This window comes from Aplidium turbinatum, chromosome 1 (genome assembly GCF_918807975.1).
Source record: "Aplidium turbinatum chromosome 1, kaAplTurb1.1, whole genome shotgun sequence".
In the NCBI taxonomy this organism is placed as follows: Eukaryota; Metazoa; Chordata; class Ascidiacea; order Aplousobranchia; family Polyclinidae; genus Aplidium; species Aplidium turbinatum.
In genome coordinates this window covers 13,424,130-13,496,218 of record NC_137472.1, presented here as the reverse complement: position 1 = coordinate 13,496,218, position 72,089 = coordinate 13,424,130, and the positions used below count along the sequence as shown (strand labels likewise).

At 38.4% G+C, this 72,089-nt stretch overlaps 3 protein-coding genes across 4 annotated transcripts in view; 1 reads left to right on the top strand and 2 right to left on the bottom strand.

Annotated features, from left to right (window-relative positions):
* The window catches only part of LOC145770603 (zinc transporter ZIP4-like), a 25,328-nt gene extending 21,631 nt beyond the window's left edge, over nucleotides 1-3,697 (top strand). Inside the window, exon 13 of the mRNA XM_082582295.1 lies at nucleotides 1,125-3,697. Within this exon, the coding sequence (XP_082438421.1) occupies nucleotides 1,125-1,268 (144 nt within the window). The 3' untranslated portion in view covers nucleotides 1,269-3,697. The remainder of the gene's footprint in view (nucleotides 1-1,124) is intronic.
* A 10,975-nt stretch (nucleotides 3,698-14,672) lies between these two features.
* Nucleotides 14,673-46,626, bottom strand: LOC145768939 (serine/threonine-protein kinase tousled-like 2). Its single transcript, XM_082580543.1, has 15 exons — nucleotides 46,490-46,626; nucleotides 46,027-46,183; nucleotides 39,309-39,460; nucleotides 38,785-38,888; nucleotides 38,203-38,305; nucleotides 25,798-26,039; nucleotides 25,149-25,287; nucleotides 22,397-22,575; nucleotides 21,281-21,362; nucleotides 20,410-20,591; nucleotides 19,583-19,752; nucleotides 19,025-19,160; nucleotides 17,972-18,089; nucleotides 17,216-17,323; nucleotides 14,673-16,509 (listed from the first exon to the last, which is right to left on the bottom strand). Exons 1-15 carry the CDS (start codon nucleotides 46,556-46,558, stop codon nucleotides 16,363-16,365), a joined length of 2,088 nt encoding a protein of 695 aa, XP_082436669.1. The 5' UTR covers nucleotides 46,559-46,626; the 3' UTR covers nucleotides 14,673-16,362.
* Nucleotides 46,627-55,412: 8,786 nt separating this feature from the next.
* Nucleotides 55,413-66,904, bottom strand: LOC145770480 (UDP-glucose 4-epimerase-like). Of its 2 annotated transcripts, none has more exons than XM_082582153.1 (7): nucleotides 66,855-66,904; nucleotides 63,421-63,619; nucleotides 60,302-60,379; nucleotides 59,076-59,311; nucleotides 58,549-58,701; nucleotides 58,239-58,347; nucleotides 55,413-57,989 (listed from the first exon to the last, which is right to left on the bottom strand). In XM_082582153.1, exons 1-7 carry the CDS (start codon nucleotides 66,861-66,863, stop codon nucleotides 57,835-57,837), a joined length of 939 nt encoding a protein of 312 aa, XP_082438279.1. In that variant the 5' UTR covers nucleotides 66,864-66,904; the 3' UTR covers nucleotides 55,413-57,834. The 2 variants fall into 2 exon arrangements, with proteins under 2 accessions (XP_082438279.1, XP_082438270.1); XM_082582144.1 differs by lacking the exon at nucleotides 66,855-66,904 and adding an exon at nucleotides 64,869-65,001.
* Nucleotides 66,905-72,089: the final 5,185 nt, after the last annotated feature.

The window sequence follows — 72,089 nt, the reverse complement described above, 5'->3', positions numbered from 1 at the left end:
CAAAAGGGTTTAAAATCCAGTCAAAATTCTCATAAGTTAGGTCTCTTTTAAAAAGTACTTCTTGAAGTGTGTAGAAAGCAATTCCAAATGTTGTGAACCGTCAGAGAAAATCAACTCTGCATTAATTAAGGGTTTGTTGGTAATGTAGTTACACAGAACAGGAAACATATCCACAACATTATCATTTATCCTTGTTTTCCATATGTTGAGTTTCTTTATGAATGCTGTTATTTGTTTTGAGGAATACCGAATATGAGAATTTTTTGTAAACAATTTTTTAACTACAACGAAGGTGCAACAAGTAAGATTTACGATACTGGATAGCAAAAGCTTTCGAAATCATTTAAGTTGTAAAGAACTGCGGCAATTATCTCTGACAGGGTACGTACTGTACAACGTATATGTGTGATTTTTTAATTTCTTGTCATATCGCCACGGACCACCAGTGCAGTCGTCGCGGACCACCAGTGGTCTGCGGACCACAGTTTGGGAAACCCTGGATTAATCTAGTAATTTAACAAATAATATTAGTTTCAAATAAATTAATTAAATAAATAATCAACTGATTCAACAAAATATCACAGCAATAACGCCGAACAACACACTCATCAAACAGCCGTTTTCATTCTCTTTGGTTTTACCCGACCTGGAATCGATCTCAGATCTACCAGCACTAAAACCGAAGGTGAAACCACTCGGTCACTGAGCTGGTTAGCGCAAATTGAAGATCCTTTTTTGTAAACCCATCACTTGCCTAAGGAATATTGTATTTTCCCTGTCTTTACCATCGGGGTGCTAATTTAAAGTGCAGTAGTTGAAGGTGTGACTCTTTATCATTATTGAGCTGTAACCTATCTTGCAAAAAGTAAATCAGGATGTGACTTAAGCTTGGTCAAACAACGTATATACAGTATATACGTAGCTTTATTGGCAATTCAAATAAGCTAGTTCCTTATTTATTTATAATTTACTCTCTCAAATGAATTCACCCGAGATCATTTTCAAAAGTATTCCCTGGACCTCCCTGTCAAAGCTACTGGTTGCCAGTAGAAGGATCACTAGGTCAATTGAGCTGCTTGCTGTGTCTCAACAAAAAAAGTTAAACCTTTCATTTACGTTTACAGCTCCATGAAATGATTGAAGAAACGTCCATAGATCATCCTTTTCTTCAGTTTTTCCTGCAGAATCTTGGAATGTGCTTGGGTTGGACCATCATGCTTCTTCTGGCCTTGTACGAAGATCAAATCAGAACCGCTATTAACGCATAAACAATGAAAAGAGTCTGATCAATTCGAAAAACCTGACAAGATGGTTGTTGAGTTTCTCGAATGACTGTTTCAATAATAGATAAATCATGTCTACAACGTAATGAAATGTACGAAAAGTATTTGAGTTTTTCCCTGGAGTTAGTAGTTTGATGAGGTTTATCGCTCGGCAATAGTTCACAGAGAAGGTCTTTGTGAAATCGGATATCTTAGAACAGGCCTTCATATCTATTGAATGTTTTGAATTTTTCTATATCACTCAATTAGTTCAACCAATAAATGGTGGTTGCGAGTTCTGAGGTTTTTGCTTGATCGTGAAGCTGGTGAGTAGCAATCAAATGGTCCACTGGTGTAGCTTATACAATTAAGTGGCCCCCCAGTGTAGATGAACATTTTCTGGAATTTTCGATCCGAGAGGCAAAGTACAGTATCCTACTTGGTAGATTTAAGCAACATTGCGTGAAAGAGATGATATTTGTATATTATGTAATTAACGTAGCATCCAATGAATGAAAAACAAATAATTTTGTAATTGATGTTTTATTTTTGATTATTATCAGTAAAATTAGAAAGTTCTGTCTTACAAAAATAATACTTTAATGGATTTCTGAAGCGATTTAAACTTTGTGAAATGTCAACAAATCACTTTTATTTCAAACCCCAGCCAACAAAAAGTGCTACTTTTACATCATTTGAACGACTGGCAACGTTGAAATAATGTAAAAATGACAACATTTGCTGGCTTTTAAATTTTAGTTAGTTCCTACTGATGCAATGAAATCTTGTTTGTAAACATGCAGTTAATTTTAACTTTTTACCACATCGATTTATTCAATTATCTCAATTTGGCTTTCCAGCCTTTTGTTCATAGGTTGTGTATAGTTGAAATAAAATTGTCAGCCAATCTTGAAATAAAATTTTTCATAAAATGTGCTAGCGTTTTTAGGCTGTTGATTGTTAGAAGTCTTTGTTGCACAAAAGCTGAGCCACATTTTGCTTTCCAAATAATGCTCCATACGAAATTTTGCCGGTAGCCCACTAAGACATAGAGTTTGCCTAATTCAAAATTACTTTGCAAAAACTCGAATTTGGACGCCCTGAATCAGTAAACAACTGTAATCAATAAGCAAAGTAACCTATACAGTCCACTACTATTGTTAAGGTAAGTTTCAAGCATCGGGGATGAGAAGATAAGATTCTCATCATACTAAGCCTTCGGCACTAACAAGAGTAGGTGGCCAGTTCCTTTCTTTTGGCCGCTTTTCCTTAAACAACTGCGCCCACCCAATTTATTATGCTCTGGGTAGAGGTGAACGGTGCTTTTTTAAGAACCATCTGAAGACAGCAATCGAACCAGGATTGGTGTTGTATTACTATAAACTTCTTGATTTTGAAAATTTGTGCATGAACGCTATCACATTTTTTAAGCATCTTGCGTTTAAAGCCGCCGCAGGTCACGTTTTAAACCCAAGCACATTAGCCAAATAGATTGTGTGTTCATCGAGCGTCATTACGTCCACATATCTATCGGTTGGGTATTATTCAAGACCTTGGTAGCTAATGTGTTGCTAAACATAGATAATAATCAACATTAGATAGTTCAGCTCCATTTTCGAGATATCTGAAAATCTCCTACAAACAAAAGTAACCAACCTAGTCTGGCAACATTGTAACGATGCTATAATACAGCATCTTTTTATAGTTGTTTAGTCTCTGAAGTTTCTGCTTCAACATTCCAGCAAATGAGTCATTCGACAAATTTTTAGGTTTATTGCCACATTCCAGCTCGCAAAAATAATCTCTTAAAGTCTGCAGACGTTGAACCAACCTAAGAAAAATATTGCAAACTGGGATGAGATGTGTCATTGACAGCAAGCCATTAAATCAAACAAGTTTATCTCAAAACGGCAGCGCTGCAGGCACTGAGGCAGTTAGAGAACAACCCCTGCTGTTGTTTAGACTTCAATGTGATGTAACCAAAGCCTACGCCCTACGCGCGCATTGCAGATGACGTAGAAGTTGACATTTTGCAAGACAAGAGTAAATCTAAAAATACAAAGCGTGGTTTTTGTTCAACTCGCAGTCACCCTTCGAAAATTTTCAAATGATTTGATTTTAACCAAAAAAATTCTTTTTCATTATTTTGATATTTTTTTCGTAGATGGGCTCTAGCCTATTTGGTTGTTTTTCGTTGCTTTTTTTTATTGGTTAGTAGGGCTATTGCTAAAATACAACTTTTTGTTGTTGTTTTATTTATAATTTCGTTTTACTTGAGAATTGCTACAGCTGGTCTCCATATTTTACTTGTAAATAGAAATCTATTTGAATAAGCTTAATTGAAGATGATCTAGCTGCTAGCTGATCGAAATCGATTTTTAGCTGTTTATGATTGAACTGATTCGTGTGAAAATAAATTCGTTTGTATTACAAGACATCTGAGTCGTTCATAACAAGCATTGTTGTGGGTTTGACACATGTCAGAAGATTTCATTTTCTTGATTTACTAGAAGGAAAGCTCTATCGATCAAATTTGGACAGCATTCAAAAGCCTTTCTTTTTTATAAATCTTTTAACTTTAACATTTCGTACATAAATTTTAACAATCTCAATGACATGATGACATAACCCTGCAGGCTTGACCTGGGCTGCTTTGTAATTAAAGCGATCTTCAAAATGCAATGCTGCCGCTCTTCTCGGTTTATAACATTCAGCTTAATGAACTTCGAAAGTTCATTGCGCTGGAAACCATTCAACCATTGCTTGTTAAACTAGAGTTGTAGTGACAAGGTCAAAAACTGTCAAGTTAATCAGTTGTCATCAAGCTCCGCGTCGGCGACATGGCCGAGTGATGAGAGCCCTGGAACTGCAATCGAAAGGGCGCCATTTCGACACCGCTTAAGAGCATGCGGCTGTGTCTCTTGCAGGACACTTAAAGGCATGCCTGAAGGTGGACACGAAGATTGGCTTCCTTGCCTTCCCGTCCACTTAATCTAAATTTTCAACCACCAGGTGTAGGGCCTACGCCTGGATACGACAAAAAAATCAAACTCCGCTGTCAAGTAAAAAAGTAATAAAGCCAAATCTGACAGGTGAATTTAATTAATTATTTTCAAAATCGAATTTAATTTCACAACAGGTCAAGTTCTTGCATTTTTAGAATCTATTGCTATGTTACCACAATAAGTGCAACAGTGCAAGACAAACAATGGTTTGACGAAGTCAAATTTTCTATTGGAGCTTCGATTAAACAGTCGCCCACTGTAGGCTAGTGCCAAAAAGCCAAATGAAAAATAACTCTGTTATAAACTTAATGGCTTAATGTTATCTTACCATTGACGTACAGTATTAGTCCAACATATCGTAGTTCATTTTTGTGAGGTAGGAAATTATTGCTTGCGTATATGCACTACCCAGTTAGCAGATCAGTTCCTTTGTACATTACCTTAACGAACACAAACAATGAATCAATGTAAAAAAGAGTGATGTTCTGTCTGGATTCATTCTCAATTCAACTCAAAAGTCTCATAGCAATTTCTTTGAATGGAAGCAAAGCAAACATTTTTAACAACAGAAAAAAGGTGGTCAATGAATATATGTTTCATATTGATTTGGCGTCTACAAACACTGAATCAGTGTGAAAAAGGAGGCCTACTGGTTTGCTGACTGAGCGATGCCACTGCCAAAGTTCACCAGATGAAAGACCTGTATAGACTATACTGTAACTGTTGGCTAGGGTGGCGGATTCAGGAGCAAAGAGTGGTCACGTACCTCCCACAAAATGTAAAAAATATGCAATTTTTTATAATTTTTCAAAAATGTTTCGCTTACTTTGCTAGGTGGGTTTAAAGGGTAGTCGTGTATTTACCACTCAAAAACTGAGAAACTAATGCAATGTTCCCAATGAAACGCATTGTGCGCTTATCTAATTAACAGTTAAATTGATTTATTCCACTGCATGAGGTGTCACGAGAGATGTGCCTTCAACACGAAAAGAACGGCGTGGCTAACCGCGGGCGAATTTTCTGAAGATTTACTAAAAGTCTATATAACACATAGGCTACAAAAAAAAACAAATAAATCATTATAGAAATCCCTCTGTGGTCATAAAAACAAATCTTTCAAACCGGAACTTTAATTTTAAACCAAAACTTGTAACTCAAATTTCTACGGCAGATCAGTTTAATCAGTTATATAGGGCAAATCGAAACTGTGCGTCTTCATTCAAAAAGAAACACTATCGGGTCTAACAATGCACAAAAATCCACCAAAACAAAGTTTAAATTTGTCAAAATAACCCCCTTTCCACACTTATTTTTGGAGCGAAAAATTTACAATGTCCATGTTATTTTAGAATTGATACTTCGATGATACTTTGGTGCCCCCATAACCGTAGGAGAATAAAACGTTAGGGAAGTTCGAAAAAAAATTGCCCAAATTTTGTCTTTGCAAATATATTTTTAAAAATGCAACAATTTATATTTTGCCCAAATATTTGGAGTTTTTTGCCAAAATGTATTTGTAGCGGGGAAGCGACAGACTTCTTCCGCCGGCCATGGGTGTCCCCCAAAAATTGTTTTCTATATTCGCTGCTGGTTGGCTTGACCATGAGATTGCTAAATTGATACTTTGCAATGACCCAATGTGGAAACGTTAGATACCGCAACATTTTCAAATTGCAAATATTTTATTTTATATGTTCAAGACTGTGCAGAAACAACAAAAGGACTGCAGCAAGAATCCAAGTCATAAAGCAGTGAGCAACAGAGCAGAAACTCCATTCCGGGTGAATGGAATTGTGTGCAGAGCCGACTTTTATGGCAAAAAACGCAAGCAGCGTTGCCATGACCTTTGCTTCGACTGAAGCTCTGTTAATTCAATTTTGTGAAAATGTTTTCAAGTGGCTAAAAGGAAACGTGGCTTATGGAATGTCATTAAAATGATGGCCAAACTGCGGCTTTTAAAACCTTTGAAAGCTGTTCTAACTTCCGTAAACCATGAAAGCTGGGCATTTTTTTTTTCATTGCAAGCCAATCTTCCAATGCGTGCTCTTCAAACTTACAAAGCACACTTTAAATTGTTTATTTCTTTGTTTGATAATAAATGAAACACAATAATAATTGAAACATAATAATTGAAACACAAAGATAATGATAAAACAAAAATAATAATTGATAATAATTGAAACACAAATAAAAATAATAATTGAAACACAACAGTTTTGTCCTTACGTCATCTATAATGTTTCAAAGAAAAACGCAGCTTGCCATTGCCAGAGTTCGAGTGTACCGCGATTTAACAATTAAAAATATCGTTGTCGAATAAATATTTGTTTTTTGGACAAACAATTCTAAGACTCGTGATGAATGTCGATATTTCAGTTGGGTGGACATTAGATGTGCAGCAGATTTAATCTACCACACTTTCCGTAGTATGTTTTCGCTTCAGGTGTCGAATCAGATTCTCACAACTGGAAGCAAAATTGTACGTTCACTGGGATGCGAGAGACAGTTTTAAAAAAGTATATTAAATTTACGTTATTGTTACTCAGAGGCCATATATGACGAGATCAAAAAGTCAGCAAGACTCCCATTGGCAGACGATAGCCTACCAACTTATTGTAATTTTACTGCAGTTCAGTCATTCAAATATACTGCTTAGCTGTTAGATAATTCAGTTTGGGTCAACACTTAGGCTAAACCTAAGGATTCTGAAAAACAAAGAGATAATGTCGCATCTTGCAGATGTGCAACGGTGGAGGTGGGCAATGAGCATCTGCTACTTTAAAAGTACTTGGGTTGAAGTAGAGCGAGCTACCGCTACTTCTGACTTAACTTCAACTGACACAGAATGCACATTGTGATGTCAAAATGACCTTGAAAACAATTAACAAATGATGTTATTTGTTTACACTGCCATTTCAACGTCGTTATGGAAAACACATTTTAGAATCTAGATGAAATTTATTGTTACACATCTTTCAAAAACATCAGCATTTCAAAATGCAAGTCGCCGAGTGATGCCCGCTTTGGCTTCAACACGTTTACACGTTTTTTTCGAACGGAGAAAAATCTCCCCACAAGCAGCACTGGACATGGGGGATGTTGTGTTTGATAAAGAGGGGTTATAAATCGCCACTAAGAAATTTCAAAGACTTGTTTCTGTCTGAAAAAAAGCCGACACAATTGATTTTTCTTTCTGTACCGACGTTCACCAGAACATCAAAAAATTTATCTTCGGTGTCGTGACTGGTGTTGGTGTCACTCTTGCCGATATCAACGTGGCTTGATGTTCCGGCAGTAATCGAATGATTTCTGTCTTGATTTTTCCACGCATGGTCAGTGGCTCCGAGAGGGGGGGGAAGTCGGGCCAGTTTCCCCCCTAGCAAAACATTGTAAAGGAAAAACGAGTAGCTTTTTGTTTTTTTACTTTTGAGGGGGGCCCATTTTTAGTACTAAAGTAAAGATGTACCAACTAAATAATCAACAAATTCTTAAATGAAGTGCGTAGTTCCAAGTATTTCTCAATCATTGTAAATGTCACTCTCGATGTTTCTCATCAAGAACAAATCATTTTCGTGTTAAGGTAGGCGATGTTGAACTGCTTCAAGACGTAAAATCTGAAGCTGAAATGATTTCTGTATCACTGAACGGTTTCGATTGTATTGATAGTTTCAACTTGAAAACTGGTTCTGTTTTAGCTAAGCGGGAACTATTTTTGCTTGACAACTGAACCTTAACTTCAAAATCTGCGTTGGCCAGGCATAGGAAGTTGTTGTTTGTTTGTTTGTTTGTTCGTTTTGTCATGTTGTATTCAACATAAGTTATCTGGGAAAGTTAAAGGTATCATTCCAAGCACGATTAAAGAAAGCAAATCCTGTATACTTTTTGTTTATGGATCATCATCAGTCATCATCTCCGCCTGCAGCAGATTGTGCATCAACATGAGTTATTTGCTTCCAAGAGTGGCGATTTTGAGCCAGCTCGACCAGTGTCGCCAAGTTGAGTCCGGTCCATGATTGGATGTTGCCTTGCCATCGTTTTAGTTGTCTGCCACGTTTTCTTTTTTCTTCTACTTTTCCTTCTGTGCAAACTTTGCTGATTCCGAATTGTGATCTTTTAGTGTGGCCGAACAGTTTTAAAACTTTTGATTTTATTATTGCTGCAATTGGATGTAATTTTGTCATAGTTAAAAGATCTTCTGTTTTCGTGTGGTCAAGTAGCCTTTTGGTGGTCATGCTTCTCATGATGTGATTTTGGAAGGTAATGAGTTTTTGTTTATGGATTATACTCAATATAGAGGGCACGGTCACCCCCACTAGTGGGGAACAAACCGACGATGGATTATGATGATGATGATGTTGTTGCTTAGGCTAAATCTAGTTGGAATTCATAATGTTGCCTACAGACAGAGTTGTTCAAACGTCTTATCATTTTTGGAGTAATTGATTATTATCTGTAACTTGTAAGCTAGTGGCATCTTTAAAGTTATAGCCCAGTCAGTGGAAAAATTCTGAATAATCTAAAGAAAGCTGTCCTATTATCTTGCAAAGAAAATTGACTTCGAGAGGGTAATCAAGGCGTGGTGCAGTCAAACCCAGTGCTTTACAATAGGCTACCCTTTTGCAATTGAAGCTCTAAAGACGTTTCTTAAATGCATCAAGTTGGAACCAACAAGAGCGTGATCGGAAGCTGAGTCAATGCTAAAGTAGCCTACAACTAGCAGTTTTAAATTTGTGACTGCTTTGCATTATGTGGATTACGGTCCTAAACAAGATTCACTGATGAATTTAATGAAATTAAAGGAAGGTGTAATCTAAGTAGGCCTAAGAGAAAGCTGAGAAGAGTAGGCTAGGCTACTACTCGCAAGCTAAAGTTGCAGTGGCAATTATAAATTTAAAAGAAAATGATTTTCTTTTCCTGAGGACAGAACGCTTTTATCACTCCACTTAACTAGCTGAATCATTCGAAGGAAATGTATTCTACCGTACATTGCAAAGGGGATTCGATAGTTGTTGGAATTGACAAATGTATCAACAAACTCAAACATATCGTCGATGAGTTTGAAGTTCCATGAAAATTTCATCGTATGTCTGTTGTGCAGTTGCGGGCATGTGGGATAAATTTAAACCATTTGTAGGCTACACAACAATGACATTTTTCAAGACATTTTGGATGAGGTGGTACTTTTGACAGAAAGCCACACAGCAAACTTCAGCTGCAAACCAGAACGAACCACCCCATAATCAATACAAGGAATCATTGATTGCACTTTCGAAAGGTTTTCCAAATAGTTTTGTTATGATTTTTTTTGTGTTCCGGTAGCTACCTCCAGCGGTTGCGCTTTGAGAACGTGGTTTTAGCAATTACTGAAATTTGTAAAGAATTGTTTGCGCTATGACTCAAAACCGATTGAAAAGCTTAACTATACATGTTGTGCATCAATTCAGACGTCGCAAAATTTTATCATTTGATGCTGTGATCCGTAACTTTGCATTGCAAAAAATCCAGACAGGGTTGAATCAAATCAGGGATGTCCAAAGTCCGGCCCGCGGGCCAACTCTGGCCCACGAGACGTTTTTGTATGGCCCGCGCCTGTTGTTGTACAATGTGTTATTTTTGGCCTGCAAACACACAAAAATCATATAAATTCAACTTGCAGTTTTCAGAAAAATTATTGTGGCTGTTGGCCCGCGAAACTTATTATCAAATCTGGCTCGCGTGGAAAAAAGTTTGGATACTCCTGAAATAAATGCTTGGTTGAACTATTTTCGTTGCGTTGCTATTGTGTGTTTACAAAGCTTTCTAGACAAAATAGTTTGCTTCAATGGCATTTTTTCTGCAAGTGAAATCCAGTGATTATTGATGATTTTTACATTGAACGAAGTTCTTTTCATGCTGCGGAAAGTAGGCTAATTTTAGCTTAACACGAACATGCAACGCAATATTTGCAAAAAAATATTATGGGGCCCATTTTTCGTATTGTTTCCCGACCAGTGCTGATTTCTCTCGGAGGCCCTGCGCATGGTTTCCATAAAAAATTTCCAAAAACAACTTACTGTATTTTTTTCACTATTGGAGAGTAACCGGTAGCGGGAGTGCGCCTCTCTGCTACCTCTATTCAAACAAAAATGTAGCGGCGCTACGAAAATAGAGTGCTACTGCCCACCTCTGGTAAAAGCTTAGCTATTCCCAGCTTGCAGCAGCTTTTGCATTTCTTTCTGTAGTTGCTGTGGGCCTATTCAACCTGTTCGTGTTGCAAATTGTAATTAGGCCTATCTCTCATTGTCATTAACATATCATTTGTCTACAGTTAACTTTGTTTTTGATAGGCTATATCCCATTATATCCTAATGAGGACATAGAGTTTTTGCTGAAAATCTTTAAGTTGAATAAGTGAGTTGGTTTGTTGTCTGAAATAATGTTAGGCTACTGACTCAATCCTATGATTGTTGTCGATCATTTGACCGTGGTAGAAACGGCTTGCACTTACTTTCTTGGCTTTTCTATGCAACGAAACTATTAGTTTTTATTCAACCTTCACCTCCATGTGATATCGATATTGACAAAACTGCTGTAGGTTTAATAAAAAAATTACGACTGATTTAATGGTCTTCACCAACAATAAAGATTTTTGGTGCAGCTACATATACTGCAATGTGGTACCACTTTTACAACGTTACTGACTATACTTTATCACTACGACTTAACTTTAGTGCTTTTATCAAGATCAAACACAGCTAATTGACACAGATAGCAGCTTTAAAAATGTTGCGAGCTATTCAGATCGAACTGATTCGATGGAAATCAGAAACAAATAGGCTACAATGACCAGTCAGATATTGAACAGGCTTCGCTGCTCTAGTGTTATTTAGGCCTGCAGGGCTGTGGAGACGGGCGAAAAATGTAGGCCTACAACCCCGACTTTTTGGTTTCGGCTGTATTCAATGCTGCCACAACAAATTTGGGAAAAGCACAAGATTTGGATACAAAAGCACAAGATCGCAAAATTGAACCTTTGCGACCCATTTTGTGTCAATTTGAAGAACAACATGACTCTGAAATCAACAGTATGTATAGAGAAGATACGTAGGGGAAGGTCGGGTTAGTTGAGCAACTTTTTGCATTTTTGCAATTTTTTTTTATATGAGTTGGTTTTATTTCTTCATTCACAGTGGTCTACCTTCTGCGTATATTAAACAATATTTGTAGGAAGTACAAGCCTTATCGAACGACGACAACCGGGTCCACAGGTGTTTAAAAACTAGTAGTCAAATGGGTCAACTAACACCACGGCAAGGGTTAGTTGAGCCATCATTTATTATTTTTGAAAACACAAATTTAACCACATTTCTTTTCCAAGCCTTAGTTTATATTTAAAGTAATAATATCAATGTATAAAAACAGGTTAACAATTGTTCCAAGAGTTGCTTGTAACTCAATGTGCAGATAAAATAATGAAGGTATTGCTACGGCATCCAAATAACACCATTTCATTATAGCTTGACCACGTTTACAACCTTTTGTTGAGTTTTATGTAGTTCAAAGAGATTTATTGGACCGTAAACAAACTTATCCAAAGGCTGCAATCTATGTAAGGTGTGCGGAGGTATCGTAAGCATTATAACGCCCTTAATACACTGGCTCAACTAACACCGAAGGCAGTGGCTCAACTAACACCTTAACTATACCGCCATGAAAATGTTAAAACTACAGCAAAACTTCATGGCACACCATGCCGCTTTTTATTCAGAACGTAGCTTGTTTGGTAAGCTACCAAACAAATTAAATGAAACTGTCTCAGTAACCAAGTAAAAAAAATATTATTGGACATACCTCTATTTTCAAAATCTACTTTCGAAGGTCAAAACTCAACTTTTTAACTTCAGCACCACATATAATATCAATCGTCAACTCAAACCAGACGGGAGACCACGCGATGAGAAACTTTAAGATCACGTGATGATAAAATGTGGTTACCTGTCCACATTTAAGAATTGAAAGGGGTGGATCAACTAACCCAGTGGCTCAACTAACCCGAGCTTCCCCTGTGCTTAGTAAATCACTGTCTCAAGATTTCAATTCGTGTTCTTTAATTTAATATCATAAATCTTACAAAAGGCTATATATCAATCAGTTTTGTCTTCTTGTATCGAACTTTTAAAATAGGGATCATTCAACCATTGACGGTTAATAGGCTGTTTATAAATACCACTTTTTTGTTTTGGGACTAATGATCATCATTATTTGATGCTGAATGCTGATGTAGCCTACTCTTTTCGCTGCTTTTGTTATCTAGCAACACAACCTCTGAGTCTGGCGACGAGCACATATCGTACTCTCTTCAGATTAAATTTTTCGCTCATCTTGTCAGGCTTGAATAATTGATTGAATCTTTATCCTTATCTTATGATAACTTAATGTGTAAAATTGGTCAATATGCCTAAGTACGGGACCAGAAACCTAGTTACTGAAACCTTTTAGTGCCAGTCCTTAATTCTCTACCAAACTCAAACCATGGTAACAACGGTTAATTTGACTTTGATTAAAAAACACAAGATTTAGTCAAAAATCGATCGAAAAAGCACAAGAGCACAAGATCAAAAGTAAAAACACAAGATCTTGTGCTAAAACACAAGCCGTGGCACCACTGGCTATATTTGTCCGAATTCGGTTTCAGAGTTGCTAAATTTCGAAGGATTGCCAGATTTTTTTAAATTTTTTGTCCTTTTTTTATGTTTTAGATGTAATTTCACTTAAGTTGTGATCGCAGTAAAAGCGGCGATTTTCATAAAATAAAAATCTGACAATAAAATGATTTTTAAACAGCTTTTGTTGTGACGAACTGGAAAACCTCTGTCGCCAAAACTTCAGAATATATTTAATGTTTGTTTAACTTGGACATTGGTCATAACAAAAAGGTCTTGGTCATAGATATTTCATTGAAGCAATGAACCATCCAACAAATATATTTTTCACATCGATTTAAGGTCTATAAACATTAAATCAATGTGAAAGAAGAGGCCTACTGGTTTGTTGACTGAGCAATGTCACTGCCAAAAGTTCACCAGGTCATGGACCTATCATGGCTACAGCTGTTTTATGGCTTGGGCATGACTTTGCAGTGAGACAATAAGTTTTCTGAAAGATGAAGACTGCAACGTTTTCAAATGTAAGTTTTTTATTTGTTTTTGAAAAATACGTGTTAGGCCGTGCAGAAACAACAAAAGGATTGCAGCGAAGTTTCCAAGTTATAAAGCTGTGAGCAACAGACCAGAAACTCGATACCGCGTGATTGAATTTGCGTGCAAAGCCGGCTTTTCTAACGCAGCGCTGCCATGACCTTTGCTTCGGCTGAAGCTCTGTCAATTCAATTTTGTGAAAATATTTTCAAGTGGCTCAGAAACATGACCAACGGAATGTCATTAAAATGATGGTCTTTGTCAAACTGCGCCTATTTGAACCTTTGAAAGCGACTTTTTAAACTTATAAAAACTGTAATTTTTTTCACTGTAAATAAATAAATGAATCTTCCAATGCACGCTTTACAAACTTTCAAAACAAGTTAAATCGTTTATTTTCTTTGTAGGTAATTTAGAAAATAAATAAGTACGGTACCATAGTAAATGAATAAATAGTAGCCTAGAATTGTCAGAGTGTAGACTGTTACGATTTCGCTAATAAAAATGTCTTATTGAACAAAAAAAAATCGTTTTTGAGCTACCACATGCCTATCGGCAGCCGATTGTAGCCTACAGACTGGTAAAGGCGGCGGTGGATAGTCTGTGGCACGAATTAGCAGTGCGATACTGATGAGCTCAGCTTAATGGGCGAAACCTACAGTAGTTGACTGGAGAGTGTTAATGGCTAGCGTGGATGCTACACCGTTATAGTTAGCGAGTTGCAATTGCTTGCTTTTCTGGTGAATATTCAGCCTTGTGCGGACTGCCAGGAAGCACTTCATACAACCACATTATCTGGCCTAGATTTGTCAGGAACGCGCTTTTCTTCATACTTTCTAAAATTCGTGTCGCTATATATTTTCTTTGGTTTCATTTTAAAACTTATAACTTTTATTTTAAATGGCAAAATCGTGATTTCCGTAGGGTGGCAATTGACTAGACCGTATCGTCGTCTCCCTGTCCATATCGGAACTTGAGTAACTTTTGCATTGTTTATATTACTTGCATATTTCAAACATGTGTTCCTGTAACTGACAATTAAACCATTGATTGATTGGAAATGGTCCTTTTCTGACTCACGATCAACACCTCGCGGAAAATAGACATTCTGTTGCTTTCGTGCAATGCCACTTGCGATTCAACAAACTGCTGCTCTTGTTGAAGGGTAAGCCCACCTGTCTGGTACGTACCATTTTACAAGCTTTCAAACCTACCCCTGGTCACATAAATTCATCGCAAACAAAGAATAATTTTACTTCAAATTTAAACCCATAAACCGAGAGGCAAAACGCGAAGCACTGCAGCTCTGGTCAAGCACGTCAAAACACCACACCACGAATGGTTTGGAATGAGATTAAGAAGTCTCGTGGCTGTGTGGTCTATTTCAAAATTGCTAAGCCTTGGTAACAAGTTGAATACAATTTTTACATACATTGTTTCGATGTTATCAGACGGCAAGATGACACACTACAAGGAACCTCATTTGGATATAACTACTTTACGATGGCGGAAGGTGAAAAGCTGAAAATAGGTTCAAAGTTTAATATTCTTCCACACCAACCAACAGTCGGCCAACAGCCTACCTTTGGAGATTACTATCTGGATAGGAGTTCCGTATGTGGAGAAACAAATTGCATTTTCCGAGCTGACTGTTGCAAGCCAGCGAACGAAAACATCCCAGATGGCCAATTATTAGTCGTTGTAAAAAAAACGACGGAGTTGCTATTTGAGATACGACTATCAAATCAGTTTTTTTTACAGAGATTCAACGTATGCAGCCGTTGAAACAATTCAAAATGGGGGCTGATTTACTGGCTGGGTTGTGACACCGATCAATGATTGTGTATTTTCTTTAAAGAAAATAAATATCATCAAAGCAAAATCCGTCATTTTTATATTGATTCAAAATATGCAGACGTTGAACCAATGTAAAAATAACGGATTTTGCTGCATGGGATATGGGTCCATTGGAGATGCTACGCAGAAAGTTAAACAAAATGACAGGAAAAGCAAAAGCACGTAACGCATTCAAACCAATGATGCTTTGAAAGAGATTCGAACGCAAAACCTCACAAGCAAAGGTTTGAGCTGCGGGTTCGAAAAAATTGTCTAAAACGCAAAATTTATAACAACAAATGATACATGATTTTAACAGCACCAGTAATGGCAGTTTAAAATAAAGTGCTACTCATCAACAATCATGAGTGGTTTAACGCTTTAAAACATAAAAACCACGCTAGCAAGTTTTAGAACGTGGCTCACGGTAGCCTATTATAACAAAAAGTCTAGAGAATTTCTGTATTTCTTGTACAGTTTTATGGTTTTACAAGGTAAAAGAAAGCGACATTTTCGTACAAATGAACACTGTTACTTTCAACACGCGATATATTACGACTCATTTTTTTAAATATCTCCATTTCCTGAAGCCAATTCGCGATTGGAGACTTGGTTCGGTGGACAATTGGACATAGTACAGTTGAAGAAGCAACAAAATATAAGTTAAATAGAGAAAATGATCAAACGAAATGACACAAACAGCACATTTTCATGCTGGGGAACACGATTGAAAAGTCATCGGAGAAAGAGGAGTCAAAGTTCCATATTATTAGAGCAATCAACAGGTTTACATTTGAGAGAAAATTACCTAATAAGGTTACATGAGTAGCAAGTGAGTCGGAGTCTGGCCTGACGTTAAGCAACCTCCCTGACAGCAAATCAATGTAAAAACGATTGATTTGCTGTAATGTGTGCAGTTGTGCACATCTGATTGTGTTATGAATTTTCAGCACGCTCCCTCTTTACCCACGACATAGATTAGGAATTGAAAGAGCAGAGAGTTGAATCCACTTCCATTGTCTTTCTTTAATTTTCTTTGAAACATCGGCTGTGACAGTTTGAGTTAGAGAGAACGTCCAAAGGCTATAAGTTTGGCCCATTTGAACTAAGGGAAGCGTTGGCAGCAGCAGCCCTTTTTCCAACAGGAGCCTTTAGATACGGATGGCCTGCAAGCTTGACCACATCAGCACGTTCATCCTTATGGTACATCAGACACTGGCGAATGAAAGACTGAAAGAAAATAAACAAACAATTAGAGCAGTAATCCTAAAGATGATTCCAATTAATATAAAACAGGTTGCAAAGATTTTCAGGTGAATCGCAAATATATTTGATATAATTTGCTTTGCCGGGCTTTTTTGCTTGGTATTGAGTACTTTTTGTAATAATAATAGTATTTATTGTTTCACTTCGCCTCTTTTGTATATCGTATAGTGATGTTAGTGCGTACAATCCGGCCTGCAGTGATTGAGAAGAGTGTTGACACAGCCACGGCCACTTTATTGAGGTGGTCATGGCACAACGCAGGTGACGTTTTAAGTTGGAGGTTCAAAACTCCGGAAAAGTGTGCTTTCCAAGACAAAAGAAAGGTGCTTCCCGAATGGTTCTTTTTGTATTAATTTAACATTTAAAGACGTTGAATCAATATAAAATGACCAATTTGTTAACTGGATAAGTAATCTGTGCAATAGATAATATATATTTTTTCTTTAACTTGCACCTTATGAGTCGACAGGCTAAGGATCGATACCTTGTCAGATCACATCAATTACATTTAAAAGATGTCGCTCCTACTCAACACACAGCATCGCCAAGGGTACTCGATTGCGCCACCATATGGTTAGACACAGACTGCATGTGCTGAAGCACTGAGCAAGTCATACTCGTGATGGATGCAATGTTGTATGAAAACACACATAGTTAATGTTGCTGTTACCTTCGCTTCAGCACTGATGGTGGGCTTGGATGGAAAGCTTACTTCGGTAGCACGTAGGATGGTGTTCTGTTTGAGGATAGCCTCTTGCGTCAGGTTGTGTCCAAATGGCTGCAAATGTCACACGTTTATTGGACAGTTAAGCTTCGGTAAAGAGTTTGCCTTGTCCTACCACAAACACACAAAGCCGAGTAACGTACCAAGATTTGATAGATTTATTTTCAAACACACACAAAAAACGTCTACTGTAGTTTTTCTGTAAGTGTTTCAACATAAATATGTTAAATCTGGCTATAGTTCTTGGGCATTGGCTGGCAGTTAAGCATTGGCTGACGTCATGGAGACGCATTTGAATGTATCTCAAATGCATTTAGACTTCGTTGACATCTTTAAAAACAGGCAAATTCTAGATCAACGACGACAGCTGACGTAAGCATAGGTAGTTAGGTATCATAATAAAAAGCAGCTGCCAGAATGACTCGGTGTGAAAACAAGGGCGCACCAGCGTAAGAGAATTGAGAGCTCAAAAACACGCAAAACATGGACTCCACTGTATACTATCAATGATAGACAAAACAGCCCTTCAATATTATTTATACATTTCATGTTTACTTTATTACACGTAATTAAGCCTATTTTCTTCATGTTATGAACCCAGTTTTCTAAGTGAAGAAATAATGGAAAAACATTTTTTATCTATTTTTAGTCTTCGTCATCATCACAAAACAAAATTATGAAAAAAATAACATCTTTTCCAACCTTTTGTCCATATAAGCACTGGTAGAAGATCACACCCACGCTCCATACGTCAACTTTGTTATCGATCCTCGGTGGACGTCCATCGGATCCTCGGATGAAGCACTCAGGAGGAAGATACCTGTTATAGGATGAAAGTTGGATGAAAAATAAAAAGACTTTATTCCGAACGGGCTACCATCAGACGCGGGGTAAAGGAAGGAGGTTTTACGTTCGCGTTTTGCCGATTCTACCTTTTTTTAGGCTTCTGTTATACTTGGTATGCCTCATTTTCGTTGTGATGGTCAGAAATTAAAATTGACTGGACTAAACCGTGAAGTTTGATAAGAAAAAATAAAGTTAGATACTGAAACAGTGGGATTGCTTTCAGGGTGAACACTTCATGTGCAGATTGAATCAACAATATATTGAAAAAGATCATTAATTAATAAAAAGTGGATATTGCTACTAGATGGTGATAAGAAGGACAACATGGAATTTGGTCTATTGCGTAGCACAAGCCCACCGGCCTGACGCTACCAAGACAGGCGTGGGTGCGCCTCAACAGTGTCCGTACGGGTGTCAGGCTTTTCCGCTCAACCATGCACCAATGGGAAATGGCCTTTTTCTCCTCTTGTGAGTGTGGTGTTGAGGAGCAGACAGCAGACCACATTATAAACGATTGCAACATCTTCAGCCCGCCTAATGGAGTGGAAGGTTTGCGTGTCTTGGATGAAGAAACCAAAAACTGGCTGCTCTTTAGCAGCCTTCCAGTGTAGTACGGAAACATAGTGAATCTGAGGTGGTAAAAGGATAGACCCTCGGCCAAAGAGACTCATACGACGACGACCAATGCAAGTTGTACCACTTTGTTGAAATTATCACTTGTCAAAAATAATTATTTACAAATGAGAGGAAGCAAACGAAGAATTGTTTTTTTTTCGAGACAATATTGAAAGTTATTCTCTTCTTACTTACAACTGAAAGAAAGTTGTAAATTGCACAAGTTGCTTAATAATATAATCAATAAAGATAATGACAGTAATAATAATATAACGGTCTATGGTCGTGACATACCAATAAGTTCCAGCTCCTTGGGAGGTGAGGTCCATTCCTTCGTGAGAGCTTAGTCCTTCGTCGAATTGTTTTGAAAGTCCGAAGTCCGTTATTTTAATGTCCCCACACACGGTTCCATTATTTAGCAGTATGTTGCCTGCAATAAACCATAGATCTGTGGTGCAAGAAAGCCCTCTTTCAAAGCTTGAGTTGTTTCAACAAACGAGGTGTTTGGTAGTATGGTAGTTGAATGATAAGAAGCTTTTGATCGGCAGGACATTGGTTCAAATCCAGTTCACTTCCAAGAAACTTTAGTGTCATGCACGATTTTCAAGTTAAAAAATTGATTACATTCGAGTTACCCAGTTTTATATGTCGGTGGTACAATAAAGTGAACTCTCTAGCACTACAACTTAAAAAAAAAATCAGCGCAAAAATAAACTAACTTATAAGAATAATGGGATTTTACACAAAGTTAAAGAGTGACTTTACAAGTTATTTTCGTAAACACTATTTTGACAAGCACATGCCACTAACACAAAAAATAACAAATGGAAAAAATAGGCAGCAAGCCCAAACCTGGCTTGAGGTCATAATGTATAACGGGTCGTTCCAGAGAATTAAGATAGACGAGAGCGGATACGATTTGAAGGATGATCGTCCGGGCTTCTTTCTCGCCCATAGAGCGATGCTGTTTGAGGTAGAAATCCAAGTCATTTCCACCACAAAATTCCAATACAGTGCAAAACCTGTGACGTCATGAAAGTCAACAATGGTTAGTGAAATCGCCGTCAAGTCGGAGGAATTTTGGAGTGTCCCTAATCAAAAGTAGTTAAAAAGGCCGACTCCGACTTGATAGAAGTCCAAGTCATTTTCATCACAGAATTCTAATAGTAGTGCAAAACCTGTGAAGTTATGACAGCCAGCAGTGATTATTGGGTACTGCAAGTGTAGAGGCCACGGCTGAGTTAAATTAATTTCAATTGTCATCAATCTAGCGTTTGCAGACAATGAATCAACGTAAAAAAAATACTGATTAACCAATTTAGCTAAGCCATACAACCACTAATCAGTGACTGGTGAAGCAATGAAAATAGAGCTTGCGAAAGAGAGAGAAGCATCCAGCGTTATATTTCAATAGAAAACAAAGAGAATCGAAGAACTACAAGGTAGATATATGACTTGGCAACATGGAATCAACAAGAATTCAAAAAGTGCAAGAGAGTATGGGAGATGGAATAAAACCATTAGGCTAAATCTAAGCCAACTTGCGTACCGTCTTCTTAGTCTTAACATGTTAAATACAAACCAAACTAAAGACACAAATGCTTTACTAGTCGACTGTCCCCAGTCCGAAAGAAGAAAACAACATAAAAACGAAGGACGACACAAGGAATCGAACTCACGTGTTGATATCAACTTCAAATCTATCATAGAGACTGACAATGCGAGGGTGGTCTAGGAGGATGTGGATGTCGGCCTCTCGGTTGGCGTGGCGGGCATAATCAAGCTTCTTCTGCTCATTCCACTCCCTATTCAGATGGTGGATCTTCACTGCCACGTATCTCTGCTCCTCAAGATCGAATCCCTGGAGAAGTAAAGATGAATGGGAGTCGTAAATGTCGTATTTAAGACATAAAGATGCAAAAAGATAAACTTAATTGCAGAAACAAAACAACACATGGGCACGGAGTAGAGTGGCATAATTAAGCCAGTCATTATCGGTTTTGCAATTGATTGAATTTCGCTTTTAGCAGCATGATCGTTGCATTTGCATACTTCACAATGTAGATTTTAACGACCTGTTTTAGCCTGATGCTGTGAGTTCGCTGTGGTAATAGCGAATTGCACGCTATTACCAATTCGCTATTACCACAGCGAACTCGCAGCATCAGGCTAAAGCTTGTAATCAGATAGTTGAAGATTTAGATTAAGTGGACGGAAAGGCAAATAATCCAACCTCTGTGTCCATCTTTAGGCATATCATTAAGTGTCATGCCAAAGAGACAGTCACATGGTTAGGAGCGGTGTCGAACCGGCGGCCTTTCGAACGTCGCATCATGACTCTCATCACGTGGCTATACAAAACCCAACCTTTTTCATAAACATTTCTACATTTTCAAATTTTTATACTAAAATGTGACTTCACCTGTTTTCATTATTTCAGTCTTCACCTTTGTAGTTTTTAAGAACTAGATCGATAACAAAAACACAAACTGTGCACAGACAATAGATTAATTCAAAATCAAATCTCTAATATAGGATTCACAACCTTACCTTGTAGACTTCACTAAACCCTCCTTTTCCGAGCAGAGATAATAAGAGATACCGTTTGTTCAATATGGGATGGTTGTTGAATCTGAAGTCACAACGAATATGAAATACACAATTGTCTGATAAAAAAGGGCGGGCCACAGTAGGAACTGTTTATTCAGCTTGGAGTTTGATATCAAAGTCCACGATAATTAACTTCCGCCTTTATGGTTGATTCATTCCAAGGTTAGTACTACTCGCGGAAAATGTTGATTTCAACTAAGCCGAGAAACGCTAATTGTAAAACTAACAGTGTCCACAGACGTTACATTGAATCAAAGGTTTCATTATGACAAAGTCTGTCGTAGAAGTACGAAATGGCTAAACTTCAATCAACGGTTGTTTAAAGCGATAAGCGAAGAGTGGCACAACCCATAAGCTGCTTTGCGTTTAATTGATAAAACAAGTGACGTTTCATGCCAACAACTTCACCACATTAGCAATGAACTTCGAGTGACTCTCAGTGGCAAAAATCATCCATCAGGCGACAGTCTTTGTGATATCTTTTCGAAACATTTAACATCACACAAGCTCCATCTCTCCTACATTATGCTAAACTAGAACATAAAATGAAAATGGGAAAAGCCTATCGTATTCGTTTGGACCAAACTAAGCAATTTCTTCGTCTGAAAAAACGTTTTCGGAACTGTAATTAACAATTAACATGTCGGAGCATTTAGCGAGATGGTGTGAAAGTTAATTAACTCGCCCTCTAGGCAGGCGACTCGTTCGGTTCCCGTGTCGATCAGACGCCATTTTTTGGGCTAACAATGATGACACAAAGGTGACGGGGAACGGAACTTTCTAAATACGTTTTGTCGCATCTAAGCTTATGGCAGTTGGTTGAGAGTTTAAATTAAATGGACGAGAAGGCAAGGAAGCCAATCTTAGTACCTTCCTTGGCTTATCAAAGACACAGCCGCAAGGTTTTGAGCGGCAAAGGGCGTATTATATTGGCTTTCACCACAAGGCTATGTATTCGACAGTCAACTTTATCCGTTTCCTTACAAAAATCAAAATCGAAAGTACAGATTTTTTATATAGGAACGTGCAATACCGACGTTAAGGAACCTCTCTAACCTGGAATTATCCTCGTTTGTGATGCGTTTGAGTTCTCGTATGTGGAGGCTTCGCTCACGCTCCAGCTTTTCCAATTCAAACTGGAGTTCGTTTTCGTCACGCTTCACCGCCGACATTCTCTGACGTAGCACCTCATCTCTTTCATGAAACTCTTGTGCCGACAACATGTCTTTCGGTTCCTGATGAAAATGCAGCTACATTACTGCTAATGACAAGAAATGTGACCAAATCTACACGCCTGAAGATGTTAATTCAGCAAAAAAACAACTGAATTTTTCAAAATTTATCGTTTTAATTTAATAGTTTCTTGTTAGAACATCAACTGTCAGAACGAACAGCCAGTTTTCCAGTTGCCAAAGAAAGAAAGCATGGGAAGACACCGTGAAGGATCACCTGAAAAAAAAAGAACTTAACAACTGGAGATCTCCAACAATAGAAAGAATAGAAGAGTCGCTGCAGGCAAGTGACCAACCCTGGTGATTCGGCATGAAGACCAGGCTTCTTTGAGATAAAAAGGAGAAAGAGAGAAAATAGCAAGTTAAATAGGTTGCTGTTTTGTGGTTACGATGATTTATAAGAACTCCTTTTTGCTGTTCTTGTTATAATAATATTTACAACACTTAAACTCACGACTGTTGTTGTGAGAAAAAAACTCCAAGGTATGTCTAATCTCATTGGAAACTAGACAGAATTATCACGTCAAATTACTCAAAATTCTAGAAAATTCAGTGACAACAATTTCTTAGTTGACGTGGCGATATAAGGAATATCATATATGTTATTGCTGGTCACGTCATATCGAATGCAATATTACATCATACGATTATGCAAAAGAAATCTGTATTATAATATTTATTTAAAAGTTGCGTATATTTTTGCTTTTGTGCGTAAAAATTTGGTTCACAGACGAATCAGAGTGCCAACTTGATACGAACTTCCAGAAAATTACTAATAATTAGGTGGTTTTGGACTAGATTTTAAGTCAAGGTCTGGAACTAGATCATTATATAGAGATGTACCGATATATAGGTATCGGCATCGGTATCGGTGACATCGGCCATTTTTTAAGTATCGGTATCGGCATCGGTATTGGCAAAATTTGGCCGATACTAAACATGTAAAAAAAGGCGTTTGCTGCAAATTTTGTGCAAAAGTAAAGATATAGATTTTTTAAAGTAGTAACTAACGTCACATTGATGTAGAAAAATAACAACCTGTTCAAATTTTTGATACCTCACACTCCCATGACTTCATGCGCGCAACTTTTGGCATTGTTTGCTTAGAGTGATTCTTTCACTCAAACAAAACGTTTTGTTTCAGCAGTTTTGCGTTGTTCGATTCTTAAGTTGTGAAGGAGACTCAATTTCTCCAATATTTATTATTTGTGTTTCTTTTTTACTCTCAGCAGAGGATAAAACCATGCCAAGACTACCCAGGTGGCGGGAATGTGTAGTTTTGCATCGTTTTTGCGTTGTTGGACGTTTGAGGGACCCGTGTGGCTTGGTTGTTTTTTGTGGGCTGGTTCTGTCAGTTTGTGATTTGATTTCCGCCTTTCGATGTGGTGGACTCACCAGGCTTGAACAATGATGTGGCGGAGTGGGTGGGCTTGGGGTGGTGGGACTGCGAATCCTCACTGAACTAATCAATAAGTGGTCTTGTTGCGCCTGGGATGGCGGCCTCATTGTGGGGGGTGTCCTTCCCTGCTGTTGGCATGGGGCTGGGCGCTCACTGATGCGGCGGGCTGTTGCGATTCGCTGGCCATAACGGTGTAGCTTCCACGCTAGCCATTTAGACCACCCAATCAACTATATGTTTCTCGGCAGCCGTTTTGTAGCAAGAATTGACATCGACAAGAATTGAAATGGCTAGTGTGGAAGCTGCACCGTTGTGGTTGGCGGGTCGCGGCAGGTCGCTGTGCTGGTGAGTGCTCAGCCTTGTGCTGGTGGCCGGGGGGACGCTCCTTTTTTTGCAATAAGGTTGTCATCTTGGGCGCAACGGGACCATTTTGATTGGTTTAGTGAGGATTCGTGGTCCCATTGCTTTCTTTTTGGGCCTACTTATTCTGCCGTGACATTGTTTGGGCTTGGTGAGTTTGTTGCGGCTAAGAATGGAAGTTGAATCGCCGACTGGTGGAGCCGGCTTGCTGGGGGCAGCCGAGTTGCACAGGTTTTTTGAGCGTTTAGCGGGTGGGAGCGATGCAGAATTGTGCATTTTTGCTACCTGGGTAGTCTTGGCCTGGCAAAAGCTTTTCAACCAAACGACAAGCGCCCTTAGGTTGCACATTACTTGTCGAATAGTTTTTGTACGACTACACAAATTACTTGGTTTACATTTTACAACTTATTATCAATTATGATAGCCTATTTGGAGAGTTTGCGCAAACACTTTATTAATTTTTCAGAAACCCCAATTGTGATGTAATGTTTCTTCCCTTATACCCCAATCCTCAATTATGGTGGCCTTTCATTACCAAACCTACTATTATGACACAACAATGCGGTTGAGATTGGATTCTTGAATCTTTAACAAATTATGCCAATTGAAAGCTTTTTTTAATAGTTTTATGCAAATAAGGTAAAACTTAGCATTTGATATAATTCCTTGCAAATACCAAAATTACTTCTTTTTGTAACACCAAAGTATCGGCTAAAATATCGGTATCAGTATCGGTATCGTCCTAAAAAAGTGATATCGGTATCGGGATCGGCCAAAATATTGGTATCGGTACATCTCTATCATTTTATATACATACTTTTGGTTTCGCAAATCCTCCTTCACCATCTACATGGTTGGCTTTGTTCCGGGACATTGAAGAGGACGGCTTCCGTTTGTTCAAGATCTTCTTTGCTTTCTCTATGTCCTCTTTCTCTTTGTTTATCCTTTCTTTTTTCCTAAAAATACAACCGTGCGTAGCAAGAATACTAAACGCCAGCAGAGCATTGAAATCACCTCAAACGGAAGATAATTGTGTTAGGGATTGTACATCGTGGAGATACGAAACTACATCCGCTTTTGGTTTATCTGCAGCACTAAAAGATAAAGGTTTATGTATTTTCTGAGTTTAAGGATGGGCGTTTTGGAATAGTTGAGGATTCGAATCTATTCTAGATTAATTAGACCGAATCCAGAACATCGAATCCGATTGGATATATTTTGGCCAAAAAAATTAAGTAAACGTCAAATAAAGTCACCAAAAACAAGTTACCAAAAACTTGAAGGTTTTTAAAGATTAGTAACTAACTAACTATACAGTATTTGCAATATTTTAAACATAAAAGCAGCCCAATTTATTAAGGACTGTTTTATAAATAAAGCTCTGGCGAGCGTGAGACGCTTTTCAGACACAAGGGTGTAAAATTGCAAAAAAAAAAACGATTTTTATGTGTATGAAATAGGTCTACCTCCCCAATTCCACAAAGGCCCAACCATTCGTCCATGTTTCCTGATAACCAGTTCCATGCCTGGAAAACTGGCCGAGTCTCAAACGGCCTTCCATTGCTTTCCTACGTGCCTCGGTCTTTTCGCTTTGTGTCTTTTCTACCAGAAGGTCCTGGCACACTTTCAGGCACGCCGTTAATTGAGAATTTCGTTTCTGTACAAACTCATGATTCTCTTTCAGCCGATATTCCAAGTCTGAATTGATCTAAATAGTTAGACATGATTTGGTCAGAAGTAGTTTTTTAAATTTAAAAATTCTCACGAAAAATTCATATTAGTCAAATTGGGTTGCTGAAAATATATCCCCCAAGTAAAAGAAGCTTTGGATGCACAAAATGTGTGACTAGAAGTCAGGGAGCAAGTCTTTTAGGCACTGACAGTTAGGCGCTGGTCTAATAGGCGTGCACACTGTGGCGTTTGGATATTTAGGTGCGGAGCACTGTGGCGCCCGGTCATTTAGGTGCTATTCCTAGTAAAGTCTGTAGATTGTATCAGCTTGCCAGAAAATTATATCCTGACTTCCGTGAGTGAAGCTGCTTAAACCGGCAATGCTTTTCACACAAAATGTTATATTGAACAGAAAAATATATTGTTGTTTTATTGATTTATTACTGTTTTATTTGTTGTTAGTCCAGGTTTGCGTTGGTGAAAGCTTTATCAATAAATCATTCAAGCTTCCGAACATTATTGAGTTCATTTTTAGTTAACTCTTTCGCGACCACGGACGTATACACACGTCTTGGGATTTTTGCCATGATGACCAAGGAAGTATCCCCAAGTATCCCTACACGTGTCCAAGGTTGAAAGGTAGCCTATTTCAAGTAAAAAAATGTAAATGATGGCAGATAAAATTTTTATCATGTGCAGAATTGTTTTGGCATTCGATTAAACTACATATATTCTCATATTATTGTATCATGCTTGGGTAGTAAGGATTATAATGAATTAGGCTACACTTTTCTGCCAATTTTTAATTTTTTTAAAAATTAGAAAAAATACCGTGTGGAAAGTTGCTAGTTGTACATTGAATGTTTTAAATTTTATTGCAAAGCTTTGCATCTTCGGATAGCTGAAGATGTATGCTTTCATTTGATGTCAAGATTGTGCGTCTATGTCGATCACATGAGATGTTTTTACGGCGTAAATACAACAGATTTGTGTGAAAAATGTCTGGTAATATTTAGATTAAACGTCTTGACCTCGGTGGTTGCGAAAGAGTCAAATAATAACTACACTAAACATCAGTAAAAAAAAATATCATACCGTGGCCTATATTGAAGCGGGTGGTTAAAATTTTATTACATGTAATTGTAAACTAAAACATTACATGTAAACTAATAGGAAAATCTATCTAATAGTTTTTAATGTAGGCTACAGTTTTTCAGGCTATAGCTTAACCGCTTTGGGCATCTCAAGTTTGTACACACTATAGCATTAATTAATCAAAGTTGTGCGCTTTTAAACATTTTGAAAGTCATTTAACAAACAAGCACTGGTTTACTATTGACCTAGTCAAAAAAAGCATTTATGTTGAAAAATAGGCTACCTGAATACACAATTACTCAGCGCTGCCACTCAGCATTACTCAGCAACTTCACTCACTGAAGCCATGACCAACAACGCACACGCATTAACAAAACAAATTTTTTTCTTGTTCAATATAATATTTTGTGTGAAAAGCATTGCCCTACGCCCCTACCTGCCAAGCTGATACAATCTACAGACTTTACTAGGAATAGCACCTAAATGACCGGGCGCCACAGTGCTCCGCACCTGAATATCCAGACGCCACAGTGTGCGCGCCTATTAGACCAGCGCCTAACTGTCAGCGCCTAAAAGACGTGGACCCAGAAGTCACTACCTGGGAAGCTCATGCTGCTTGCGCGAAGAAATCATAAAGTTAGTATAGCTACTATCATGCATTAAAAAGATATATGGCAAAGAAACACAACAAAAGAGATTGTTTTAAAACTCCTAGAATACGCGAAGAAGCTACCTTTACAATAGAAAAATAAAAGTTGCTTATCTCTCAAGCGTCTTCTCTAAAGTCTCTTTTCTCGTAATATTAAAGTTAATATAATAAACCACATACATACTGAACATAGCAGTGAACTGACTATAAGAAGTCCTAAAGAATTAAACATTATTCAATTCAGGCTTTTGTCAACTTAGAATTGACACATCTATAACATAGTTCTGACAAATAGAGAGACGTAATTTACGAAACTAAATAACTTGACACTAAACAAAACTAATCTGAGAGCCACTTAATTTGGCTGACCGCAGGAGTTTACTAGCAGCTAACAACCAACGCAGAAGTTTACTAGCAGCTAACAACTAACGCAGGAGTTTACTAGCAGCTAACAACTAACGCAGGAGTTTATTAGCAGCTAACAACTAACGCAGGAGTTTAATAGCAGCTAACAACTAACGCAGGAGTTTATTAGCAGCTAACAACTAACGCAGGAGTTTACTAGCAGCTAACAACTAATGCAGGAGTTTATTAGCAGCTAACAACTAACGCAGGAGTTTACTAGCAGCTAACAACTAACGCAGGAGTTTATTAGCAGCTAACAACTAACGCAGGAGTTTATTAGCAGCTAACAACTAACGCAGGAGTTTATTAGCTGCTAACAACTAACGCAGGAGTTTATTAGCAGCTAACAACTAACGCAGGAGTTTACTAGCAGCTAACAACTAACGCAGGAGTTTATTAGCTGCTAACAACTAACGCAGGAGTTTATTAGCAGCTAACAACTAACGCAGGAGTTTACTAGCAGCTAACAACTAACGCAGGAGTTTATTAGCAGCTAACAACTAACGCAGGAGTTTATTAGCAGCTAACAACTAACGCAGGAGTTTACTAGCAGCTAACAACTAACGCAGGAGTTTATTAGCAGCTAACAACTAACGCAGGAGTTTACTAGCAGCTAACAACTAACGCAGGAGTTTATTAGCAGCTAACAACTAACGCAGGAGTTTACTAGCAGCTAACAACTAACGCAGGAGTTTATTAGCAGCTAACAACTAACGCAGGAGTTTATTAGCAGCTAACAACTAACGCAGGAGTTTACTAGCAGCTAACAACCAACGCAGGAGTTTATTAGCAGCTAACAACTAACGCAGGAGTTTACTAGCAGCTAACAACGCAGGAGTTTATTAGCAGCTAACAACTAACGCAGGAGTTTACTAGCAGCTAACCACTAACGCAGGAGTTTATTAGCAGCTAACCACTAACGCAGGAGTTTATTAGCAGCTAACAACGCAGGAGTTTATTAGCAGCTAACAACTAACGCAGGAGTTTACTAGCAGCTAACAACTAACGCAGGAGTTTATTAGCAGCTAACAACTAACGCAGGAGTTTATTAGCAGCTAACAACTAACGCAGGAGTTTACTAGCAGCTAACAACTAACGCAGGAGTTTACTAGCAGCTAACAACTAACTAACAACTAACAGCTAACAACTAACAGCTTCACTGGACCCTTCCAAAGCGGTTTCAAACGTGGCAGAAGCTGTGCTGACATTGTCTGGGCACAACGTATGCTCGTTTCAGTGGTAATGGCTAGAAAATGGGACTTCCACAAAATGGGAATAGATATGTCCAAAGCCTTTGACACCATGAAACGCAAAAAAATCCTTCAAATTTTAGACCAAGCTGGCTGTGATGAAGATGAACTGCGACTAACCCGCACCCTGCTAGCTGGCACGAAACTGTATGTGCGCATTAACAACGAAATGTCCGCAAACTTTGAGACTACCATCGGTTCCCCTCAAGGAGACAGCCTCTCCCCAATACTCTTCACCTGCTACCTATCTGCAGCATTGAGCTCAGTGCGAGAGCAGTCCTCCAGACCAAACCCCCCTATATCTGACACATGCATGCCTTTGGAAATGGAGTATGCAGACGATGTTGAGTTTCTGGATGAGGAAAGACAGCCACTTGATATGCTACAATCTATTGCTACAAAGAACCTGAAAAACTACAATCTTTTCATGAATGAGACTAAAACTGAATTCACCCACATATTTCTTGCAGACACAAATGAAACTGATACTGATAGCCTACCGATTCGAGGAAACGAAAAATGGCGTACACACAAACTTTTGGGATCATTATTGTGCAGCACTGCCGATGTCAAATCCCGCTGCAATTTAGGCAATGTCGCTTTCAGATCATACTGGAAACTATGGAGCAAGAGATCGAGAATCCCATTACAGTTGCGACTAAGATTGTACAACGCGTACTGCATCCCAATTATGATCTACAACTGTAATAGCTGGTCTGTTACCAAAGGAAGTCTTGAAAGATTGGATGCCTGTCATCGAAGACATTTACGTGTCATAACTGGTCATACTTGGCCAAACAGTCTTATCTCGAACAAAAATCTCTACAAAATATGCAACAGTGAACCATTGTCTTGCAAGATCTCCACCATGAGATGGAACATGTTTGGACACATTCTGAGACTTCACCAGGACTCACCTCCCCAGAAAGCCTTTGAATTTGCAATAATTGGCAGCAAAAAGTACCAAGGCCGAACCGGACGTCACCGTACCAATTTATTACAACTGCTGAGATCTGACATCAGAAAAGCTGGCCTGGGATCCCTGCTCAGCACACCACATCTCCATCGATTGCAAAACATCGCAAAGGACAAAACAGAATGGAGATCCTATCAACCTTGTTGAAAGACTGATCGAAGCCAGCGGATGCCGAACGATTTGGCTACACTGGCGGCGGAGACAGTTACAATAATAATAATAATAACAACTAACGCAGGAGTTTATTAGCAGCTAACAACTAACGCAGGAGTTTATTAGCAGCTAACAACTAACGCAGGAGTTTATTAGCAGCTAACAACTAACGCAGGAGTTTATTAGCAGCTAACAACTAAGGCAGGAGTTTACTAGCAGCTAACAACTAACGCAGGAGTTTATTAGCAGCTAACCACTAACGCAGGAGTTTATTAGCAGCTAACCACTAACGCAGGAGTTTACTAGCAGCTAACAACGCAGGAGTTTACTAGCAGCTAACAACTAACGCAGGAGTTTATTAGCAGCTAACAACCAACGCAGGAGTTTATTAGCAGCTAACAACTAACGCAGGAGTTTATTAGCAGCTAACAACTAACGCAGGAGTTTACTAGCAGCTAACAACTAACGCAGGAGTTTATTAGCAGCTAACAACTAACGCAGGAGTTTATTAGCAGCTAACAACTAACGCAGGAGTTTACTAGCAGCTAACAACTAACGCAGGAGTTTACTAGCAGCTAACAACTAACGCAGGAGTTTATTAGCAGCTAACAACTAACGCAGGAGTTTATTAGCAGCTAACAACTAACGCAGGAGTTTATTAGCAGCTAACAACTAACGCAGGAGTTTATTAGCAGCTAACAACTAACGCAGGAGTTTATTAGCAGCTAACAACTAACGCAGGAGTTTATTAGCAGCTAACAACTAACGCAGGAGTTTATTAGCAGCTAACAACTAACGCAGGAGTTTACTAGCAGCTAACAACTAACGCAGGAGTTTACTAGCAGCTAACAACTAACGCATGAGTTTATTAGCAGCAAACAACTAACACAGGAGTTTATTAGCAGCTAACAACTAACGCAGGAGTTTATTAGCAGCTAACAACTAACGCAGGAGTTTACTAGCAGCTAACAACTAACGCAGGAGTTTATTAGCAGCTAACAACTAACGCAGGAGTTTATTAGCAGCTAACAACTAACGCAGGAGTTTATTAGCAGCTAACAACTAACGCAGGAGTTTACTAGCAGCTAACAACTAACGCAGGAGTTTATTAGCAGCTAACAACTAACGCAGGAGATTATTAGCAGCTAACAACTAACGCAGGAGTTTATTAGCAGCTAACAACTAACGCAGGAGTTTACTAGCAGCTAACAACTAACGCAGGAGTTTATTAGCAGCTAACAACTAACGCAGGAGTTTATTAGCAGCTAACAACTAACGCAGGAGTTTATTAGCAGCTAACAACTAACGCAGGAGTTTATTAGCAGCTAACCACTAACGCAGGAGTTTACTAGCAGCTAACAACTAACGCAGGAGTTTATTAGCAGCTAACAACTAACGCAGGAGTTTATTAGCAGCTAACAACTAACGCAGGAGTTTATTAGCAGCTAACAACTAACGCAGGAGTTTATTAGCAGCTAACAACTAACGTAGGAGTTTATTAGCAGCTAACAACTAACGCAGGAGTTTACTAGCAGTTAACACCTAACGCAGGAGTTTACTAGCAGCTAACAACTAACGCAGGAGTTTATTAGCAGCTAACAACTAACGCAGGAGTTTATTAGCAGCTAACAACTTACGCAGGAGTTTATTAGCAGCTAACAACTAACGCAGGAGTTTACTAGCAGCTAACAACTAACAACGTTTGCCTTTAGCAACAACACTAACACTAGCAGCTATAAGGGCTAACAAACAAACAGTCAACTCCGCTTAATCGGACCGATTTTTTGCTGGTCCCGAACTTAAATCGACTTTTCTGTACAATTTTCCCACTTAATCAGACCACCCGTCCACCAAAAATAGTTTTTTTTCAGTATTTATTTTGCGAGATTACACGTCAAAAATTGATGTTGGGTGTCGTGCTATGATCCCGTAAAGCCATTAGTGGCCAAGGTTGCCAAACACTTTTGTATTTCCAGTCCAAGAGCAATTAAAAAGTAGCCCAATCCATTTACAAGTTTAAAACAAGCCCAAAAGTAGCCTAATAGTCTGGGAGCCTACGACAGAAGATTTCACCCCATAAGGTACAAAAGGTTTGACCCCTTGAAGTTACTGGGGTCAACCATGTCACTCACAAAAAGTATGGAAGATTGACCGCACCGGGTGGATCTGGACCCTAGAGCCCCCTAAAAAGCCCAAAAAGGAGGTTAATTTCACCCCATAAGGTACATGGACCAAACTTGGTGAAAACGAAGTTCTATGTCAGGACATCACAAAAATATCAAATCTAACAATATTTTCGAGTGGAAAGGTGATGTAAGACTCCCCCCAAAGTGACCCCCCAGGGGGTTAATTTCACCCCATAAGGTACATGGACCAAAGTTGGTCAAAACGAAGTCTTATGTCAGGACATCACAAAAATATCAAATCTAACAATATTTTCGGGTGGAAAGGTGATGTAAGATGCCTTCAAAGTGACTTCCCTTAATGTGACCCCCTCGGAAGGTTTATTCCACCCCATAAGGTACATGGACCAAACTTGGTCAAAATGAAGTCTTATGTCAGGACATCACAAAAATATCAAATCTAACAATATTTTCGGGTGGAAAGGTGGTGTAAGATGACTTCAAAGTGACTTTCCTTAATGTGACCCCCTCGGAAGGTGTATTTCACCCCATAAAGTACATGGACCAAACTTGGTCAAAACGAAGTCTTATGTCAGGACATCACAAAAATATCAAATCTAACAATATTTTCGGGTGGGAAGGTGATGTAAGATGTCATCAAAGTGACCCCCAGAGGGTTTATTTCACCATAGAGTACATGGACCAAACGTGGTCAAAACGAAGTCTTCTAGGGCACCACAAAATATCAAATCTAACAATACTCTCAGTTGGAAAGGTGATAAAAGACCTACCCAAAAGTGAATCTCCTCCTATAGTTTAATTTACTTCATCCCTTTCTCGAACCAACCTTGGTGTAACGAAAGTGCTATGCCAGGACAGTACGAATGGATTAAATTTAAAAATATTTTTATATAGGTTTTGATGAAATACATTCACAAGCTGTCCCATGATGCATGAAATGGAACTATAGCCTACTTTACAAAAAGTTTTTGTATAAATCATATTAAGTCAATCGAAAAAAGGCAACAGGACATGACAATACATGGCTTTGTAACACCAAAAACAGAAAGTACACAAGAAGCATATAGGCTACAGTAGCCAGAAAATTGATCCAAGATCTTGATACCACCACTAAATGTGGACTTAATCGAACAGCTGACTATCCAAATCAAAACGTTTCGAAATGAATCATTTGGAACGTTAATTTAGGCAGTAATGAACATTTTCCAGCTGCTACAATAAATAACCTAATAAACCCAATGCAGTAAATTTTTATTTAATGCCATTTGCTTCATGTCTCCAATCAGTTATCGTAACTGTTCATTCATAAACAGAGATTGTTCGTGTAAATGTAAACGGTCGTTTCTTTATTCTTCATTGTCACTGCTGTCGCTTTCACTTTCTTCATCTTATTCTTCAGATTCATACAATTCTCCTGTTATATACAGAGATAAAGCAAGCTGTCTGCGATGTACCAGCCCCAAGCAATGTGGTTATCCGCACGTCTGACACTGACTGTCTTGTAATTGGCTTAGGTTGCTATGGAACTTTTGATCCTTCATTAAAGATATGGATAGAAGCTGGCTTGCAAAGCAATAACACGCAGCGGTACATCAACATCAACCAGCTGCATAGGCCTACCGCACTTGGAGTGACGATTTGCAAGTGTTTACCTGCATATCATGCCTTTACAGATTCTGATTACACCTCGTCATTTAGCAGGAAAGGGAAAGTGCGGCCGCTGAAATTACTCCAAGGAAACCACGAAGCGCAGGCAGCTTTTAGCCAACTCGGACACGACAAAAAAATTAGTGAAGACACTATCATCGCCATAGAGAACTTTGTGTGTAACATGTACAAAAACAAGAAAATTAATTATGTCAACGAAGTCCGTTTACAAATGTTTTTAGACGGCTACAAACCCAAAAAAGAAAATGAAAGGATATCATGCATACCAGAAGCTACTGTAGATAGTAGTACTCTACCACTTTGTTTACGAGTACTTCTCCAGAAGACAAGGCGCACACATCTCATCACAAGATGGTGGTTATCTTCAACTAGAAGTGAACAAGCAGCAACGTTGCTGCTAGAGTATGGCTGGAAAGAAGAAGGAGGTTCTTATAAAGTGGTGTGGTTTGAAGGTAAAGGTATAAAGCATCTTTAGATGTCTCTGCGTGGAATCTGATCTCATCCAGGAAAGTCAAGAAGAAGGTAAACAGCATTGGATGTCGCTTGGGTTACCCTTTATAAATATAAAACTTTCTCCTGGTCTATCAGTCGTTTACTTTCTTACTGTAAACATTAGCCAATAACTGGCTGTAAAGTTTCGTTTTAGGAACCTATAACCAATAGTTTCTGCAATCTTGAGAAAAATGCCTGGGTGCACTAAATAACAAATAAATGTTGAACTTTTTCCAGTTAATAGTAAGTTGCAATGTTGCATTATTCGAAGAAAAATAGACGTCTGTAAAAGATAATAAAATTACTATTGTATGTTACGCATATCTGTAGTGCATAATAGCAATTGTTTCGTACAGTCTTTATTTCTCTGTATATAACAGGAGAATTGTATGAATCTGAAGAATAAGACGAAGAAAGTAAAAGCGACACCAGTGATTGATTGATTGATTGAATCTTTATCCTCGGACTGGGAAAGCTTCTTGCAGAGCTTAATCCTGGCAGTTTCGCATACTTGTAGAGGCTTTGAATCACTGGCGCAGGCCCGGTCACCGAGATTGACAGAGTGAAGTTTCCGATTGTTGAAGGCTTGTTGTCGGGGAATTATTCCATCCATTAGATGCCGCTGAATGGAGAGCAGCCCTTAACGTGCGTTGCTCAAGCGCACACCCCGAGAGTCGAACCAGCGCCGCTATTGATCTTGAAGCTTCTTCGTTCCAGAAGTGACGCGCTAACCAATTGAGTTACCGTTTACATTTACACAAACAATCTCTGTTTATGAATGAACAGTTACAATAACTGATTGGAGACATGAAGCAAATGGCATTAAACAAAAATTTACTACATTGGGTTTATTGGGTTATTTATTGTAGCAGCTGGAAAATGTTCATTACTGCCTAAATTAACGTTCCAAATGATTCATTTCGAAACGTTTTGATTTGGATAGTCAGTTGTTCGATTAAGTCCACATTTAGTGGTGGTATCAAGATCTTGGATCAATTTTCTGGCTACTGTAGCCTATATGCTTCTTGTGTACTTTCTGTTTTTGGTGTTACAAAGCCATGTATTGTCATGTCCTGTTGCCTTTTTTCGATTGACTTAATATGATTTATACAAAAACTTTTTGTAAAGTAGGCTATAGTTCCATTTCATGCATCATGGGACAGCTTGTGAATGTATTTCATCAAAACCTATATAAAAATATTTTTAAATTTAATCCATTCGTACTATCCTGGCATAGCACTTTCGTTACACCAAGGTTGGTTCGAGAAAGGGATGAAGTAAATTAAACTATAGGAGGAGATTCACTTTTGGGTAGGTCTTTTATCACCTTTCCAACTGAGAGTATTGTTAGATTTGATATTTTGTGGTGCCCTAGAAGACTTCGTTTTGACCACGTTTGGTCCATGTACTCTATGGTGAAATAAACCCTCTGGGGGTCACTTTGATGACATCTTACATCACCTTTCCACCCGAAAATATTGTTAGATTTGATATTTTTGTGATGTCCTGACATAAGACTTCGTTTTGACCAAGTTTGGTCCATGTACTTTACGGGGTGAAATACACCTTCCGAGGGGGTCACATTAAGGAAAGTCACTTTGAAGTCATCTTACACCACCTTTCCACCCGAAAATATTGTTAGATTTGATATTTTTGTGATGTCCTGACATAAGACTTCATTTTGACCAAGTTTGGTCCATGTACCTTATGGGGTGGAATAAACCTTCCGAGGGGGTCACATTAAGGGAAGTCACTTTGAAGGCATCTTACATCACCTTTCCACCCGAAAATATTGTTAGATTTGATATTTTTGTGATGTCCTGACATAAGACTTCATTTTGACCAAGTTTGGTCCATGTACCTTATGGGGTGGAATAAACCTTCCGAGGGGGTCACATTAAGGGAAGTCACTTTGAAGGCATCTTACATCACCTTTCCACCCGAAAATATTGTTAGATTTGATATTTTTGTGATGTCCTGACATAAGACTTCGTTTTGACCAACTTTGGTCCATGTACCTTATGGGGTGAAATTAACCCCCTGGGGGGTCACTTTGGGGGGAGTCTTACATCACCTTTCCACTCAAAAATATTGTTAGATTTGATATTTTTGTGATGTCCTGACATAGAACTTCGTTTTCACCAAGTTTGGTCCATGTACCTTATGGGGTGAAATTAACCCCCTTTTTGGGCTTTTTAGGGGGCTCTAGGGTCCAGATCCACCCGGTGCGGTCAATCTTCCATACTTTTTGTGAGTGACATGGTTGACCCCAGTAACTTCAAGGGCTCAAACCTTTTGTACCTTATGGGGTGAAATCTTCTGTCGTAGGCTCTCGGTCTATAACATTGAAACGTTTGCACAAATAAAAGTCAAAATATAATTTTTTATCTAGAAATGATATTTATAACATGAAATTTAGTTTGAAATGAAACCAAACGAAATCAATCAACGTAAAACCAGCGACTGATAAAAAAGTTTAAATTTAGTTTTGTGTTGTGAAGCACGGATAGAAGTTCAAGCTGCACTAGACGAAGGAATGATAGCAAAATAAAGACGCTATAACAATCAAAAATAGTGAAATCTGTTCTCCACGCTTAATCGGACCAGTTTGGATTAGTCCTGATGTGGTCCGATTAAGGGTTAGGGTTGACTGTACGAACTGTGTACAAAGGAAGGCTGGCGATTGTAAAACTGACAAAAAAGGCAGAGAGCCGGAGTCACAAACAGAGAGCACTTATATTTTTATTCGTTTGACCTTCTGAGGCCCGAGGGTCTATCCTTTTACCAATCCAGGTTTATGATGGTCCTAGATTACATTGGAAAGCAGCCAGTGTTTGGTTTCATCATCAAAGACACACAGATCTTCCACTCCGTAAGGTGGGTTGAAGATGGTACGATTGTTGATGGACGGAGCGCATTGTTTCCGCCTCCTGGATCACTGGTTTCGGTAAGTCAATAGTACCAGCATTTAATTTTTGTTCCCCAATAGAAGGTGTTCATAACAGAACTTTGCTCTTGAACAGTCTCTTCACAATTTTCATAAGTTTCAGACGTGGGAACGGTGCTTTCTTTGCCATCAGAATGCTGTACGCGAGCAACTTTTTTTACAATAGCAACTGATAAGGGGAAATATATATTTTTTTAGCGCGGTTGTAGTGTCGCGTTACTCCCCAAAAACCGCATGTTACCTCCTAGGCTAGGGTAAAGCATTCCCACTTTGGGAACCACTGGTCTAGATAATGATACGCCGTTACATAAAATTTGTTGAGATAAACCGAAAAGGCCCTAACGGCCCTCATGGAATGTAAAAAAAATCACAACACGGTTACGAAAAAAGGAATCGGAAAGCATTAAAATGAATGACATACTCTTTGCAGTTCATCCAGCTTTCTGTTTTTCTCTGTCTGCTTACCAGCAGAAGCTGCAATCAGTTGAAACAAAGCATCCCCGTTTAAATCAGTCTGTGCATACCTGTTGAAATTAAGTGACTCATCAACTTTACCTAACAGAATTCAAGTAAAAATCAATGCAATATCATCTTCAGGAATGTCTTATTTAATATTTATTACAAAGTGTCAACAGACGTTACTGTATTTTACATAGACAAGAGTTTCTAAATTAATAAATTTCTGGCGCATGGCATAGTGTGAACGTTAGTGTGAATGAAGAAATGATGCAATGTTCTAAATTTAAGCGGGGTCTAAAAATGTTAAAGGATCGCTGTTCTACTGTCTGGCAGTATGACGACTTACAAAGCACTTTACATGAACCAATGCGCGCATATTACAAAATGCCGTTTTCCAAAGAATACCAATCCATACTGGTGATCAGAAATATAGCAACTAAAGGCACTGTATTAAACAGTTTTCCACCAAACGCATGCAAATACTTCTGTAGTCCACGCCCAACATTGATGAATCCATATAAACAAATAATATATAATAACATACTTGGGTTCTTTGTGTACAGTTTGTTTGTTGTGTTGGGCGACCAGACCGGAAAAATCAATATGACTGCTTGAATTGCTGTGTCTGGATGACGGGGATGACCGTATCTATCACGTAAAAAGCGAATTTAAAACATAGGCCATGTTAGGTAAAAACACAATTTAAATAAACTCAACAAAGTATCTTTATGTCATTTGCCAGTACTTTTGAATTAGATGTGTAAAAAAAACACGATAATGTATTATTGTAGCACCTGCAAATTGCAACTACTTCTGGGGCTTGATAAATCTGAAGGTTAGAACACTACAGAAACAACTTCACATGTCACGATATTTTATCTATATGCCTTGATGTCATAACCTACATATATATATAATATATATACATGACAGCTACTGTAAACACCAAACAGTTTTATTATTTGCATAAAAAATTTCACTATGAATGAAGAGAACATAGAAACGGCTGAGACCAAAGTTAAGAAAAACATCTCGAAACGTTGCAAAACTAGAAAAAGCGTTGCATACTGTGTTTGGAAATGTAGGTGACATCATCTGACGTTCAACTGGGAGGTAGCTGCGGGATGGACTGGTAGTTGGTTCAAAATATTCATGGATTTTCTTGGGATTTGAGGAAATCCCTCTTTTCCTGACACTTCCAGGTTCGAAGTTATCCGCAGCTTAAACGAGGAAATTGTGGCTTGTTATGAACAACACAAAGGTTTTAAATTATGAGATCGGAGATTGATTTTCTTGCATTTATTTTTCAATTTGCTTATTAAGACTCAGTAACTACCAATCAGAATTGTTTACAATATGTTTCCGAGAGGGAAGCATTTTTTAATGTAGAAACAAAAGAAAACTTAGAAACTACATAATAATAGTCTACTAGAGTGGAGACTGGAGAGTGTATTGTATATAAACACGAGATATATCTTCAGAGTGTAAGAACTTTGAACATTTACAATTGTACATATATATACCATTATACCTACAACTTAAAAGTAGACAAAAATGATAGTGCAGCAGATAGTAAGCAGATAGTGGCACGATATTTCAAACTTTATGGCTTACGAGTACAGACAGTGTTAGACTACACTTAATAGGCTTGTGTTAAAAAAGTTTTAAAGCAAATTCCAACATTTGGTAATACCAGTTTAAACAGTCGTCGGACAACTCGGCAATCGACAACTCAGCAAGCGCTTTAACTCAGCAAGTACATTTTAGCTACTGCCAAGTCAGCAAATGAGATTTACATGCTTACGTACGACTTGCTTGGTCATCACTTGCTAAACTGAATTTGCTGACTTGTGACATAACAAGTTATGGCTTGCTCAGTTGTTACTTGAACAGTTTCATCATTTACCAACTTCAGCCGCTTGCATGTTGCTAGCCGGTGCACGTCTTTTAGGTGCAGACACAAGACATTTAGGTGCCTGCCGAATAAGTGCGCACAATGTGGTGTCAGAATATTTAAGTACAGCGCACTGATAGTAATACTGCAGACAGTGGCGTATGCAGGATTTTCTCAGGGGGAGGAGGCATTTAAAATGCTTTTTGAATCGAAACATAATGCAAATAAAAACAATTAAAAAAATGCCCATTTTGCTAATTGTAACCAGCAAGTTATACTACGGTATATATATACAACATTAACCCACCACACTCAGCTTGCATTGACGGTGTTTACTTAGTTTACAACAGTCAGGCACTGCACAGTGCACACGGATATGTTTCAAATTGAAATTCACTTTGTAACACAACGAGAAGAAATGTCGCATAATCAAGCATTTTTGATAAATCATTGAGTGTACCTTGACCCACCAAATAGCATCTAAATGACCGGGAGACACAGTGCGCCGCACCTAAATATCTTCATGCCACAGTATGCGCATTGCGCAGTGTGCACCTATTTGGCAGGCAATTAACTGGGTCTGCACCTAAAAGATGTGACCCTTGCTAGCTCAGTCGTCACTTGCTCAGTTGTCGTTTGCTCAGTTCACAACTGCTGACTTGTAGAAGACTCGTTTAACTTTTAAAAATAATACTTTAAACAACTTGATGGGCATTATTTACCGGAATGGCCCGTTTCGGTGAGTCCGATTCGGAGAGTCCGATTCGGAGAGTTCCCTATTCGGAGACAGCCTTTTTCGGAGAGTTCCCTATTCGGAGTTTTTTGAAATTTTTTTTGAAAATTATTGGGTACCGTAGCCTAAATATCATTGCCGCTTTTACATCGTTTTAACGTCGCTAAACGTTGAAATCGTGCAGAAATAGAAATAAAATGTTTGAACAATTAAATAAAAATTCGTCATGTCAGTTCAGTTGAATTGTTTTTATTTGTGACCATCATATCAAAAACAATACACGTCAACATAGCAAAGGTAGAAGCGACAAAGCGCGAATGTTAAAACGTGCTTGTGACCGAAGTAAGTGATTGAGTTGAAAGAAATTTGGCACAGCCACAACACCTTCAGAAAACTTTAAGATATTAAAGGAAAATAAAAAAAAGTAGATGTTACAAAATAAATAAATAATGTTTATGTCTATAAGTTAGTACTTTTGAATAGTTAAAATGATTACCGGTAGTTTGGATCAACAAATGTGTGGCCTACAGCTTGGATTAAAAGGAAATTATCGGGTACCGTAGCCTAGTTATCCCGACCAATAAAAATTTGTTCCAAGAACCGAGTTAGCCTAACAGTTCATTTTTACATTGTAGTAACAGATAACCAAATGTGTGGCCTATCGTTTTAACGTCGCTAAACGTTCAAATACCGTAGCTTAGTTATCTTGACCAACAGAAATTGCAGTTTCTACATCGTTTTAACGTCGCTAAACGTTGAAATAGTGTAGAAAAGAGAACTTTAGCTGCCTAGGATACGCATACTAGGATATTCGACAATATCGTTTCTTTTATAGTTGAAATTATCGAAGCTTTAGATGAGTGGGGTTTAAACCTAACCATTGAGATCTTAAGACTAAAAAGCGAATTAAATTTATTTTTGAACTATTAATGTTTGCTCAGATAAAATTGACATTTGACATGTATCCTGCGTCGCCTTCTACATGCAAACTTAGAATATATTAGAATCCTCAACTACAACAAAATTCTAAATCCAATGACGCCTTCTGTTTATTTACAGTAGAGAATTTTGTAGAGCATTTTGATTTCAACGTTTAGCGACGTTAAAACGATAGGTCACACATTTGGTTATTATATCTGTTACTACAATGTAAAAATGAACTGTTAGACTAATTGGGTTCTTGGAACAAATTTTTGCTGGTCGGGATAACTAGGCTACGGTACCCGATAATTTCCTTTCAATCCAAGCTGTGTAGGCCACACATTTGTTGATCCAAACTACCGGTAATCATTTTAACTATTCAAAAGTACTAACTTATAGACATAAACATTATTTATTTATTTTGTAACATCTTCTTTTTTTTATTTTTCCTTCATATCTTGAATTTTTCTAAAGGTGTTGTGGCCGTGCCAAATTTCTTTCAACTTAATCACTTACTTCGGTCACAAGCACGTTTTAACGTTCGCGTTTTGTCGCTTCTACCTTTGCTATGTTGACGTGTATTGTTTTTGATATGATGGTCACAAATAAAAACAATTCAACTGAACTGACATGACGAATTTTTATTTAATTGTTCAAACATTTTATTTCTATTTCTGCACGATTTCAACGTTTAGCGACGTTAAAACGATGTAAAAGCGGCAATGATGATTAGGCTACGGTAACCAATAATTTTCAAAAAAAATTTCAAAAAACTCCGAATAGGGAACTCTCCGAAAAAGGCTGTCTCCGAATAGGGAACTCTCCGAATCGGACCCACCGAATAGTAGCAGACCCATTATTTACGGGTCTGCTACTATTCGGTGAGTTCCTAACCTCTAACCCCTAACTCTAAAACGGCAATGATAATTAGGCTACGGTACCCGACAATTTAAAAAAAAATTGAAAAAATTACTGAATAGGGATCGGACTCACCTAATCGGACTCACCGAAACGGGCCATTCCGAATATTTAGTCATACAGTCAATACATTTACTCTCAAATAGAAAGTCCAAAAATGCAGGTAGCAACGTCATAACAATCATTGTATAACTTTTATCTTCAGTAAGATTTGAGGAACCGGAACTAAACTTGAGAAACATCAGGGTCTACTTCATCAATCATTACTCATTAGCCCAGCGTTTCTTAACCTTTTCTGACTCTAGCACCCCTGTAAATAGGCCTGAACAGTCTAGCACCCCCTAACTATTGTTGACATACGACTATTACAGTGCCGACCAAAACTTTAGTAGAGGCTTTAGTAGATTTTGTCCGACAACTCTGATTCACTTGCATGTCAATCAGGTCCTCCTTTAGTCTATTATCATCATTTATGTCTGCCAAGAAGGGCTGCTGTATCCACTCTGGATATGAGTGATTTGTGGAAACATATTTTGCCATGGTGGTTTCTAGAAGCGAGAGGTGAGCAACAATATTATAACAAAGCACCCACCAGGTAAGTTCGCACAATCTACTCAAGATCAATTTGCGTACTTGACTGGGAGACGACCACAATAACAGCAAATCATGTAGGCTACTTCGAAATAGCAATATATCATTGATATGACAACTGCTGATACAGCCAGAAAAACGAAAAAAATGCATAAAAGTAAAATGGCATTTTTTGATGTTATACTGCATGCATTTGGCACCACCTACAGTCTACGGTACACGACAACTGGGCGAGACAAAGTGGGCGATACCCACTTGGGCGAGACCAGGTGGGCGACGAGACAAGTGGGCGACGGACCAGGTGGGCGACGGACCAGGTGGGCGACGAGTCAAGTGGGCGACGAGCCAAGTGGGCGACGGACCAAGTGGGCGACGAGCCAAGTGGGCGACGGCCAAAGTGGGCGACGGAAGCGAAAGTTTAGCCGTTCGGAAAAAATATGACTTTTAATTTTTACTTTAAAATACAATGATTGATTTGTGGAAGGGAGGCAATGAGAGTTCTCACGCTGAGTTTCACGAAGCATTGGAAGCAACATTTTCATTATTTTTTGTAGTCTAGTAATAGCGCTTGCTGTTTGATGTTAATTTGCATTGTGACATCATCTTGACACATTATTTTGCAATTTGCGGCGTCAGGGTTTATCGTGAAGCTTAAGAGAAACCCCTCAGAAAAGAAACAAACGAAAGGTCAAAGAGTGGTAGTAAGAGTAGCCTAATTGTAATCAAAGAGTTAGAAAGGAAAATGCCGCAGAGAGTTGTTGCAGCAAAATTTGATGTGGCACAGGCGCAAATTTCACGAATATGGAAGGCACGGGAAAAGCTCTTGAACAACCATCGTAACAACAACATCGACAAAGCTCACCTTAAGCAAGTAGAAGTTGTGTTTTATTTCCAGCAAACACAACTTCTTCTGTCCATCTTTCAGACCAACGTATCATCAAGAATTTCAAACATCATTATCGATGGAGTATGTTGCAAAAACTTTCGGTCACCATCGATGCTAATAAAAACGCTGCAGCCACCAACATAGCACGCGCAATCTGTTTGTTTTTTTTTCGCTGAGACTTTTCGGTCATTTGTCCGAAATGACTTGTAAAAATTCGGTCATTTTTTATTTATTTCGGTCATTTTTTCTGATAAAAATATTTCCTTTCAAGTAGCTGATACAAACCAAAATTTGCACTTTCTGACTCGCTACAACATTAAGTTTCGCTGAGAAACGTTGTCGTGTTTTACCTGAGAAAAGTTGGAACAGACAAACGTTTCTTCAACGTTCATCAGCGAAACTCAACCTTGCAACACTTGGCCGAATTGACTATATATTTATTTGCACATTTTGACCGAATTGGCTAGGCTATATTTTTTTCGGACATTTTTCTAAAAAATCGGTCAATAACCGAAAAAAAAACAGCGCACAATTAGTGTTCTTGACGCTATAAATCGTATGTGCGCGGAAAATCCAATGTCTCATAGAGACTTGCCATTAACTTACATTTACAATGTTGTATGTGAAAGTACCAATAAAACTTTAATCCGAATGCTCTAGTCTAGACGCTGCGTAGCCGCATCAGCAGTTTACAGAACACATTGTGACTGACAGTCATTACTAGGGCCATTTTGTTTATGATCTAAAAATTGAAAAATATGACTTTAGTTTTAGATATTCTGTCAAAAATTTTATTTTAATGGATTATTTTTAAAGCATCAAATTTATGCTAATCTCCGTAGTTAATGATTCGTATGTAAGTTTTTACATGTATTTTAAACAATAACACACTCGAACAACTAACAAAAACTTCTGTTTCGCTTGAAAATCACTACAAACATTCAAATGTCTAATGCATGTACCTACCAAACCAGCTACTTAGTAGTTAAGATCTCACCACTGGCTGACCTAGTGACCTACCGCAAGTGTTTATAATATTCAGAGACTGGATTGTGTGTTGCAAAATATTGTGTCAAGATGATGTCACAATGCAAATTAACATCAAACAGCAAGCGCTATTACTAGACTACAAAAAATAATGAAAATGTTGCTTCCAATGCTTCGTGAAACTCAGCGTGAGAACTCTCATTGCCTCCCTTCCACAAATCAACAATTGTATTTTAAAGTAAAAATTAAAAGTCATATTTTATACTGACAAGCTTTGATAACGGTTAGAGAACGTTCATAACTGACTTCAACCACTCTTTGGCCATTCGTTTGTCTCTTTCCTGAGAGGTTTCTCTTAAGCTGCACGATAAACCCTGACGCCGCAAATTGCAAAATAATGTGACAAGATGATGTCACAATGCAAAGGGCTATTACACAAAAAATAATGAAAATGTTGCTTCTAATGCTTCGTGAAACTCAGCGTGAGAACTCTCATGGCTTCCCTTCTACAAATCAACCATTGTATTTTAAAGTATAAATTAAAAGTCATATTTTTTCCGAACGGCTAAACTTTCGCTTCCGTCGCCCACTTTGGCCGTCGCCCACTTGGCTCGTCGCCCACTTGGCTCGTCGCCCACTTGGTCCGTCGCCCACTTGGTCCGTCGCCCACTTGGTCCGTCGCCCACTTGGCTCGTCGCCCACTTGACTCGTCGCCCACCTGGTCCGTCGCCCACTTGTCTCGTCGCCCACCTGGTCTCGCCCAAGTGGGTATCGCCCACTTTGTCTCGCCCAGTTGTCGTGTACCGACAGTCTATTCCAGCACCCCGGTTAAGAAACGCTGCAGTATTCATGTTACCTTTCCGCTTTTGACTTTTTCTTAATTCAGCCCTTTCTGTGGTTTCAGGTGTGCTGGGGTAACCAGGAATGCTGTCGGTTTCTTTGTCGCTGCTAATGCTTGCCCCGGCACCAATTGAACTCCCAGTGCTCATATTGGATTCTGAGCCACTATGTCCCTGTAATGAAATTTTAAATACCAGTACATTGTTAACTCGAATGAGATATATTATATACTACATATGTGTATAACATGAAAAATGCCACAATTCGGTAAGCAATGCATGAGTTTAGCATTACTGTGCTTTCTTTTTTTCTTTCTGTTTATTAAGTATGATATCTGGAGGTTAAAGTCTTAGAACTAAGTAATAAATGTGTATATTAATATATTACAATAGGTAAAAACAGTAGGTTAATGTTCTTAAAATACAATCGCTACTTTATTAATAAGTTAATAACATATATATATGATATTATAAAAATACCTTACTGACACCCAAAAATCTTGCTTCAAGCAATTCTTGTCTTCTTGCGTCGATGGTAAGATCATCCATTGCATTGAACCATTCGTAATATAAGTATTTATCAATTCAACAGCCTATGATAAATATCTTGATATATATACGGTGTATATATATGTATCATGTGGCAGTAAAGACATAAAAAGTCATTACTTTATAAATCCAGTACAAATTTACAAATAGTTTTAGTTAAAGAACGTTTCATAAATTTAATGGTTTAAAATCTGTTAAAAAATACATAAAAATCAATTTCAACAAATAGCTTAGTAAAGACAATATGTATGATGGATGATAACAACCCACAACTGTTGGCATAGGCGCCGACTTTTATTTTTGCACGGGGTGGCGGATAGCACAATATGGCAACCTAAAAACTTTCAAACTGCATGTTTTTGTTTGATTTTTACTAAGCGTGTTTCGTAGATGCAATTGTCTTTTCACACCTGATTTGTAGCTCGATAATTCACAAAGCAACTTTAAAACAAAGCACAGGAGGTATGTCGTGAATTTTATTGTTACGTTGCTGCTCTGACACTTAACATTTGGCAAAAGTATTTTTGCGAACAGCAGCTCTGTCAATCCAACTGTTAATCAACTGGTCAAGTTGTAACCGTGAAGCTTCAGCTTGATAAACATTTAAAATTAGGACGTGGTTCAATCGCTGTTGCGTCATGGTAGATCGCAAGTAGGTTTTCATGCGCCTGAGTGCACTAAACGATCGCTCCGCCTCGCAGGTGGTGGAAGGCAACGATAAGTATATTTTCACAATGCAGACCACGTTTGGAAGCATTAATGAAATTGTTTCATTGCTTGCAAATAGATCAAGCAGTTGCGATGTAGTTGCAAATCGGACAGAATGCTCTATCTTTGCATCTATCGTATTCTAGCCACGGGAATTCGCTCTCCCACAATTTTTGATAGCTTCTCCCTTCAACAGCGATTATCCTGCTCGTGCTCGGTTCTTCCACCTCCCTGATCGTGCTAACGCCTTTTGGCAGTGGCACACTTTCGTTTCGTTCAGGCGTTTGGTCACTTTCATGCTGGCTGATATCCCGACTAGACGCAACAAAAAATGACTCAACGGAGGGCTGCATTTTTGAACGCTTTTTCGGTAGCATCTTTAAGCTGAATAAAACTGGAATGTCGGCGAAAATTTTTACTATACGATTTTTCGTAATTTTTTCTATGAACTAACAAGCAACTCCTATGTCAGACCAATAAATTCCCGCCTCCTTTTACAGGACGACTTTTTGTATTTTTTTCTATGATGTAACAAGCAACTCTTATGTCATACCAATAAATTCCCGCCTCACAGTTTGTCACGCATTGACACGCAATATTACTGCATGAAGTAGATAACAAAGTAGAAATTAAAGCATGAAGTAGATGACAGTACACTCCAATTGAAATCGGAAAATAATTCAAAATGCAAAATCTTGAGTAATTGAAAAAGGTTGCTTTTGTTATTGGGAATTGACATGGGGTGTAGCTTTCCTCCAATAGAATCATGTAAACGTGTAAATTTGCAGAACGTTAGAACTACTACTTTACTAAGTGCACTTTTAAAATAAAACTCAAAAAGTTTCGAAAGTTGCATTTTTTTAATGAAATTTGAAAATATATATTCATTTATTCATTTAGGGGGTGGAGCTATCAATCATCCAGATAATTTTATTTCCAAGTATTTTATAGCTGGCATAATTTATAGCGATATTATGAGCAGTTTAAAATTTTTCAAAAAAGATTTTTTAGGGAGGCAATGGAAAGATCGTATTTTATTGATTAATAAATCCCATTGTAAACCTAACAAATGTAACAATGACTTATGACAAGTAACAAATAAAACGATCGCAACAACAAGGAATAAACTCGTAGCCACGTGTTGCGTAATCTTCACGTAGCTTGCTTGATGTTACGCCAGTATCATGCTTGTGACAAAAACAATCATTTTCTTCGCAATACTGTATTGGTTCACCTCTTGCTTTACGTTGACTTGAAGCGAAATCCAATCATGAATGATCAAAAAAGATTTAAACGTCCGTTCAAATTACATTTATTTGCAGTAAGTAATGTAACCTAAACGGGGTGGCTGCCACCCCGCCACAGCGGTTACGGGGTGGCCACGCCACCCCGTAAGTCGGCGCCAGTGACTGTTGGCATAGGTTGTTTGAATGTCTAAATATGTTTTTTTACTTGACAAATGTAGATACAAATGACCTGTTTTAACCTTCGGATGCTGCCTTACCTAGGCACAGCCAGGTGCCCTAAAGTGGTGTCGACCAATGTCATTTCGAACATCAAGCAGATGTTCTTACCATGTGACCACGCAGACGACAAAATTTCCATAAAGTCCATATGATCTGATGTTGACAACCCCCATGCATGGCCAACAGAGCTTCTTCCCAACAGTAAAATTAGATCAATGCTAAGTTTTTTGCAAATTTTTTCAATCAATATTTCTTAGGCAGTGGCTATTTGACCGGCTCCGGTCTTTGAATCTGAAACACTATTTGACCGGTCATGACGTCACTACATAAGCGCTTTTTTCTTTTTCTCTTTCAAAGCAACAGACGAGAAGCGCCGATATAAGTTCTAACTTCAACACGTAATCTTCAACTCAGTCCGTGGCGCGTGCGTTACGTTTCCGGCTGCCACTCTAGAGGGGATGAGTTCGATACTATCCGGAAGCATTCTTTTTTTTTATTTAAATTTTGACCCGAAGCGCATTTTTGTGGTCAATTTTTAATTTGAGTAGCCTACAGCCCATTTTTTATGTCTTTTCAAATGTGAGTAATAATGTTAGAGTTTTTTTAATTTGCTGGAATTTGAGAATTTCTCTTGGTAATTTTCCGATCGTCATAAGTGAACGTGTGTTGCCGAACGACCCTACATTTTTCTCTCAAGTTAGTTATAAACAATACTTCTTTAAAAAATGGTTTTACCATTATCATTTCTTTTAAAAGAAGTATTGTATATAACTAACTTGAGAACTATACTTGAGAACTATTAACTAACTTGGACTGTAGGCTACTCAAATTAAAAATTGACCACATAAATGCGCTTCGGGTCAAAATTTAGATAAAAAAAAAAGAAAAAAAATAATGCTTCCGGATAGTATCGAACTCATCCCCTCTAGATTGGCAGCCGGAAACGTATCGCACGCGCCACGGACTGAGTTGAAGATTACGTGTTAAAGTTAGAACTTATATCGGCGCTTCTTGTCTGTTGCTTTGAAAGAGAAAAAGAAAAAAGCGCTTATGTAGTGACGTCATGACCGGTCAAATAGTGTTTCAGAATCAAAAGACCGGAGCCGGTCAAATAGCCACTGCCTATTTCTTATCAGCGTACGATAGACTTTGCCTTGTTTGTGAAAGAGAGTTTGCTTTGCTGAACCATGGACAGACAAAACAAAGTAACTTTAACGGTTTAATATATTTCACTACAGTATGCACAAAAAATATATATATATAACATAAATAAAAGAAACTCAAACATTTTCGACACGTACTTGTGTCCTTATCAGGAATTACAAATCTGCAATATAGCCTACATAAAATTAGAATTATAACATCAATTTGACTATGCACTATTACTGTAACGGCACTCTGAACTGTAACGACACTCTGAACTGAAAAGCACAAACTCAGCAAATACAATACACGAATGATTACGAGTAATTAACATGGCGGGAACCAAGCATGGTAGATTCAGAGGTCTGTGAAAGCTTGCAAGCATCAAAGAAACATTCAAGCAAGTAATGAATGAACCACAAAATTGCAAACACATATTAACTGCCAGTCTAAAATTGACTCTGAAACCTAAATGTTATGAAAGACGAATCAACATCCTTAACATATATTATACTTCACAACTTTTATTGTGAGACTTGGGTAATGGGTAGCATCTGACTTGAGTAGGCAATCTTTTTATCATTTGTTGCTATTCTTGTTATATATAGCCTACAGTATAACCTACCTAAACTTCCTGCCGCAAACATGTTGGAATTATGGATTATTTTGCCTGAGCAATTTAACTAAATTAAACTTTTTTTTAGCCGAATAGAATTAAATGAATATTAGATTTATTTTCAGTCTAGACAGGTTGTGCTATGGAAATATCTGATTTTGGTTTCATGCTGAATATTCTATTTACAATAAGACGATAAAGCAGTTTCAAGGAAGAAAAAAATACTCAAGTTTATCCTACCTTTTATTTCGTTAAGCTAAATGTAAAGTCATCTAAGAAGCAAACTTGTAACATACCGTCAGTTTGGAGGGACTAGAAATTTACTGGACCTGACACTGGATATGTCTCAGATACACACAAACTCAAAGATCCCGGGAGGAAATTTAACTGATACGGTACTTGAATGTATCCAAAGCTATTTTATTTATGACAAATTTTCAAGATCTGTGGTTACAAAAAACGTTTAGTTTAATAAATTCTATTAGGTGCAAATCTACGTAGCTGAATTAAAATCTTCTTTCACACTATTCCTTGTCAATGGGTGTAGGCTACCGGTAGTCTACAGTAGATCAAGCAGGCGTTGTGTCAGCAACAATCGACATCATAAAATTTCAAAACAAAGTTGCTGCTATGATCACAATTATGTTTAAGTCCATGTTATTAGGAGGAGAACAAAGACGCCTACAAGCTCGAAGCAAAATGAACAAATTCAATTATCCGACGCAGTCACCTCTCTGCTGAGTAAAGTCTTGTATATCACGTGACTTTGATTGTTTTGCTGGTGTACTTTTTTAAGAAGTTTCCCCAGTTATTTCCACTCCATTGATCATTTTCCAATGAGTCATATTCTCGAAATTGTGTGCGTGCGTTGCAAGAAATGATAACCCTAATTTAGTCATACAAATTAGCATTATACAACGCAGAAAATTCGAGCATTTCGTCAAGTTTCTACAAAGTCATGGATAATCAGTTTGCTAATGGATCAGGAGTGAGGATTGCCTCCGAGCAATGACCTTGTCTATCACCTGGAACATGCTCCAAAAAGTACTGATCTGTAACTGGATCTTCACGCTTGAAAAGTTATTTGTTGTAGCCTACTGTATTTGAAAATTTTCCCAAGTTCAGTTGTTTCGCTTTTAATTTAATGACGTCTTTTTGATTTACTTTACTAATTAAAATATTGTTAATGCCTCAGTTAAAGCATTTATGCGAATAAGTAGGGTAGTTGCCTCTCGACCCCATTTGGTCATGCGGTAAACAGGGTAGGCTAGGGCGCTAGGCTACACTAGAACATGAACATAGAATTGGCAAAGGAAAAAACTCAATTTCCCGTTTTTAAAACCCACATGTTTTTTACTTTCCGAGCACTCATGCTTCTCTTTCATCCTAGTCGATTCTATGGACGAGTTCTAGTGTTTACCTGGTCATGCGTGTAAAATTAATCCGTGAAAGTAGGAGTTCTCGATTTAGACAATTGCTGCGGTTGTATTTACTCAAAAACTATTCAGACAGTATGGTGTCAGAAGAGAAGCAACATCCAAAAAACAGATATTTGCTGCCTGTTTTACGTCGTAAAACGTGAGACAGTCAAAACCTGGAGGTGGCCTACCTTTATTAGCAAAAACACGCTCGATGACCACGCTGCATCAAAATATTTGTAGGCCTAAATAAGTGCCCGATCTTTTCTGAATGACTTGCCAGCAATAACATACAGCCTAAGAGGTCATTAAAGTGCTTTGAATATCTCCGTGATTTGGTCTGCGTAATGGATCAAAGGTTTCCGCAATTTCCCAGTCTGAGTAAGTTATAAAGATTCAATCAATCAATGTTTTGCTTTCTGAGCAGAGGTGGGCACCCGCTACTTTTAAAGTAGTGCGCTGCCCGCTACCGCTACTTGGACCAAAATAGCGCGCGCTACCGCTACCCGCTACCAATTTACAAAAGTAGCGCGCTACCCGCTACCGCTACTCGGACCAAAGTAGCGCGCGCTACCGCTACTTCTTCCGCTACTTTTGTCTAAAATGACACTAAGTTAAGAAACACTCTTCAAGTCCCTATAGTGACGCAAAAATGACCTTGAAAACGTATGTTATCATTCGTTCACACTGTCTCATTTTAACGTCGTTATAGAAAACACATTTCAAGGGAAATTTATTGTTAGCCTATACGCATCTTTCAAAACACAAGCATTTCATAATGAGAGTCACTATAGGCTAAGTCCTGCCCGCTTTGGCTTAAGCACATCTTTTCCAACAGAGAAAAGTCTCTCAACCGCTGCACTGGAAGGAATGGGGGTGTTGTATTTAACGAACAGATGTTTTAACTCGGTATTCGAAAAGCTCAAGGACTTGCCCCTGTCCGAAAAAAAGGCGTCCACAATTGCTGTTTCCTTCTGCACCGACGTTTCACGGTAGGTTATGGCGCCAACGCCAACACACCAAAAAATTCATCCTCGAAGTCGTGACTGGTGTTGGTGTCACTCTTCTCAATATCAACCTGGCTTGATGTCTCCCGCAACAGTCGAATTACATCTGTCTTGACTTTTTCTCGCAGTGCGTCAGCATCATCCGTGGAAACGTAGTGCAGAAATTGTAGCCACGACGTCTTGAAGGAGGAATGAAGACATGATGCCATAACACATTTCATGTCGTTGAAGCACTTGTTGAATCGTTTCTTCACCCCTTCAAGGACTTTCACTCTCAACTCCTCACAGCTCACAAGATGACTGATCTCGGTCAACTTCTTCGCGCAAACTGTAATTGGTGGAAGTAAGACTCCGTAATAGGCTACGCCTTGGACTCGCCCTGGAGAATGTCTAAAGCCTGGCAGATAGGCTTCATCACACGGAGATATTCGCCGAAGTTGACGTCAGCCAGAAATAAATGAACTGTTTAGAAATAAGATAAACTATGTTGTAACTTCAAAGTTGTAAGCAAAACAAATCACACAAAATTGCCCTGTAGGCTAATGACTTCTTTTAACAAAAACCATCGTGTAAAATTTTTTTATCAGCAACAAATATCTTAGCTAACCATTTGTCGGCAGTTTTACTTTAACCAATACGATAAAACCTTATTTTTGGACATCTTAGCATGGGTCATGACTGATGAGGCAATGCTCACTGCATGTAGTCTATATTCTATAAACCATATACAACTTTACTTCGGCTAACTTATTATTAAAATTAAAATGAACATTATCGATTTCATACCTTGATCGCAGCTCCTAGGGGTTGTAGATCATAGGGATGCGAAACTTCATCCGCTTTTGGCTTATCCGCAATACTAGAAGGGTTACGTTTTTTTCTAATTTACAAAATATTTTACTTTTTATGGGTTATATAAGAAGAGTTAAGTAAGCTTAGGTTTTAAAGTAATTTAAGGTTTTTAGTTGAAAGCAAGCCTGCAGTAAAGCGTAAAAAAATGTCAAATTGGCAATTATTGACCTTTCTAATGTTGAAGGAACAACGGAGTTGCGCGTCCAGTGATGCACCGTCCCTACGCAGCTCCACACCAGAAAACGAGATTCCCAAAAGACCAAAATTTTGCAACCAAACCGATCATATAGGATTATAAGCTATATAATATAACTGCTTGACCACGCCAGTGTTGCAAAAAAAAAAACGAGTATTTTTTTACTTTAAAATAAAAAGTAGCGGGTAGTGAGAGTGCGACTGAAAAAAGGAAGCGCCTCCCCCGCTACTTTGGAAAAAAATAGCGCCGCTACTCCAACTAAAAAGTAGCGCCGCTACCGCTACTTTTACCAAAATAGTAGCGCCGCTACAAAAGTAGCGCGCTACTGCCCACCTGTGCTTCTGAGTAAGGAGTCTGAAGTGTTATATATTGTAGGCTCGCTGGCTATTGAGTGGTTGTGAAAATCCACGGACTAGTTGATTACCTGGACAGCTCACTTCAATAAATCCGCTTTCACGCATGTAACAAAGAAGCCTTATAGGCTAGAGATGGGTTTAGACTACGTGCGTTTTCCATACGTTTTTGTTGAGTTGCAATTTTCGTGCGTTATGACCATGGGTCTCTGGTTATGACTCAAACAGCTCGCGTTTAGACTAATGTAGGCCTACCAAGCTTAAGCTGTACCAAAAAATCTCACAACAGAGAAACTTGGCACCTCATTGCTTCCAACCGTTAAATATTTAAAAGTCATCTCAAACATGCTAGGCAATAGGTTTGTCCAGTGGCGGATCTATAAGATTAATCTGCAAATACACACAAATTAAATTTTAATTACCGTAGTGGCACATTATTATCATCACAAAAATTTTAAAGTCATCAACTACAAAACGTGGGAGCCAAAAACAAGACATGACCAAATAAGGCGACAAGAACTGGAAACAAATTGCGAGGGAAAGTTTTCAACAAAGAAATTTCATTATCACAATCTGAAATCTTGTAGCCTACTGATGTTTTTTATTCATTTAGGAGAACTTTGAAAAAAAAAATGTTTTCTTTGCATTGATTCCAAGCATGACGTTTGACCTTAACCCATAGAACGCATCTGACAAATGTTGATAAGCCTGTTCCGCCTCGTTAGCTCAGTGATTCCGCGCTCGACTTAATATCACGCGGCGCTGGTTCGACTCTCGGGGTGTGCGCTTGAGCAATGCATTTCATGACTGCTCTCCATTCAACTCGGTAACCAGCCCTGCGCCAAAAGCTTCTACAAGTTTTCAAAACTACCAAGAATAACCAATCAAGGCTTTGTCCAGTCCGAAGATAAAGATTCAAAACCAACCAACCTATTCTGATGCATTTGAAACGAGATGCGATGAGGTAAGCAAACGAGTAGGCTAGGCTTAGCTAAACAATAAAGCTTGGATTGCATGGAAATAGAATTTTTAGAAAATTGTTTCTGATAAAACACAATTTTCTTACAAGATGTATCTCAGTATAACATGAAACCGTTAAAATGCCACATGAAAATGCATGATATCCGCTTCGTAACAAAGCAAAAATGACAAGTCTTCACGAAGTCATAAACTTCGTGAAGATCCGTGATTACTTCGTGATAAAAATTTTTGGTGAAAACAATATTAAAATATGTTGAATTACTCCGGTGGGCCTACAACATTGCGAACGAGCGAACAAACATTAAAAGCAAAGATCACATCCCAGCAGACTCGCCTTATTTTTAATACCGATTGTTTTCGAAGCTTTTTTTGCGCTGCTGCACATTCTTACTGCCTAGTAGTACTATTCCAGTTTTAATCCGGTGATGTTCCCCAAGAGCTTAAAAAACACTCAGTATTAAAAACAACGTGAGTGTACTGAGATATGATCAAAAATCTTTCCAGAAAAACTGTTTTCGGTATTGCTTTAGCAATGTCTTAGCCATACCTGGAACATCTCTTGACACATAATATGCCTTGAAATAACGATTGAAAATCACTGCTGTAACGATTACTGTACTTTGTAGGTACGGTACCGTAAAAATAAATTAATGTTGAAGACACAAAAAGCATACGGTAGCTAATCAAAAAATAAATAGGCTTGGCCCAAAATGTAGAAACTAAACTCACAAAGCCATGTACAAAAGTAAACATATGCATAAACACATTGCTTGACATTGATTAAAAGTAAGTTACAGACGTCATTGCGACCCTAACGCAGTAATAGTGCTAGGTTTAGAGAAGTTTTTGCAAGTTGGGACCAAATCATTACCCAATCGCCTATCATAGACTCTACATTGTAGAAACACCAGAATCAAAGCATGATGCCCAGACATTTAATTTGCCTCAACAAAATGCTGGTATCGTGTCAAATTCATTAAGAAGCAGATTCGCTACTTTGCTACAACCCTAAACAATAAATCATGTATAACCTGTTTTGAACTAAAGAACTTAGGTCTCGTTTGCGTAGACCGGTCAGCACGACAGAAAGCGACGAAATAAAAGCCGTTGCAAAAAGCAAGTAAAAGCTCATACAGCGGTGCTTTCATTAAACCATTGACTGCTGGTACAACCAACTGTTGTAACCAGGGCTTTGGAATGGGAGTCAGTGGGATTTTGAAGTCGGAGTCGTTAAAAAACGATAAAAAATAAAGTTTTTGCTTGCAATGCACTTTTTCAAAATATTGTTTCTTAATCAAAAAATAGAAGTGTTGGTTCTTGTCAGTTTTGTGAAAGTCGACGTTTCAACTTTGATTACAAATTTAATGAAATTATTTTCTTTTAAACTAAACCCTCTAAAATCTGGCAACACTGAAGCCGGATTCGGCCGTTATAAACTGAGGAGTGGGAGTGGTATATTTTTCGCCCGACTCCACAGCCCTGATTTGTAACAACAGCTGGTAGCCTACAACCAACAACAACATTCAAAAGATTTTGGTTCAACACAATAAAAGAAACAAGTCGACAGATTTAGCCATGGTAGATTTGATTAATCAAAAGGCCGTGGACTTGATGTGCTTTCCTACGCGCGTGGAATATTACTTAGTAAAGAGTACAAGATTTGCATTTGGATAGTTTAGTCAAAATGTCTGTAAATGCGTCATCGAATAACTACTACGAAAAAGATTTACAAAATTATAGCCGTAGAGAAAATGATTTAGTACGATGTGAAGAGCCACTGTGCAAATCAAGTCGGAGCTAGAAGCCTGATAACAAAAACGAACACTCAAAACATATTGGCGAAACAATTTCTAGAACAGTTCCACTACTTGTGCAGTAACTCTTACAGGAGCGGTTCAAATATCATATAACGTGCTCGGGCGTAAGGAATTTCAGCATCAACATAGTGCATTGCATATAGGCTGATAACAAACGTTAGATCTAGGGGGGAGGGGTTGAAGAAAGCAATATAATGTAAGTACGGTACATGATATCTCAACAGCTGCTTGCTGTGGCATGGAACGTACGGTATTTCAACATTGTTTTTTTTTTCAAAGTGGAGTTTAATCTTAGGCACGCCTAACAGAATTATGCTGTTTTCTTGGGTAACATCCACACAGTGCACGCGTAGATGAGATGGTCAGTCTAGGATGGTGCTGGTTCACGATCTGCACTTAGAGCAAGATCAGTCGCGTCTGTATTAGTTTTAGATAAAAATAAATTTCTGCACACTCACACTAGATTAGTTTATGAGTTTGTGTACCATAAGATATCAAGCCGAGGTAACGAGTAAAACTGCGTGTTTCGAATTACAGAAACTTGGTTAAACAAGGTGACGGTTGTTCAATGTTCAGGTACGAAAAGCGGAACGCAGATCATGTGCCGATCTCTTCATTTCAACAAGCGTGTATGTGAGTGAAGCCATTCCTAGTATCGACATCGGTATAACATTACCTAAGCAAAAGCAATTACAAAAATAACTTGATTTTATCTAGAGTTAAACTTTCTGTTCCGCTTTTTGTCCGTAGCCATCCGCATTCATGGTCTGCCAGCGCCACAGATCTGCACACATGTCCTCCAACGTGAGCTTGGCTTTCCATCCCAAGAAATCTTCAGCGTAACTGGGGTCTGCATAGACACTTCCTATGTCACCTGGGAAAGGAAAATATTGCACATTAAAATCGGGATTTTTGAAAGACACGTACAAGCAACAAGTGGAAGCCGCAGTCAGTAATGGAACTTGAACTTGGAACTGGTTCGAAACCTTGCCAAAATCAAACTTCAGAACAAGCTCTCAGTCTGAGGGTTAAATATTCACACAACCTATCCTCGTTCGCATTTTCCAGGTTTAAAAAGGATTTTCTTTGTAACTAGTCGTAATAATCACTGATACGCACATACCTGGCCTGCGAGGTGCATAGTTTAAAGCAATTTTCTTGCAAGAAACTTTCTCAAAAGCGCGCACAGCCTCCAATACACTGGTACCAACGCCTGTTCCAAGGTTAATAGCCTGAGATGAAAGTAAATACTAAATAGGTCATATGGATTTTTAAGTTAGAATACCAGATGCACCAGACCCTTTTTAGCATGTACCAAACAATCGCTGCAAGAAAAAAACTGCCCACCCCAGTAATGGGGACAAATCCGAGTTTGAAGTTGGTTTGGGTGATAATAACGCGGTGGAACGCAAAGTAATGTGGACGTGACTTACCAGACAGCCATTGAGTGAGCTCATGCGCTTCAGAGCGGCCGTGTGGCCTTTGGCAACGTCAGTGATGTGAATGAAATCACGCACGCCAGTGCCATCTTTCGTGTCGTAATCTTTTCCATACACATTGAGGTGAGGAAGCTTACCAATTGCAACCTGTATTCAAAACAAGACATTTTTTAGCAAATGTTGAAAAATCGTCACATTCAAAGTGATCATAATGATGTTGTACACTGTGATTCCAAAATAGCCGTTTACAGGTTAAATTACAATTGAAAAATTCAACAAAATGTGATTTAAATTTTGTACGAGAAATTTAGGTAGCAGAACGTTTCAACCACTTCCAGTTCTCCATCTAGTTCTCCGCTCAACCTGCTGCCTTGTAGGAGTTGTCTCTTTAGGCAAAGGCTAGGTCCTCAGCTTAAAGCTGGGATTGGCGTCAGCAAGGGCATGCGACTATACATCTTTGCCAAACACTACATAATGCAGCCATAATCAAATCAAACAAGCCAAAAATGCATGGCGCTCACTTGTGAAACATATGGCATAAGGTTGTTTGGGGGACCAAGAGGATCTTCGCCAATTAGACCAGATTTGTGAGAGCCAACCGGGTTGAAGAATCTCAATATGCAAATTTTCCAATCCTTTACTGCTTTAGCTAAATCCCGAAGTATTTCTTCAATAAAAAACTTAGTTTTTCCGTATGGGTTAGTGAGGTCATCACCGGTAGGGTGGGTTTCATCAATAGGTAATTTAACAGGATGACCTAAAGAATAAAATTGTTACTAGAGTGAACACTGACGTGAGAAAAGCTCGAATTGCGTGCTCCAGAACAAACTATTAATTGTTGGTTGCAATGCATAGCTAAGTCTATAAATTTTGTTTTATTCAGGCTTATGGATGGTGGTTGAAGATTTATACAGTATTAAGTAGGTGAGAAGACATGAAAGCCTAATTTCAAATATGCCAATGTGTGTCTTGCCAAAGAAGTGGCCAAGTGAAGATGCTTACAAGGATACCGGGTCGACATCACTCAACACACATCTGTCTCCTGCCAAGACATCTAATGGCATGCAAAATACAATGAATTCTTGAATTTTGCACATCACATGCGAATTAACAGCATCCTTCATCAGGAACTAAAACCTACTAAATTTGCATACTTGCAAAATGTAAGGGTGCCTTTCTTGGGTCTGCTACTATTCGGTGAGTTCCTAACCTCTAACCCCTAACCCTAAAACGGCAATGATAATTAGGCTACGGTACCCGATAATTAAAAAAAAAAAAAATTGAAAAAATCCCCTGTTAAGGGATCGGACTCACCGAATCGGACTCACCGAAACGGGCCATTCCGGCCTTACTTAGCTATATCTTGTGGACAGAGTAACTTTATTTAATATATAACGCAACAGTTAAAACATGAAACGTTAAACACTCACCCAAAAACAGAAATGTTAGGGCAACAGCATGTTAATTGAAAACCTTATTACAAAATTAAAAACAATGAAAACTATTAATACTACAAAAAAGTGCTCAATGCTAAGCAAAAAGACAATCAAAAAAGACAATCAAAATAGAGAATCAAATAGATTCTATTTGAATAAGACCTTCTGATGATCCGTTAGGTGAAACAATTTGTAAAGGCTTCAGATAGTAATAACTATATTTGATTTATTACAAAACTATGTAGATAAATGCAGTTTTTGTGATAATTGCCACTCTTTCTTAAATTTGGGTTTAAAGGTTTAACGCTTACCATACACTGTAGCAGAACTACTGAAGACAAGTTTTTTGACACTATGCTTTTGCATACATTCTATCAGATTGAGTGTAACTGTAAAACAAAATGAAAAGTAGCAATTATAACTGTTTACATGTAAACTAAACTTTCGTTAGTCAAGAGAGAACCAAGCCCATTCATTCAATTCATGTCCCGGGTGAGAAGCCAAATAGCAAAATGATTTGGCACCAGACAGTGGACTGGAAATAAGCAGTACAAGGTCATACTTCAATAGAAAATAGGCTGAGACTATTGCAGATTTGGGTGTTCAAATACACAAATTAGAAATTCTATAAAAAGATTTACATGACACTGGGATATACTATTTGACAACCGTTAATGTAAGTTTGGCATAAATGTACTGTTTAAAGAGAAACACTGTGATTTAAAGGCAGAGTATAATCTGTACAAAAGCATGTCCCTTCTAAGTTGTTATATATATTTATTAGGGTGCATCAAACGCCCTTAGGTTCTTGGATTTTAATGCCTATTCTCTCAAATGTTACAATGATTGGTAGAAGTGTGTATGCCAAAAATGAGTGCAATCGGAGGTGGTCCTGGGGGGCCACCGGCCACTTTTATATATTTAGGGCCCCTTAGTGGATCCGCGCTATGTAAAAATTTTGATTTTGTTGTCATACATCCAAACCTAGTCATGTTTGGTATCAAATTGAAGGTCTTGATGAGAGGAATACAATGAAACTGTCTAAGATTCTATTTAATTAAACATTGCAAACTTAATTAGTCCACCCAACGTAATTTTCACCCTACCAGCCACTCTGAAATTCCTTTGTAACAGTGAACCTAATTAATCTAGAGATATAGTCACTACCTGGCATAGATCTTATTTGTGAACCACTTTGTTATTGCTTAGTAGCAACCTATATAACCTGCGACACTTTAACCTGGTTCTTAAATATGTGAAATATTGTCAAATGATTGTCTGTAAGAACCTTCCAGAAGCCTAAAAGGGTCCTTTCAAATACCTGAACAAGTCCACATGTGGCATTGATTAGTTAGATTAGTTGATGGAAGGATGGTAGATAACACACCTTCAGGCAAAAACTTATTTAATAGACCTTTTTATATACAGCTGCTGCAAAATGATTAGGACCTAAAGTATTTTAAGGATTTGCAGTACAGTACAGCTGTACTGTATTGCAAACCCGTAAAATACTGCTAGGTCCTAAGTCATTTTGCGCCAGCTGTATATTGCCAGTATAAATAAATAACGAGGTCAAAAAAAGCTTAGCATTTATTTATTATTATTAAATCTTGAGTATTTAGCTAAAATGTGAACTTGCTTACAAGCTGTAACAATGGAAGCTAAGAAGACAAGACTCTCAAGGGCCATGTTTGGTCTTGGCAATGCTGTTACAGAAGAAGATGGCACAATGACAGGAGTCCGCCTCCCAACTTGCTGGCAGGTTCTTCGATGTGTGATGTGGCATATCCAGAATGAAATTGGTGAAGGCAAACAAACACCGCCTCTCAAATGGAAAGCTGCCAGCATAATCCTTAACCAGCTGAAAACATTCTATGGTAAAGCAAATATTCCTATACTTTCTGACCAGTAATGCTGCAAACTAATACTTGACCTTCTTAATGACAATAACAAATTGCGTCAAATACCAGTTTCTCACCGAGAATCTGCTAACACTTTGGCTAAGTTGCATTCCATCAATGAACACCTTGATTATGATAAGACCTTTGGTGTATGGACAAAAGATGCAACGACAAGCATTAAGAATGAGGAAGATAGAGAATTTTTAGAATCTATGAAATCTGACAGAGCAGCCTCATTTGGTGGTGTTGACAACAAGAAAGCTGCTAAAGATCGAAGAAAAGAAAAACGCCTCTTAGCGGAAGCTTCAAAACGGCAACGTCATGAATCATCCAGCATACAAGTGGTAAAAAGTTCTGTAGCCTCTGATGATAGTGCCTCTGCACTGCAGATAGCTCCGAAGAAACTAAAGAGGTGCTTGGTGGCTCTTATGTCAGTCTGCTTCAAATGCCCCATGGCTTGATCTGTGCTTATACAAGACTCTGCTCAGCTATAAAGCTGTCAACTCAACAATTTCAGTCAATGCTGTGACTGCCTTTGATAGACATTTGTAGTATCTAACTCCGGACCTAGTTGTTTTGGCACTATTCAGCAATGTAGTACCTCAAAAGGAGCGCCGTGCCCTTGCAGATGCGTTGCTGGCCATACAGCCAGATGAGTTGCCAAGCATGCCAAAATATTGCCATAGTTCTAAATATGGTAAACCTTGGTTTGCAGTCAAACTTCTTCACCTGGATATTACCTTCCTAGCAGAGGATGTTGACACTTGGCAGAACAGTGAACAATTCCAGGCAGCCAAGGCCATTGTGGATGGGCTTAATGTTGTGAATGACCATGCAGAGAGAGCAGTGAAGCTCACAACCGATTTTGCCTCAGCTGCAATAAGAGAAGACCACTCCCAAAATCCTCTTCAAGTAGTTGAATGCAACCGCAAAGCGAGGGCTAATTTGCGGAAACAAGCAAAGTTGGAGTAGTGACAATTGGCGTTGTGATAAATTTTTGATGAAAATGTGAAAAAACGTAGATTTACCATACATTGTATGACAAATCGCGACTACATAATTGTGACAAAAATGCACATTTACTTTGTATGACAAATTTTTATGCCTCATATCAGACAATTCCTGAAAATGTATGTTTTAACTATTTTTTTGAATGAAAAAATCCATCGAACCATCGTTTCTGAATAAAATTGTTACATAACTTTGTTATATTTGTATTCCTCTCATGAAGACCTTCAATTTGATACCAAGCATGACTAGGTTGGGGTGTAAAATAACAAAACCTAAATTTTTGTATAGTGCGGCTCCCAGAAACGACCCCAAATATATAAAAATGGCCGGTGGCCACCCAGGACCACCTCCAATTTCACTCATTTTTGGCATACGCGTTTCTACCAACAAGTGTAACATTTGAGAGGATAGGCATTAAAATCCAAACATCTTTTTGAAATCATGGGGCGTTTGATGCACCCTAATATTTATTGCGCCTCTTAAAATTGATATGGAAATCAAATAACAAAATCACTTACTTCCTAAATTTATTTCATAATATTCCAGGGGTTTGGAGATTGACTGTGTCACAGACTTAAGACCAGCTAAATGCATTACAGCAAAGAATTTGAATTTTTCAAACACTTGATCAAGTTTTTCCACCTCCATCATATCAACATTAAAATATGGGACCTTTTTTCCTGTGATCTTTTCCACTCGTTTGATGCTTTCTGGAACCTTAAAAAAGTATTTTTAAGCTATATTATATCATATATATTTAAATCAATCATAAAAATTAAAATTTTGCTTTTTATGATTGCATTTGTAGCTCCTGTGGGCTCTGTATAATTCAGTATACATTTTTCATAATTGGTTCTGGAATCGGTTGATATCAATCAGATTTGCACTCTGTTGTTCGCCTAATTTCGTCAGCCTGGCCTTACTCTCTTTTTTTTCCAATGTGTCATGTTGGCTTGTGCTATCAATAAACTACTGGCACTACAACTTAGGATACATATAGACCCCATTCTCTGCTCATCCCCTCCACTACCATGCTCGGGATGCCGTTGCACCATTGCAGCTGTAGTGTCATCATCATCATAATCCATCATCGGTTTGTTCCCCACTAGTGGGGACTGGGAGTGGCCGATTGTTTTCGTGCAGCAATTGTTTTAATCCCTTTTCTCCATTTCACCCTGTCCCTTGCATCTTCCTCCTTCAGTCCAACTTTTTTAAATTCATCCTTCACTTGTTGTTTCCACGTTCTTCTCGGATGACCGCGTTTCCTCTTCCCATCCACCTTTAGATCTAGTGCCACTGTATAAGTGTATATGGGTAGCCCATCTTTGAATAGTGCCGCTACACATTTTTTTAATACTAATATGCCTTGTAAACAAGCAAGTATATGTATATTGTATAATAAAACAATGAAAACTATTAATACTACAAAAAGTGCTCAATGCCAAGCAAAAAGGCAAAGCAGAGCGAATTAAATCAAATATAGTTATTACTATCTGAAGCCTTTACAAATTGTTTCACCTAACGGATCATCAGAAGGTCTTATTCAAATAAAATCTTTATTCAAATAGATTCTATTTGAATAAGACCTTCTGATGATCCGTTAGGTGAAACAATTTGTAAAGGCTTCAGATAGTAATAACTATATTTGATTATATTGTAATGTATAATATATATTAACTTCAATACTATACAATGTACAAGCATTCCAAAAGTTTGCAAACCAAAAGTAACACAGATTAAACAATTGCCACAAACCAAACCATATGGTTCAAGTTTGGATCTGGAGTATTTATCCTGGATGAAGAAAATCTGTTTAGGAGAATACTCCTGACAATTGCTGCATACTTGTCAAGGATTTATAATTATATCATTCATATAACAGTTATATCTTTGAGATAATGATGACAAGTAAGACCGAATCAAATTAACCAAGCTTTTAAGAAGTTTCATTTTTTTACAATCTTACATTAGTGTGAATGTCGACAACAACAGGAAGGTAACCTTCTTCTATCAATTCAACGACAGTGTGACTTCCAATGTAACCAGCACCTCCAGCCACAAGAATGTATTCTCCAGAAGTCATTCTTATTACAATTTTAAAAATCTTAACATAAAAGTAATTTTATAATGAGATACAATACGCTAAAGCCTTTATCAAATCATCAACAACAAAGCCAATCATGTCATATAAAATTGCAATTCTAAGTGCAATGATGCATTATATATAATCTATTTTGCAACTTTATATATTGCTTTTCAACATTAAAATTTAAATGAATAATTTAATTCCTAAGTCTCAACATAGACCATTGCTCATTACCCTGAAAATTGATTCAATCCAGTCCCAAGCTAACCTGTGAAGAGGTGAAATTTTTGCAAGGCAAACTGGACCAAGTTTACACTCCTGGTTGAAAAGAAAACCTGCCATCTCCCAGAAACAACTTCTGACGAGTTGGAGAAGTCTTATAAAGCCTTTTGAAAAACCTTACTCATGGCAGCAAAGAAGAGCATCCTCTGTAGATTCTGTCATCAGTTTATTTCTACCTGGGATGAAGAATGCAACAAATGCTATAATGCGTTCCTGGATTTAAAAAAACGGTGAGGAAACATCAATGACTGCCACTGATCTGTTGGAACACCTCAACTTAAAGCGTAAACACTAAACAACCATGGGAAGATCCAGTACAAGGCACTGACTTCACCGACTCAAGCAGAGTTGCATGGAAATGGTTGTTTATGCCTTACAGGCCGCAGCTCCAATCCTAAATGATGCCGTATAAGTGCTGATGCCATAGTGCAGTGCTACTCAAACTTTTTTACCCCGTGTACCGGCTGAGCACCTTCCATCACTTGGTGTCCCGGTCAATTTCCAAAAAAAAAGAGCAAAGTCATTAGTACTTTTGTAACAAATACACAAAATAACAAGTAAACAAACGTTTTTATTAATGGTCTTTCGAATTTTGATGCGAAGCGTGCGCTTGCTTATTTGCAACCAGCTTATCCAATTGCGGTTCAATGGAAGACAATGCTACTCGAAGAAGAGCATGGATATCCAACGCGTTTCTGTATTTTCCCTTTAAACAGCTCATGGTAGAAAAGCCGGCTTCACATAGATATGTAGAAGGGAATGGAAGCTGTGTTTTAATAGCCATGGTACACAGTCTCGGATATTCTGCTTTTATTTTGACCCAAAAGCTTGCAAGGGAGTTTGATTCAAAAGATTTTCGCAAACCTTCATCAGCAGATAGATCCAATAATTTATCTTTTAAATCGACACTTATATTTAACTCTTCTACGTTTACAGTTGGTGCAAATGGGTTTCGAATCCATTCATTTCCTCTTCGTGGATCTTTTTGTTCCGGAAAATAATGTTGAATACGTTCCACCAAATTTGACAAATGTTCTGTGGCAATATCTTGAACACATTTTACGTCCAAATTGTCTCCAGCATCGTCAATAACAGTAGCTAACTTAGGAAACATGTCGTTACAATTGTTCGAGACTCGAATCTTCCATGCTTTCAGCTTTCGTTGCATGCCGTCAATTTTATCTGCTGTTGCAAAAAGTGAAGCATTTTTTCCTTGCATTGAAGTGTTAAGGCCATTCATAATAACGAAAATGTCAGTTATGTAAGCTAGCAAAGCAAGCCATTGTTCATCTAGCTTAAATACGATGGATCATATTTTCGAACAAATGTTGAACGACTTCTTTTTACAGCCAACACCTCAGTGCTTCCAGCATTACTTTCGTTTGAATCAGAATCATCATGTAGGTCTGAAACTGATTGTCTCTGTTTCATATATTTGTCCATAGGACCACGCTTTGCCATTTGTAAAACTTAGCTAAAACTATACTTTTTATAGGCTAATATGGGCTAACAGCTAACTCACTTTTTAAAAAAGAACAAGGTTTATAGCTTCAACAAAACTATGTAAAAACATGCTCAACTCACTACAATCATCTGATATTTTGAAGTCAGAGTGTGGCCGATCGATTGAGCCTCTCACTTCTCTACTCGTTACTGGACAACAATTACAAAATAACATTTCTTTGTGACGTAACTGGAAGTCGTCGTAGTAGCGGGCCACCAAACAGTCTATAGCTGGGAAAGCAGATTGAACATTATCGTTGCCTAAAAATTATTATATAGACGTTCTGATCAACATAAAACAAATTACTCAATTTACAATTTCTCCTAACTGACCGCGTACCAGCAGCCAAGTGCTCGCGTACCGGCACCGGTACGCGTACCGGCGTTTGAGTTCAACTACGTACCGTAGCAAATACAAAATATGCCCATGTAGTGAAGCAGGAATGCAGCCAGCTCTGGAACGCCACAAGCGCACACGGCCACTTGTCAGCCCCCTCTAGCACCAGAGAACTTGCATCTGTCATCAAGCAAGCAGGAAAGCTCAGAGGCCTGATAAGTGATAATATCCCTCCAGGATTCCTAAAGCACTATGGCCTCAAATGTTTGACATGATTGAAAAGATTCTATTCTAACCCTCCAAATATTCTGGCAAATCAAACCTTTTTGCCGGAAACCAGTGATGGGCAGTGCAGTCGGCCCCGCGCTTAAGAACGATGTTCCACATGCCACAAGGATTATGATTATCACCCTTACTATTTAACATTTACATCAGTGATATGCCAAAAACTATGTCACGCCAGTACGACTATGATGATCTAGCACTACTCCATTCTGACAAGTACTGGTATGTGGTAGAGAAGGCGATTACAGACGACATGGTCTGAATTGCAGATTATCTGAAGTTGTGAAGGTTGAAATTGGGCCTGGCAAAACCCACTGTCTCAATTTTGTAACATGGAATGCATCTGTCTATTGTTAGTCTTTCTTAATGGAAACCCACTCTCACACGGGTGCAACCTAGTTCGTACCCTGAAAAGATCGAGAAAAAAAATTCAAAAAAGCCGAAGTCGCTGATTGCAGTTTCCGCAAACATTTTAAAAGGGTTAGGGTTGAGATCGGAGTTTCCGCAAACATTTTAAAACTTCCGGTAATGATCCTGAGAGTTTTTGTTTGTTTGCGGAAACTGCGATCGGCGACTTCGGCTTTGTGCTATTTTTTCTCTCAATCTTTTTAGAGAGAAAATTTTAAAATGTTTGCGGAAACTGCGATCAGCGACTTCGAATTTTTTTATTTTTTCTCTTGATCTTTTCAGGGTACAAACTGTTCAGGGTATGAACTAGGTTGCATCCTTCTCACACAACCTGTGTTCAACCTACTTAGGAGTAAAGCTCGACCAACGATTAAGCTACAAACACCATGCTGAATCCCTCCATAATAAGCCTATCAGCATGCAAAAACTTGCTGAAATGCTTACCAAAACATGTGAATTGAAGCGGTACCTCTAAATACCCATTGTCAGGCATTGTAGGCATTGTCGGGCATTGTCAGGCATTGTCAGGCATTGTCGGTTTTTTGGGGGGTTGTGGAGCATTTCTAGGGGTTGTGGAGCATTTCTAGGGGTTGTCGAGCATTTTCAGGGGTTGTCAGGCATTGCAGAGTAGCTACTTTCAGGCATTGTCTAGAATTTCCAAGCATTGTCTACGATTTCCAGGCGTTGTCGATCATGATCAGTGGTTGACGGGTTTGTTAGGCATTATAGAACATTTTCAAAATTTTCAGGGGTTGTCGAGCATTTTCAAGGGTTGTCAGGCATTGTAGAGTAGCTACTTTCAGGCATTGTCGATAATTTCAAGGCATTGTCTAGGATTTCCATCCATTGTCGATCATTATCAGTGGTTGACGGGTTTGTTAGGCATTATAGAACATTTTCAGGCATTGTCGAGCATTTTCAGGGGTAGTCGAGCATTTTCAAGGGTTGTCAGGCATTGTAGAGTAGCTACTTTCAGGCATTGTTGATAATTTCCAGGCATTGTCTGGGATTTCCAGGCATTGTCGATTATTATCAGTGGTTGACTGGATTGTTAGTCATTATAGAACATTTTCAGGCATTGTCGAACATTTTCAGGGGTTGTTGAGCATTTTCAAGGGTTGTCAGGCATTGTAGAGTAGCTACTTTCAGGCATTGTCTAGGATTTCCAGGCATTGTCTACGATTTCCAGGCATTGTCCATCATTATCAGTGATTGACAGGCTTGTTGGGCATTGTCGAACATTTTCAGGGATTGCCGAACATTTTCGGCGGTTGTCGAGCATTTTTAGGGGTTGTCAGGCATTGTAGAGTAGCTACTTCCAGGCATTGTCTAGGATTTCCAGGCATTGTCGATTATTATCAGTGGTTGACAGATTTTTTAGTCATTATGGAACATTTTCAGGCATTGTCGAAAATTTTCAGGGGTTGTTGAGCATTTTCAGGGTTTGTCAGGCATTGTAGAGTATTAAATGAACGGAGCACGTAAAAATTGCGAGATGAAACTACAGCCCTGATCAATTTTAAGAAGGCAGAGTATAGTTATATAGAGCCACAGTAGAACACTAAAAAAACTAGCTGCTGCTAACAAACTTGAAAAACTGCAGCTAAATTTGCGAATTAGTGTTTTTTTTCAGAATTAGTGATCCTCATAGTGATGCATGATTTAAAAAAACATTTCAAATTTTTTTGTTTTACTTATGGCAATAACGTAAAAAAATTGAGGGGTTACCGTAGTTCGCCCGCAAATAATGACGTTGGTCCAACGTTTTGTACAACTGCACACCAACATTGGAAAGAACGACTTCCTAATTCTAAGTTTTTTTGCATTTTTATTGTCCCATTACAATTGTAAAGGGAATACCATGAAGCAAACTTAAACAATTCTTCGAAGGTATCTTCAATTAAAATATTTCAAAAGTTGGCAAAACTACATTACCCTCAGCCAACCCGAACAACCGTCAGCCAACGTTGGGCCAAGGAAAAATGTTTACTGGGTAGCTACTTTCAGGCATTGTCTATAATTTCAAGGCATTGTCTAGGATTTCCAGGCATTGTTGATCATTATCAATGGTTGGCAGGCTTGTTAGGCATTGTCGGAAATTTTCAAGCATTGTCGAACATATTCAGGGGTTGTCGAGCATTTTCAGGGGTTGTCAGGCATTGTAGAGTAGCTATACTTTCAGGCATTGTTGGGCATTTCCATGCATTGTCTAGGATTTTCAGGCATTGTTGATCATTATTAGTGGTTGAGGGGTTTGTCAGGCATTGTCGAACATATTCAGGGGTGGTCGAGCGTTTTCAGGTGTCAGGGGTTGTCAGGCATTGTAAAATACTTTAGATTCTTTCTGGCAGGCATTGTCGGACATCTTCAGGCATTGTTTAGGATTTCCAGGCATTGTCGAACATATTCAGTGGTTGATAGGTTTGTTAGAATGCCTGACTACCCCTGAAAATGCTCGACAACCCCTGAAAATGTTCGACAATGCCTGACAAACCCCTCAACTACTAATAATGATCAACAATGCCTGGAAATCCTAGACAATGCATGGAAATGCCCAACAATGCCTGAAAGTAGTTACTCTACAATGCCTGACAACCCTTGAAAATGTTCGACAATGCCTGAAAATGTTCTATAATGCCTAATAAGCCTGTCAACCACTGATAATGATCGACAATGTCTGGAAATCCTAGACAATGCCTGGAAATTATCGACAATGCCTGACAACCCTTGAAAATGCTCAACAATCCCTGAAAATGTTCGACAATGCCTGAAAATGTTCCATAATGACTACCAAACCTGTCAACCACTGATATTGATCGACAATGCCTGGAAATCCTAGACAATGCCTGGAAATTATCAACAATGCTTGAAAGTAGCTACTCTACAATGCTTGACAACCCCTGAAAATGCTCGACAATGCTTGAAAATGTTCTATAATGCCTAACAAATCCGTCAACCACTGATCATGATCGACAATGCCTGGAAATCGTAGACAATGCCTGGAAATTCTAGACAATGCCTGAAAGTAGCTACTCTACAATGCCTGACAACCCCTGAAAATGCTCGACAACCCCTAGAAATGCTCTACAACCCCCTTGAAAAACCGACAATGCCGGACAATGCCCGACAATGCCTGACAATGCCCGACAATGCCTGACAATGCCCAACAATGCCTGACAATGCCCGACAATGCCTACAATGCCTGACAATGGGTATTTAGAGGTACCCGAATTGAAGTGTGTGAACAGTAAAGCAAAGGTAAAGTAGTTTCACCCTAGCCTATGTGTTTGGTTGAGTCCTGTCTTTGTCATGAGTTGCCAAGGTTGGTGGGGGGGACTTGTATACCAGCTCCCACAGTCCTCCCCAATACACCACCTGGAGTAGAACTACCTCGGAAGGAATGTGTGAAGCTCAATCGCTTGCAGACTGGGGTAGGCTGCTTTAATAGTAGCCTAACGTGTTTAAATGGGGCCTCGCCGACTCACTATCTTATGTGCATGTGGGTTGTAACTCACATTTTCAGACTGCCTACCACATTATCTACCAATGTCCTGCATACGGGCCCCAGGATAGATATGGGTGCTCTTTCACAAGACGCCCTGTTGGTCAACTGGACAAAATGATGACGTGTCCAGTTGACCAACAGGGAGTCTTGTGAAAGAGCACCGATATGTGGACCTAATAATGCTCGATAAATACAAAATATATTGGCTGCGATGCCTGAATTTAATTAAACAACGTCACCTGCGGTGGCCTCTAACGCAAGATTCAAGAAGATCAATTTAAAAATTAAAATGTAACAAGAAATTTGACGTCATTTAAAAGAATCAACCATCATATCAACGCAGATATGGGGTAAAAACAACAAGTGCTGAAAAAGTGACAAGTTTAATTAATTGTTGGAATCTTATTTTCAGACTGAGAAAACTTCCTTGCAATTATAATCTTAGAAGTTTTGCATACTTGTGGAGGCTCCGAACCACTGATACAGATCCGATCAGCAACATTAACCCTGCGAAGTTTCCACTTGTTGTTGTGAATGAACCCGAATTAAGTAAGCCAAATGGTAGAGCCATATATGAATTGCGTAAACTGCTGGATGAGGATGAGCAATCATTATAATGGCTGCTCCACATCTTCCTATTTAGCCCGAGTCACGGACTCACGGTCGCTGCTTGAGAGCAGTATAAGGCAGATTTTTTGACTAATGGAGTGGCGAAGAAGGAAAGTGTTCGAACGAAGAAGAAGCCACTCTAACAGACTCCATTTTGCTGTGCTTCCGCAAC

Bases quoted from the DNA above. Each gene is read 5' to 3' on its own strand.
- LOC145768939 (XM_082580543.1), bottom strand. From the start codon at position 46,558: ATGGATGATCTTACCATCGACGCAAGAAGACAAGAATTGCTTGAAGCA. The intron at 21,363-22,396 runs GTTAGAGAGGTT...TTGTGACTTCAG, and splicing joins ACAAACGAGGATAATTCCAG to ATTCAACAACCATCCCATAT. The intron at 19,753-20,409 runs GTGAGTTCGATT...ATGACGTCACAG, and splicing joins TTTGAAGTTGATATCAACAC to GTTTTGCACTGTATTGGAAT.
- LOC145770480 (XM_082582144.1), bottom strand. From the start codon at position 64,985: ATGACTTCTGGAGAATACATTCTTGTGGCTGGAGGTGCTGGTTACATT. The intron at 60,380-63,420 runs GTAAGTGATTTT...TTTGTTTTACAG, and splicing joins TTATGAAATAAATTTAGGAA to TTACACTCAATCTGATAGAA. The intron at 58,348-58,548 runs GTAAGTCACGTC...CTTTCATCTCAG, and splicing joins GCTCACTCAATGGCTGTCTG to GCTATTAACCTTGGAACAGG.